General features: G+C 34.9%; 3 protein-coding genes and 3 long non-coding RNA genes across 10 annotated transcripts; 4 read left to right on the forward strand and 2 right to left on the reverse strand.

Annotated features, from left to right (window-relative positions):
- Window positions 1–2,924: 2,924 nt before the first annotated feature.
- Window positions 2,925–4,350, forward strand: LOC142239393 (uncharacterized). Its single transcript, XM_075311179.1, has 2 exons — window positions 2,925–3,098; window positions 3,149–4,350. Exons 1-2 carry the CDS (start codon window positions 3,086–3,088, stop codon window positions 3,943–3,945), a joined length of 810 nt encoding a protein of 269 aa, XP_075167294.1. The 5' UTR covers window positions 2,925–3,085; the 3' UTR covers window positions 3,946–4,350.
- Window positions 4,351–10,695: 6,345 nt separating this feature from the next.
- LOC142239400 (uncharacterized) lies at window positions 10,696–11,777 on the reverse strand. Of its 2 annotated transcripts, XR_012723017.1 has the most exons (4): window positions 11,602–11,777; window positions 11,325–11,482; window positions 11,155–11,260; window positions 10,696–11,089 (listed from the first exon to the last, which is right to left on the reverse strand). It is a non-coding gene; the product is annotated as an uncharacterized LOC142239400 (long non-coding RNA). The 2 variants fall into 2 exon arrangements; XR_012723016.1 differs by having other exon boundaries at window positions 10,701–11,089; window positions 11,325–11,777.
- Window positions 11,778–12,813: 1,036 nt separating this feature from the next.
- Window positions 12,814–13,826, forward strand: LOC142239410 (uncharacterized). The gene is made up of 3 exons (XR_012723021.1): window positions 12,814–13,070; window positions 13,138–13,555; window positions 13,624–13,826. It is a non-coding gene; the product is annotated as an uncharacterized LOC142239410 (long non-coding RNA).
- An 886-nt stretch (window positions 13,827–14,712) lies between these two features.
- LOC142221248 (spatacsin) lies at window positions 14,713–25,987 on the forward strand. 3 transcript variants are annotated; one of them, XR_012717971.1, is made up of 4 exons: window positions 14,713–15,889; window positions 16,489–20,663; window positions 23,427–24,925; window positions 24,994–25,987. XR_012717971.1 is itself a non-coding variant. In XM_075290905.1 (4 exons), the coding sequence occupies exons 1-4, from the start codon at window positions 14,831–14,833 to the stop codon at window positions 23,209–23,211; spliced, it is 5,610 nt and encodes a 1,869-aa protein (XP_075147020.1). In that variant the 5' UTR covers window positions 14,713–14,830; the 3' UTR covers window positions 23,212–23,335. The 3 variants fall into 3 exon arrangements, 2 of the variants coding, with proteins under 2 accessions (XP_075147020.1, XP_075147021.1); XM_075290905.1 differs by lacking the exons at window positions 23,427–24,925; window positions 24,994–25,987 and adding exons at window positions 22,768–22,929; window positions 22,998–23,335; XM_075290906.1 differs by having other exon boundaries at window positions 23,427–25,987.
- Window positions 25,988–59,717: 33,730 nt separating this feature from the next.
- Window positions 59,718–60,637, forward strand: LOC142221251 (uncharacterized). Of its 2 annotated transcripts, none has more exons than XR_012717973.1 (2): window positions 59,718–59,803; window positions 59,947–60,637. It is a non-coding gene; the product is annotated as an uncharacterized LOC142221251 (long non-coding RNA). The 2 variants fall into 2 exon arrangements; XR_012717972.1 differs by having other exon boundaries at window positions 59,724–59,803; window positions 59,935–60,637.
- Window positions 60,564–67,070, reverse strand: LOC142221249 (uncharacterized). Its single transcript, XM_075290907.1, has 3 exons — window positions 66,889–67,070; window positions 66,464–66,793; window positions 60,564–62,714 (listed from the first exon to the last, which is right to left on the reverse strand). The coding sequence occupies exons 2-3, from the start codon at window positions 66,786–66,788 to the stop codon at window positions 60,661–60,663; spliced, it is 2,379 nt and encodes a 792-aa protein (XP_075147022.1). The 5' UTR covers window positions 66,789–66,793; window positions 66,889–67,070; the 3' UTR covers window positions 60,564–60,660.
- Between the last annotated feature and the right edge of the window lie 5,019 nt (window positions 67,071–72,089).

Genomic DNA, 72,089 nt, shown 5'->3' on the forward strand with positions numbered 1-72,089 from the left:
TTGTATTTCTATTGATAATTTTTTCAAACTTTTTTTTCTATAAAAAATTTTGCCAAATTTTATTTCTACAAAAATTTTATTCAATATTGTATTTCTATATATTTGGTCAAAATTTGATTTCTATAGAAAATTTTGCCAAAATTTGATTTCTATAGAAAATTTAGTCAAAATTTTGTTACTGTAGAAAATTTTCCAAAATTTTATTTCTATATAAAATTTTGCAAAATTTTATTTACTAGACAAAAATTTTTCCAAAATTGTATTCAGTGAGCATACAATTTTGGAAAAATTGCTGCTAAGTCGAAAACTTGTAGAAATGACTCAAATTTTCAAATTTTTCAATGAATGAATCATAAATGCATTTTTGCGAAATTGTCTAAACAATTATAAATATTTCCCAAATATTGCCCGAGTTTTGTAGAAGTCTGATTTGAGATTTTATCAAAATGTAGATCTAAATACAAAGTTGTGCAGAGTATATTATAATCAGCCCGCCCGACTTTAGACTTTCCTTGCATTTTTATTTTTCGTTAAAATTGTGTTACGTCCCATAACGTTAGATTTAAATTTTAAGTACATAGATTTTGTAGAAGTATATACAATTTTGTCTAAATCGATTCAGATCCAAATTCATGCATATGGAAATATAAACCTTTATATAGCTCGCAACAAATTTAAAGGATTTGAAATAGTATCAATAATTTTGGTCCACAAATACATATACAGTTGGTATATTCTCATATTATGATGGGTATTTATATCATTATTTTATTTTTTAAACATTGCCATAAATTTGAAATATAGAATTCAATTGGCATCTAATGTGAAATTAAGATCTTTTTTGGCACACATAAATAAACACGATACTTTATATCGTCCACTTACGGTACCCCCACAATAGAACTACAAATTAGTGGTATTAAAATGAGATTTAGTTATATTACCCGGAGTCGACTCCGGAGTCGGAGTCGGAGTCGAGCTGATGAAAAATGCTGGAGTCGGAGTCGGAGTCGAGCAAAATTGGCTCGACTCCACAGCCCTGATTGACATAGCATTAAAATGCAAATAAAAAGATATTAAATGCAGGAAATAAAATTTCCATAAACGAAAATTTAATTTTTTTGTTGTTGGCTAAAATTTAACATTGTTTCATTAAGAAACTTAAGTTTTTCTATTAAATAATAACGAAAAACTTACAAACATGTATGGAACTAACACAGTCAATGCAATATTTGGTGTGACGCATGCCAATTTCCCATCTTCGTACGTATATTGTCTTTGATATGTATGCACACTAGAGGTGTGCACGTGAGTAATATTTTGCTCACGCACACTCACGACGGAGAAATCTTATTCACGCACGATATTTTTTGGTAGGACTCACGCACGCTCACGAAAAGAAAATTTGTACTCACTCACACTCACGCAAGAAAATCTTTTAAATGTCGTGACTCACGAAAAATATCGTGACTCACGAAAAATGTCATGACTCACGAATAATTTTATGAGTGATTTAACTTTAGAACCTGAATGAAAACATGAGTATGGTTAAAATCGTTATAAAAATCTTACCACCTAGGATGTCACTAAAATTGTAAATGAATTCAAATCGTAAGCATTTTATGTTCGTCAGCGGGATTATTTTCGTGAGCGTGTTTTTCCGAAATTCGTACTCACGCACACTCACGAAGATATTATTTTCGTGACTCACGCTCACGCACGACATTTGGTTGGTTAATCACGCACACTCACGCCGTTGCCGCCAGCGTGACTCACGAAAATTTTCATGAGTCACGACAATTTCGTGTCACGTGCACACCTCTAATGCACACATTGCGAACGCAGCAGACAGAATGTCGCCAAACATGTTTTTTCAATTTAAGGTGAATATTAAGTTCGAGTTTAGCCGCTAGGTTAGGTTAGGTTAGGTGGCAGCCCGATGTATCAGGCTCACTTAGACTATTCAGTCCATTGTGATACCACAGTGGTGAACTTCTCTCTTATCACTGAGTGCTGCCCGATTCCATGTTAAGCTCAATGACAAGGGACCTCCTTTTTATAGCCGAGTCCGAACGGCTTTCCACATTGCAGTGAAACCACTTAGAGAAGCTTTGAAACCCTCAGAAATGTCACCAGCATTACTGAGGTGGGTAATCCACCGCTGAAAAACTTTTTGGTGTTCGGTCGAAGCAGGAATCGAACCCACGACCTTATGTATGCAAGGCGGGCATGCTAACCATTGCACCACGGTGGCTCCCACCACGGTTTAGCCGCTAAAATCTACATTATTTCACGATTACTTTTCTTTAATTATCCGTTTTAAGGAATACAAACTTTGTGAAAATTTGCTTTGGGCTATTCCCCAACAAGTTATAATCAAATTTGCAACAAATATGTATAATTTTATGCCTTTTTTTATTAATGATTTAGTTTTCTCTTCAGCGGCTAAATTCGAACTTAATACTCACTTTTACTCGAAAAAAAATCCCAACCGTTCTTTATGAGTTACTTCCACAAACTGATGCCTCCATCATACGTTGTTGAATAAATACACATTATCTTGTTCTCCCTTTATCTTTCTCTCCATCGCTGAAAACTATTCAATTTCAATCACAAAAGTGATTGAATCAACCGCATGCTTAATTGGGAATGCAAAATTTTTCAATCACTTTTGTAATTGAAAATTGTTTCCGAGTTGATTAACAAATTAATTGAATCAATTAATATTTTAATTGGAAATATCAATCATTTCTTTAATTGGTCTTTACTCGGATTCGATTAAATAATTAGTTGATTCAATTAACATATTAATTAATCGTTTAATTGAAAAAAATTAGGTGGTAATTTTTTGTGCGTAGTGAATCATTAAATTAAAGAAATTTCTTTCCATGTATACTACATCCATAATGTCCAATTTAGGTTGAGTCGTTAATTACATTGAAATAATCAAATCATTTTTTAATCATTCAAAAACAAAACAGATTTGAATTGGTCTACGGTTGAATTTTAAACGAAAAGAAGGGATAATAAAAATTATAAAACGAGGGGATAATATAAATTATATATTAAAAAATTAAAGAGGATTATGGACTTGAGTGGTATGTAACAATATCCAACATGTATTCCAAATAACTGAAATCCATTTTAGCTTATTCTTTGCCGAAGTTAAAGGGCCAGAAACGGAAAAGACAACCGAATTGGACCGAACAAGAAAAAGAATTGCTGCTCTCGCTTACGGCAACTCACAAAGCTATATTGGAAAATAAGGGATGTGACCCAACTACAATCAAACTAAAAACCCAAGCATGGGATGACATTGCATTTAGTATGAATGCCGCTGGCTATAATCGTTCTAAAGACAGGTTAAAGCAACAACTCAGTCGCATAAGAAGTGCCAAAAAATATAGAAACTCATCAGAGAAATGTAAAAGTGAAGGCGTCTTTTCGTCTCAAGAAATACGCATTAAATCTGAATCAACAGCATCTGATAGTGGTGACGATGACGCAAATTTTCATAATGAACGACAAATAACCTTAGAATCTGCCATATGTAACCAATTTGGGAACAAAAAGTGTATTGATTCCATGTCTGCTCGTACAGATAATACACCCATAAAGAATATTTTAAGTGGCATATCTCCTAGTTCTCCAACCTCAACAGAACCAAAAAGGAACGATGACGATTTACTTGAGGAGGAAATCATAGATTGTAACATTTCCAACAACTCCCCAGAATTTGGTATAAGAAACCATGACCGGAAAAGACAATTTCGCAAACTTTACTCATACCGTTTGGCTGTAGAACGCGAACGATTAAGAAATATCAAAGAGCAAGCCAAACGGGAACGCCTTCTGTTTCAGAAAGATGTTCAAATTCAAAATTTAAAACTAGCAATCCTACAGAATTTTTCCAAGCGGATTAGTTCTGAAAATCAAATTTTCTAATTTTTCATAGTTTATTTAGCCGTATTTTGGTCATCCAGAGGTATCGAATTAAGCGTGAGTGAAAGGTGCATAAAGACATTCAGATACTCATAATTTGTTGCGTACGATTGAACTGAATCCGTATATCTGTAGATCTCTTCGAGAACCATTGCTTTGCCAATTTGCTTTTAAATTTTTATTTAATTTTTGTTCTTTTTTTAATAAACGGCCTCAAACGCCCATAAACAGTCTTTTCGTCCATCTTGATTATTAATGGTTATACTTCTTCCTATTTTTCGCTTGTTGTTCATATTTGTTCGTGCAGCGTAAGCGCAATTACGCGAACCTCTGTTCTAAAATTTATGCGGCCGTGTGAGGTAAGTGATACTATAACAATCACCAACTGGGATAGGAAATGTACCAACAAGTTTTTGAAAGTATTTGCCATCACTATTGTTAGAAGAGCCATTTGGTGAAACACCAAGAGGTAACAGCTTTTTATAAGTCATTTGAAAGAATCCATAAACACGCAGAATTACGCCTTAAATTCTGAAATGACAACCAAGAATAAAAACACTGACTGCCGATTTCCATTATTTTTTAGCGTGCTCTTTTATAGTTTGCTCGATATGGGGTCCACAATTTCTTTTTTTCAAAATGTTAACAAAGAGCGGTCAGTACCTAGAAGGTCCGTTTTTGGGCGGATTTTTGTTGTTTTTAGTCTTAACTGTATTTCCTACAAAATTCTACGCATTTTAGAACAAACAAATGTTGTACATATGTGCTTTAGATTAAAAGTTGTAAACTCCGCTATTTGGAATTTAAAAAATGTTGACAATTTTTTTTTTCAGAAAAGGCAACTTCTCATCCCAAAATTGGCAATTTTTAAAAAAGGAAAAAATATTGTTTTAAAAAATTCTCATTTGGCAAAGCACCGATTGCTAAGCCGATCTCTTTTCCAAAAGCCTTATGGCTATTCCCACTAACTAACTGCGAAATGTTTCAACATCCTACCATAGACATTATAATACATAGATGATGCACTATTCTCTTTAAAAAATGTGTCAGTTACAAAAATTAATTTTCTGACATTTCGTTTTGATTTTTTCGTAAAGAGTCAGTCCCAAACATTAACTTTCGTGCATTTGCTTTTGTGTTGTTCGTAAAGAGCAATGCTGCTCAAAATTAAATTTCGTACCTTCGCGGTTTTGGTCAAATTTTTTTGTGTAAATATGAACTTTTAATATATATTAATTTATTTATAAATCCTCTGGTGCATCATAAACGTTATAATTTTGTGTAAAATTGGCAAACTACAAAAAGGAAAACGAAAGAGAATGTAAGCGTGCTCTTATTTTTCTCGTTTATTCTTAATCTTCGGAACTGTCAAACATAGTTTGACACCCATGGCTCATCTATATGTTTATAAATAAATTAATATATTAAAAGTTCATATTTGAACAAAAAATTGTGACCAAAACCGCGAAAATACGAAATTTAATTTTGAGCAGCATTGCTCTTTTCGAGCAACAGAAAAGCAAATGCACGAAAATTAATGTTTGGGACTGAAGCGGACCTTAGACGGTCGGATAAACACTCCGACAGAGGTTCGTCTATTTGTTGTGTGTTCGTTCAAGTTTTGCCCTTAAGGCCGGTACTATGTTCATTCTTGCGAAAAATTTTTATGGAAACCATTATTTCGCACATAGAAAGCGGCGTTTTTTTAGGTAGCTTGGAGCGCTATTTTACAGGGAGCGATATTGGATTAAGTTGGTGGTTGTTGCTTGTTTTTACAAAATAACATTTTATTTTTCCTTGGGCAATTGATCAGCTATTCCTTTGATCCTTTGTATAGTTTCGGAACAAAAATTTGTCCGTGTTTTTTTTATAAACCCGCACAAATAGTTTTTAATAAATAAATTATTTCTTAATTCACATTGCAAATGGCGACGTGCTATAAACGTCAATTTTTCAACACGAAAAAACAAAGTATCACAAATGGAAAAAAATTCGCAAATTTTTCGCATTTTTTGGTTTTGTATGGAGTTTCAACGCGAAAACCGAACAGAGTACCGGCCTTTACACTGCACGAACAAATGTGATGACAACATGAAAAAATAAGAAGAAGCATAAACAAACAATGAAGTTGTACGAAGATTTATGGTTGAAACCATTTTTTACTGAAAAAATGGAAGAAAATAATAAAAAATCCTGGTATATGTGTCAAAACAATGATTCCTGAAGTAATCCACATTTAATATATTACAAATTACTTGATGAATTTAAAATACTTGTCGCCTGGTTTCCCATTGATTGGAAGTGGAATTTTTCCACGTTTTTGCCACAATACTGGTTTAGATTTATGTATTTCTTTAATTTTCAACCAGAATTGGCGATCCATCATTAATTTCATTGCAGAAATGCCTGTTTTTAATGTAAAAATAAATTTGTCTTTGATAATGTTTGTCGAACATCCCCTTACACTCAATGATTTGTACCACCCAACCAGAAAAAATCAAATTTGTTTTGATTTTATGGCAACACGTCCCCGCGACAGCCGAACACGACCTTATACAATCGGATTTGTCGCCGCAACGTGTTGTGTCGCAGGGTTTATCCGACCGTATAAGGTGCCCTTGACCCTTTACGAAAAAATCGAAACGAAATGTCAGAAAATTAATTTTTGGAACTGACACATTTTTTTAAAGAGAATAGTGGATCATCTATGTATTATAATGTCTATGAGGCATTCCACTCAATTGCGCAGTCAAGTGACTCAATTTCTTTTTGAAAAATGAGAATTACCGTACAAATCAGTCAATTTTCATTACAAAAATAGGTATGATGTATAGAATTTTATATGTTTTTGCAATATTTGGTGTTTCGTCAGGAGAACAAAGGAAAGAAAACAAAAATAAAGCCAAATTAAAAAATCACTCAATTGCAGACCAAAAAGAGCCCTCTACGGCGTGCAGACAAACTACAGCGCTGTGAATTCACTTGAGATGTCTTAAGGGCACCTTATACGGTCGGATAAACTCTGCGACAAAACACGTTGCGGCGACAAATCCGATAGTATAAGGTCATGTTCGCATGTTGCGGGAACGTGTTGGCATAAAATCAAAACAACTTTGATTTTTTCTGGTTGGGTAGCACAAATCATTAGGTGTAAGGGGATGTTCGCCAAACATTGTCAAAAACAAATCTATTTTTACGCTAAAAACAGGCATTTCTGCAATGATATTAATGATATATTGCCAATTCTGTTTGGAAATTAAAGAAATATATAAATCTAAACCAGAATTATGGCAAAAATTTAGAAAAATTCCACTTCCATTCAATGGAAAACCAGGCGAGAGGTATTTTGAAATTCATAAAGTAATTTGTAATATATTAAATGTGAATTACTTCAGGAATCATTGTTTTGCACCATATACTCGGATTTTTATTATTTTCTTCCATTTTTTCAGTAAAAAATTGTTTCTCCTATAATTCTTCATACATCTTCGTTGCATGTTTATGCTTCTTCTTATTTTTTCATCTTATTTGTTCGTGCAGTGTAAGGGCAAAAATTGAACGAACACACAACAAATAGACGAACCTCTGTCTTAAGGTGGAATTACATACCATGCGGTCATGCGTGCGTACGTTATATGCTTTTGTCAAAAAAAGTTAAAATGTTATAACTATAATTGTTTGAGTTACACGACAAAAGTAACGTATGCATATGACGCATAAAGTTGACGAACTTTTAACTTTTCAATGCGTCGGGTGCGTTGACAACATTAAACAACATGTAAACAAATCAAGAAACGAAAAACAATTTAAAATATTGACGAGAAATTATTGATTGAATTTAAAATACATAAAGTCCTATACTTTAAAAAGTGTGTGGAATACAAAAACATAACAAAAAGCGCAGAGGCAAGGAATGTAATCAGCAAATTCATTGGTATTCCGACGCATACTGTGTAACTCAATTGAAGAATCGTATTCGTCAACGCATTCGAATACAACGTACGCACGCATGATCGCATGGTATGTAATTCCACCTTTAATGTTTATCCGACCGTCTAAGGTCCGCTTTATATTTAATAGACCAAGAAAATATAGAGACATACCTTGACAATTCACCATGGTTTTGTTTATTTGCAGTGCGCAGTCATTCCACTCAATTGCGCAGTCAAGTGACCCAATTTCTTTTTGGAAAACGAGAATAACCGTATAAATTAGCCTATTTGTATTACGAAAAAGGTGTGGATAGATAGAATTTTATATGCTTTTTCAGTATTTGCTGTTTCCTCAAAAAAAAAAACAAAGGAAAGAAAACACATATAAAGCCAAATTAAAAAATCACTCATTTGCAGACGAAAAAAAGCCATATACGGTGTGCAGACAAACTACAGCGCTGTGAATTCACTTTCGTTGTCTATACCTTCCTTGGTCTACGATCCTACCGGTAAACAGCTGAAATATGAAAATGACTAATAAAATTACTTCTTTTTGACATATGTCCCTACTTTGGGGATTTTGTGGATATTTGATACGAATTTTGGGAATGGTATATTCAGCAATATTTCTTAAAACAATTTTTTCTACAAAACTCATTAAAAGCATTATCCCTGCCAGCATTTCAAAGTTCCATTTCATCCTCATCGCTACCACAGACTCGTAAATGTCACTACAACAATCGCCAACTGTGATGGGGGAAGCATATACACTCATAGAAAAAAGTCTGTTGTTAATAGCAAACGCTGTCTGCTGTTTTTCAACAAACAAAATGCTGCTGTTTTAGCAGATTTTTTGCTAAAACAACAAACAATCTGTTATTTTGGAACAGCAGACATATTGCAGAAAAGTCAATAGTTTGCTTAAATTTTCTGCTGATCCGAATAAAATTATAAAGTCTCTCCAGTCAAATGGACAATAGTAAAATGGTATACATTATAAAACTTTAAGGCCGGTACCCTGTTCGGTTTTCGCGTTGAAACTTCATACAAAACCAAAACATGCGAAAAACTAGCGAAATTTTTTCCATTTGTGGTACTTTTTTTCGAGTTGAAAAACTGACGTAACTCGCGTATTCAGTATTTTCATAACATGGCGCCATTTGCAATGTGAATTAAGAAATAATTTATTTATTAAACTGATTTTTGTGAATTTATATCACAAAAATGGATCTGATTATTATTTAAAAATGTAATCTGATGATTGATAAAACTAACATGGAGTTGTATTTCCATAATAAACTAGCAACCAACATCTAGCCGCTCCCTACTATATGGTAGAATATAAATAATTTATATAATATGAAATTTAAACACAAGTTAACATTCCTGGGATTGAGACCCTATTTAACGAGATAAGGCCGGTACTCTGTTTGTTGGTGCGAAAAAAGTTCCCCTAAATCATTGTTTCGCGTTGAAAAATGATAGTGTTGACAATATATTTTGAGGGAAAAAACAGCCATTTTGGGACTTTTTTGCGTTTATTTCGTAGAAATGTATTGACAACATTGCAGACTGTACATACGCAACTATAGTTGCTCGATTTACACACACACGCATACAAAATAAATAATTTGAAAAAGAAGAAGCAGGCGAAGTTATTTTACAAATATCTATTGAATTAAAAAACTAATTTTACAGTGCTGCATTTTATTTTTTGGAACATAGCAATTAATTCTTGTGATTCCATTCATTGCTACCTCGGTACTATACATGTTGCTTGAAGTGCTAATGCTTGTTTGGAACATCAATTGCTGTGCCTCCTTTTGTTTAAATTATGTTTTGTGTTTATTATCCCGATGCCCAGTACAAATGAAACGATTGTAAAATATAATTCACCAAATAAAGCTTTTATTTTTGTTAACATTTGTGTTTAAATTTCATGTTATATATGTACATTATTTATATTCTACCATATAGTAGGGAGCGGCTAGATATTGTTGCTAGTTTATTATGGAAATACAACTCCATGTTATACTTTGTTTTATCAATCATCAGATTACATTTTTAAATAATAATCAGATCCACTTTTGTGTTATAAATTCACAAAAATCAGTTTAATAAATAAATTATTTCTTAATTCACATTGCAAATGGCGCCATGTTATGAAAATACTGACTACGCGAGTTACGTCAGTTTTTCAACTCGAAAAAAACAAAGTACCACAAATGGAAAAAATTTCGCTAGTTTTTCGCATGTTTTGGTTTTGTATGGAGTTTCAACGCGAAAACCGAACAGAGTACCGGCCTATATATGAAGATATTCGTTTTTCGCAGAAACGAACTTAGTACTAACCCAATAAACACAAACGTTTGAAAAGTGCTAAGTTTCAACAATTTTTCAAACATTTTTTCAAAGGATTAGGGTAATATTCAAGTTGAGAAATTGTTGAGAAAATCGCGTTCTCAACAAAAAACAGACATTACCCTCAACAGTGAAATTCAACACATTAGCAATAATATCTCAAGTGTTATCCTCAAACTGAAATGCATCGCTACTCAATTATTTGTCAAACAATTTTCGATGCGAGTCAAATTCAAAATTAACATCGTTGCAAATACTTTTCAACCTAAATTTGTATGAATGATATACCCACTTTAAATTGAAAGTCAAAGCCAAAATTCTCTGAATTTTGTATAATTTATTCATTTTCATCAAAATAAAATATAAAATACACTACATAACACAACAATACAATATGATAAATAATAATCTTATTAAACATATCAACAAATAGGAACAAAAAAAAAAAAAACAAACAACAAAACTTTAAATATCTTAAACATTATTAGTAAACACTTTTGCATTGATAATTCGATTTCCTTCCTTTTGGTGTCATAAAACCGCAATAAAATTTATTAACATGCGGGCAAGTTGAAATTAGGAACGTACTGGACCGCGTGTTAGAATTGATTTCCAGCAGAATGAATTCACAAAATATCCATTTTAAACTGATAATAGCATATGAATTAAACTGACGATATGATGCACATTTTCATCCAGAAGTTGTTGATTTCAACAATTTGTTGTTTTTAACAATTTTAATAGGTTGCACTTGTAATGTTTGTGGAAACTTTTTCTTGTCGATAAGCCACTCATTTTTCATTGGTCAGCTTCTTAATGTTTGCAAGAATGTAGCATCCAAAGATGTTAGTTTTCTGCAAAGAGATTTAAATTTAGTGACTTCTCTAAAGTGTTGATTTAATTTTTCATATTGACGTACCAATTATTATAAACTATTTGAAGCAGTTCCAGTTAATTGTCCACCATTTTTTCATCGGTCAGCTTTTTAATGTTTTCAAGAACGTAGAATCCTTAATTTTAGTTTTCTGTAAACAGATATACATTTAGTGACTTCCTTAAAGTTTTATTTCATTTTTTATTTTCACTTACCTATTTTTATAAACTATTTGGTTATTTGTCTAAAATTTTCCATGTTTTTATTTTGACCACGAACTTCGTTGCACAAATAAGTATTGAAAACCACATGGTTTTTTCGTTGCATTTTAGAGTAGTGTTTTGTCAAAGTTTTCTCATATTATCTTCAACACCTTTTCAAAGATTTCGTCAACATTTTGGCAAATTGGAAGTAATTCGCAAACAATTTGAAGATGTATTGAAGATGAGCTATTTCAAGTCAAGTTGAATTTATGTTGAAAATTATATTTACCCTCAAACTGAAAAGTTATTGCATTTGAAAAACGCTCATCCTGTGTTTATTGGGAAGCATTAGCCGCTAATTCTTCACGATTACTTTTCTCTGGTTACTGGATTGCATTCGCGTATTTTGGTTTTGACAAATGCCAACGTAAATGTCAAACGCCAACGCCGTCAAAGCATCACTTTTAAACTAAAACACGAGACAAGCCGGGAAAATAGAAAAATTATTTTGTGTTGTTTGGTATGTATTGGATTGTATAATATTGTATTCCATTGAAAGACCTTTTGTTTTTAATAATTTTTAGATTGGAAAATTGCTATTATATATTGATATATGGGAGCAACCGTCGTACAATGGTTCAAGCCCGCTTTCCATACAAACGGTTATGGATTCAATCTTAGTTTCGACTAAACACTATAAAGTTTTGCAACGGTGGATTACTCCCTCTGTAGTTGTTATAGCAGTAAAAATGTTAGCTATTTCAACCAACGCAGTTTGCTATATCAGCAGCGATGTTTGTCAAAAATTTTTAGCAAACAAGTTTGCTAATTCAGCAGCATTTGTTTGCTATTTTAGCTGTAAAAAATAATTGCTGTTTCAACTAACAAATGTTTGCTGAAACAACTACATGGTACTGCCTTTTTCAGCAAACAAAATCTGCTGTTTTAGCAAACATTTTTGCTATTATGAGTAACAAAATTTTTTGGGTGTACAAAAAGTTATGTTAAATGTGATAAATGTTATATTAATAAGAATTTATAAATGTTTAATCAAATTAATAAACATCTACACAATCGTGTTTTACAAGTCTGTGGTAGCGATGAGGGTGAAATGGAACTTTGAAATGCTGGAAGGCTATTACTCATTATAAGATATATATATATATATATATATATATATATATATATATATATATATATATATATATATATATATATATATATATATATATATATATATATATATATATATATATATATATATATATATATATATATATATATATACCTTTTGTATTAGAAAAATAAATAAATGAAAGAAAAATGAAATGAAAATGAACAGTAACATATTTTCTCATATTTCGAAGAATACATCGATACATTTCCAAATTTTCTCTACTTTAGATTGTGTCCAACAAGTTGGAAATTTAAATCAATTCCACTGACAATCAAAGTTTCAATATGGCGATTGACATTTTTGTTTTTGTAATACTACCCTGCCAGCATTTCAAAGTTCCATTTCATCTTCATCGCTACCACAGACTCGTAAATGTCACTACAACCATCCTACTGTGATGGGGGGCAGCATATCATAAAGTACAAAATGTACTTCATACATGTATTTTGCCATCACTACTTTTACAAAAGCCATTTTATTTTTTGTGAAACGCCAAGCGCAACCAGCTTGTTATATTTTATTTAAATAAAACCGAAAATAAAGTTCTGAAAACATAGATTTTACGCTTAAAATTGTGAAAGGTATATTGATGAACAATTTTTGATTTTCCAAATGGAATAAAGTGATTGTTTTTCAAATATTTTAAAGACACGCTGCCTCCATCGAATAAAAACACTGGCTGATAGACGCTGCAACATGTAACTCGCTACTTGTAACTCTACATCATCATTAATGCAAAAAATTATGTTAAATGTGATGTGATAGTGGTATAAATGTTATATTTTTAAGAATTTGTAAATGATTAATCAAATTAATAAATATCTAAACCCTGCCAGCATTTCAAAGTTCCATTTCAACCTCATCGTTACCACAGACTCGTAAATGTCACTTCAACCATCATGAAAAGGTACATCAAAAAGTACATGCAAGTAATTTGCCATCCCTACTGTTAAAAAATCCATTTTTTTTGTGAAACGCCAAGCGCAACCAGCTTGTTATATTTTAATTAAATAAAAACGAAAATAAAGTTCTGAAAACATAGATTATACGCTTAAAATTGTGAAAGGTATATTGGTGAACAATTTGGTGATTTTCCAAATGGAATAAAGTGATTGTTTTTCAGATATTTTACAGACACGCTGCCTCCATGGAATAAAAACACTGGTTGATAGACGCAGCAACATGTAACTCGCTACTTGTAACTCAACATCATCATTAATGCCAAAAATTATGTTAAATGTAATGTGATAGTGGTATAAATGTTATATTTTTAAGAATTTGTAAATGTTTAATCAAATTAATAAATATCTAAACAAACGTGTTTTACTCGACCACAATGATTCTTTTACAATTATCTTAAAATGCACTTTTTCTGATTGTTTGGAGGGTCCCTTATTGGCGTCGTTCTAAATTGATCTATAAAGGCACCTAATAATTGCACTCATGCGAAACATTTTTGTAGTAACTTGGCGTGGTACAACTTCTCAATAGTGACGGCGCTTTTCCGACGAGTTTTTGATATCGTATATGATTGTTTTCGACGTAGTGGGGATTCTCAAAAGAGTCCCCAAATTCAAAAAATGTTGGCAGGGAACAAACGTGTTTTATTCGACCACAATGATTCTTTTACCACTATCTTAAAATGTGCTTTTTCTGATTGTTTGGAGGGTCTCTTATTGGCGTCGTTCTAAATTGATCTATAAAGGCACCTAATAATTGCACTCATGCGAAACCTTTTTGTAGTAACTTGGCGTGGTACAACTTCTCAATAGTGACGGCGCTTTTCCGACGAGTTTTTGATATCGTATATGATTGTTTTCGACGTACTGGGGATTCTCAGAAGCGCCCCCAAATTCAAAAAATGTTGGCAGGGTAATGGCGTTTTCTTTTCTTGTAAAAAATGTGCACTTTTTTTGCATTTTGCCCGGAAAATGTACTTTTTAGTATCTTTTCTAAAAAAAACAGGCAAAAGTGCGAAAAGGCTTCGAATTCTGTTGTGAAAATAGTGCCATGATAGCATTTTTTTTTAGGTTGCTGGTAACATTTTAAAAATGCGCATTCTGTACAGACAAAATGACGGCAAAGCACTTTTTTCAGAAAAGAAAACACCATAAAACTACCTTACTAAAAATGCTTTGGATTGGAATTTAAATATATTTTGTTATAAAATGAACCTTGGCAACACTATCTACTTCTGTTTCGTATGTCAAAACAATACTTCAACATGTAAATAATGGACCTTATCGTGGATATGTTGATGGTTGAAGTATTGTATTCCTTTGTTTCCATTGCTAGCTAGCCATACTTTTATCAATATCAGTTTTAATTTCGATGTGTAAATATGGCGAACGAACGGGACAAAATTATCAAATCATGGGCTGGAATCAGTGAGCTTGCTCTAATCAAAGAGGTGGCTACCAAAGGAGAACATATAAATTTGTGTATTTCTTACTGGGCTCGGAAACGAAAAGTGTCTATTAAAGAATATGAAGTTTTCTTCCACGACATAGTACAGACCTATGTGAATAGGCTTTTGAATGAGCGGTTGGTGTGCAAGGCGGATACGGTCTTGCAAAATGTACAAAGGGATGTTAAGTGCTGTTTCTATCAGTTTGCATGTGAATGTAATGATACTGACCTTCGAGAACAGCTCTTGGAGCACTTGAGGAAAAAAGATCCACAAAACTTTGAAAAAGAGACTGTAGAACTTCGATTTTTCTGGGAATTACTGCAACAAATAAAACAGTCCGATGTCGTTATGGCGAGACTGAAGAAAAACATGAAAAGACGCATCAACTTGGAATCTCTTACATCACTGGACTCAGCAACACAGCAACACATAATGATTGAATTGTATTTTGAGACCAACAATGAAAGCCTCTTGCATCATTTAAACAAATTTATATTGTGGGATTTTTTGGTGGAGACCAATCAGATTAAAGAGATCATTCGATGGTGCAGTCAAGTTCATCGAAGAAGCAGGGGACAACCTTTTCCACGGAATGTTTCTGATTTAGAAGAAAAATACTACCAGTGGTCTATAGAACAAAAAATGTACGAACATGCAGTCTCATCACTTTCTAAAGTTAAAAATGATGTATTACGAAACTATTTTGCCGAAGCCGGGTACTTTTTCCCGGATGAAAGGAATTTAATGGAAATAGTCCTGCAACGCGTTATTATTACAGATAGTATGGAACTAAATCGAAAAACAATTAAGACTTTAAATCTAGGTCGATTTATATTTGAACGTGAGTTCTATTACCTACTATTGAATGACTTTGTTCCGACACGACAACTTGAAGAGTTGGCCGAAACAGAGAATGATGAATGCCTTTTAAAAAAGTTTCTGTATGCACTAAAAAATAATTCTCTTGAAGAATTGGAAGGTTTTAAAAAGGTATGTAATTCACAAATGCATGTGCAATATTTGTGTGTGCAATTCTTTTAGTCGAATATAAATTCTCTTGCACTTCTATGTTGTATAAAATTAATTTTTTTATCTGGATAATATATATGGATATACATATTCTTGATTGGGATCAAATGTAAAATTACAGATTTGGTTTGTAAACATAGTGGCGGGCTTTTAACTACGCCAAAAGCTAAACCTAGCTAGTTTAACTTTTTGTTCTTCAAGTTTATTATTCCAGGAATCTCACTTAAAATTACGATCGTCATATTCAATTTGTTAGATTTCCCTTACTTTGTTATTCACGTTCAACATTTTGAAAAAATGAATGAATTATGCTATGTTCACACTGGACAAATATTTGACAGAAATCGAAAAAGAATCCGTCGCCATAGCCAAACCAGTAAACACTTTGAGCTCATATTGGATATATAACATCATGGTAGGGATATTTTTCAAAAACCGTACCCAGATATTTGGAAAATGGTTGTGGAAAAATGTTTGACACTCATTTTGGTCAAATATTTGCCTAGTGTGGCCATAGCCTTAGTTTTACAACTTTTTAAACATATTCATTTTTATTTTAGATAAATTTATATGCGACAAATTATATTGAAGCACCAAAAGAAAAGGGAGAGCACAACGAATGGCCCCTTGCAACATTATTCGACTTCCTTACAAATTCGCCATCTCTTGCTAATTTACAATACGCCATTACATCTGGCTTACTAAGCTCACTGAGATATCTCAAGACCATATCGCATCAGTACAGTGAAATAAATTCGGCAGTCGCACATAAAAAGCTTCCAACAGTCTATGATCTGTTAAACATTTTTTTGGGTATCGATAATATTCGCCTAAATAAAGATTCAAAAGGCTTTAGAAAAGTCGCTTTTGCAGATGGCGGCAACAGGAAAAGTCACTGTCTAAACTTTATACATTATGTTAAACAAAGCCGAAGTGCATATGGCGTTTATTTGATGCTAGTTGACCAATTGCAGAATTATGGTCAAATTACAAAGACCCATTTGTTCACAACATGCGAAAGTGTCTATGAAATGACGCTTCAAACGCCAATTACAGACTATGAAGTAATAAGCCATTGCATTGCATACTGCGAAATTTTGGGACTTGATACCCAACAACTAAGATGTGTACTAAAATTGAGACAGTACTTGTATAAGAACGGTTCAGGCCCAGTGTCGCCGTCCTGCCGTAGAGACATTGCATCTGTTGTTGATGATACGGAAAGTTTGTTGCGGAGCCGTTTATCTGCTAAAGATGACATTGAAAAATTCCCCTTGAATGAGTATAAAGCTGTTATGGAATGCAAATCATTCACTCGCTCAACTAATAACAATAAAGGTTCCCTGGTAATGCAACATTATGCCGCAAACAATGATTTTTGGCACTTTTTAATTCTTTTGCATTACTTTGAAATACCTTTGGACCAAATAAAGTGTTTGGCGAAATATTACACTATACCAACCATAGGCGATCATTTATATAGGGCATTGTCGTTTAGTACGGTAAGCTCTGAGGTTAATGCATTGAAGAGACGTTCCAGTCTAACGAAACGTCATTTACAAACATACCAAACAAAGAAAGAGGAAAAACCGGCAACAAATACTTCAATTGAAACAATGACATCATCTCTGGCGTCAGGAAATGACATTCCAATTAGTACCATATGTGGTTCCATGGTAAATCATAACAATTTTGTTGCTAATTGCAACGCCGAAGGAGATCCTGATATATTTGCTCTAATTCTGCTAAATATGAGTTCAGTTGGTAATATTGAACATATTCATAATATTTCAAAGTTTTTGGAAGTAATGCATAGACAATTTTGTGACTTGGAATCACCCGTCGTCAAACTTCTCAGTACGGCCGCTGAACAGTCTTTTCCCATTATGGCAATAATGGCTGCTTCGATTGACATCGTGGACGGTAGTGGGAGAAATTTAAACTTGGAATGGTGCTGGTTGGTATGGTTGCTTGTTACAACAGAGCAATTGCATATGCTTCCTAATTTTGCTGTGGGAAATGGATCGAATGATTTTCCCTGGAATTTAATGGATTACCTTGTGACACAAAATCAAATTCAATTTATTGTGCGTAGTTTTGAAATCTTCTATCCTGACAATGCCTTAGTCCATCTATTTCGACTCATGCATTTGTCTTTGAAGAATGAATTTGGCGTCGAGTCCGTTCATGAATTACGAATGTATTTTCTTGCTTGGAGCTATGATGAAATCCACATGCCATTATGTTCTTGGCCGCAACGCGAAAAATTTATGAAACGTACTATACGAACTTTGCTCTTGCATATTCAAAATAACTTTGAATCCGCATTCGATCAATTGCAATTTTTGACTTGTGTTTGCAAATCTGGTCTGAGTGATATTGCTGGACAACTGGATTTCTGCCTTTTAAAGCAATTTATTGATATTTTAATGACCATAAATGGAGCAGCCCAACGATTTCCGCTAAATTTTATACATTTATTCCCTGGCGACCAGAGTGATGCCAAAGAATATGAGAGGATATTAAATTGTGTTTTGGCTGCGAAGGAATACGACGTAGCTTTACGTATGGCTTCTTTGCTCCATAAACCGATTGGAGATATCATTTACAGAAAATGGGTTGCATCATTGGAACAGCAGTTATCTAGTGACAAATTTGATAACTATTGTTTTCCTTTCGAACAATATGAAAGAGAAGTGTCCTCTCATTCTTTACCTCCGGAAACTTTGGTGAACTTTTTGCTTTACGCTTCTTCTCATTTACCAAATGGTGCCTACAAATCACGTTATTATGTTCTACAAAAAACTCTTAATGTTATTAAGCATCATCATCTGTTCCCCAATGAGTCATTTGACCGTGATCAAATAGAATACGACATGATTATAAACTATCTATGCTTCGAAGAGGAATCCGATGAAGCATCCTCATTAACTCTCTACCACTCCGAGTATTTTGAAGAAATTATGTTAATGGAGCGAAGGGTCTTATACAAAACATTTTTAGAGCTTAAGGAACTAGCTGGAATTGATGATCTCAATATAAGCAATAAAATAGAGCTGAAAGAGAACCAAAGAAGGCGTTTGGAATTCTTGCTTCATCGCTTGCTTGATGAGGGAGACATTGTTGAGGCATTGCGGTTACAAGAACTTTTTGACTTGCGACCTTTGGATTTACGTTTTATCGTTTTCTGTATGGCCTTGGCAGAATCAATGTCGTCTATATATAGTATGTCAGCGGATGAACGCCAATTACTAGGAGAAATAGAACGTTCATCATTCTCAAAATTTACAAAACGGACTCTTTGCTCCATTCCGGGAAGTGGTGGTGTAGGTGCTGGTTATTTATCTGATAGCTGTTCGACATTGGAGTTCGAAGAGATCCCATCAAAAGAGAAGCAGGAAACACTAACCGTTTTACAGGGAATAGCGTCAAAACTTAAATACGGCGTGAATTTGGCCAAACGCATAATTAGTTGTTATCGTTCTGCCATGTACCTGGATAAAGATTATGTAGATGTTTTACGAACTAAAGATGTAAACGTATTACTCCAAAGTATAGCTGAAGAAGGTTGCTTACATAGACTGCTTGTAGTGAGCGATATTTTAACTTCAACTCAAATGGAATCCAAGGAAATAGCTGAACTACTATCGTATGAGATAGCTACGGCAGTGGTTAGACCTCGCTTCTACATATTTAGCCAAGATCAGCACACCAAATCACCATTTCGTAATGCCGACCTATGGGGATACAACATAGACCGAGACTTACACTTATTCCTCGAGTTAACACCTGACCGTACAAAGCTTGGAGCTTGCCTTTTAGAATACTGTGATGCTCTCAAAGCTTATCGTAGGTACCAAGATAACAAGCCGTATGAAGCTAACGTTTACTTCGATCAGTTAGCGGGAATTATAGCGCGTTACGGGTTACCTAGCAATTCGAATGAATTGGGTTCTCTTAGCGCGAATCAAGGCCGGCCGCCCCAAGTGTTATCCCACAAAAAGCAAAATATTATTTATGTCGAATTATTAATAAAAGCACATCAAGCATTTGTTCACGAATGCTCTATGGAGGGTATAGCGAATGTATTAAATCGCTGCAAAATGCTTAACAATGTGCTGGCGCAAGCAAAATCTTGGTCATTAATTGTACGCATGTTAACTGGAATCGGTCGTTATAGGGAAATGTATTTCTGCTTCGACACACTTATTGAAAATGAGCAATTTGAATCGTTGCTTGGTCAATTTGATGAAGAGAAGACAATAGGTTTGCGACAGGCTATTTTGGCATATTTGCGAGAGTATTGTGATCCACAACAAGGAAAGGAACTTTTTAAATTGGCCGCACTGCACTTTCTTATGTACAAAGATTTAGCGGAATTATGGGAACAAGATGCTCAAGAAATCCAGAACAATATATATAATTCAATGAGTTTTGCATCTGATGATGGATCAGGGGCTACGATAAGATGTTTACGTTGCACTACAGAAGTTATAAATCAACTCTCTGAATCACTCCAATACTATGTTCACGCTACTGAAAATTATCTACTTGATAATAAACTGCTACTAGCGCAGAAAAGTGCTGCGAGAGCAGAATTAACCGCCATGCAGATAGATTTAGCCAACAAAGGTATGGAGAAGCCCCCAACGTCAAATGGTAGCCATTTATGTTTCTGCGTGATTCAGCTGACTTCGAGGCAACAATTTAAGAAATTGGTGAATGACGAGTTAAGGTAAGTAAATCTATGTTATAAATATGTACAATTACAGCACTCATATCTTCGACTGGTAAAATAAATTTATGAACTAAACACCCCAAAATTATTGTGGATTGTTACGCTTTTCCTGGGTTGCGTTTCCCCACGACTCGAAGATTGTCTAATTACCTAAACCGGGGAAGAACCAGTTTAAAATTAAAGAACTGTATTGTGTTTTGGGACGTAATGTGTGCCCAGTCAAAATTAGGGCCATCTTTTATGATGCGGAGCATTTAAAGGACATTTTCGTACTATAGGTGTGTACTATGTTCGGTTTTTTCACCAAAACACCAAATTAAAAGTACAAAAATATAAATGAAGATGATTATATTTTTATCAAGTCTTGTATAAGGATGGAAAAGATCTAAGGAATTGATTGGGAATCATTTTATATTTCTAAATTAAATAATTTAAAAAAGTTACCGTGAAAATAAGCTGGTTTCAGCTTGAAAACTGAACATAGTACTCAGCTTATGACATAAAATTTCCCCCGAGACCTATCGTTTCTTTTGTTACTATAAATGCAGTAAAAGTAAAACTAAGTATATAAGTGTGGGTCGAGGGCCCCCCAGAGACCTTACTACGCTTATGGACATCGGGACAGATGGGACACACGTCAGCTACACTGTTATCAATCACTAATAAGTAGGAATTGAGGCGGCTGCACTTGCCTGATCTTAGTTGGGCCAAAACTACCCTTGTCTACCGTGGGAGGTATCTCCCCTCCGGTGTTATGGACAGGGTTAACCTTGTCACCGCTTCAGCTACAGTAACCTCATGAATCCTGTTCAGACATGTCTGGTATGCTGCCTGATCTAGAGGCTCTCTTTTATAACGCTGGATCTCGCGGTCTAGAAGGTGAAGATCAACCCTTACATTCCTGGGTGGAGGTTGCCTATCCACAAGATGGTGATTTCGAAACTTGACACAAATAGCTGTAATTGTAGGACCACTTTTTGATATAGCCTCCATATAATCCGACACCCAGATTTCCCTTCCTCTTTGAAGAGCAAATTGTATCTGATCCGGTTGAAATTTAGTAGGTGATATTAGTATATGCTCTCTCCCAACCATACAAGAATTGGTCCATAACTATATATAGCCCCCATAAAAACCAATCCCAGATTTGATAGGGGCAAACGTCATCCGATCCGGTTTAAATTTCAATATATGCTCTCTAACAACCATGCAAAAATACATATAGCCTTATCAGCAATGAAAACCAAAACAATCGTTTGGCTTCTAACCGTCAATATATGGCTAATTGTAATTTATGAACTGCAAAATAGGAACAAAATTTCTTTAGATAAAAATGTATACACCCAAAGAAATTTGTTAGTAAACGCAGCAGAAAAAATCTTCTAAAACAGCAGAATATCTGCTGAAAACTCGATTACCATTAAACATGTTCTAGGGATGGAAAAATGTTAAACTAGGTCTATCGTAACACAATAAAGCAATTTATTAAAATGCTTTTTATTTGCTAAAAATCTAAATATATCTCAAATTAAGGCATAGGAGAAAACATAATGTTTGCTGATCGTATTTAGGAGCTTTTAAGCATATTATAGAGCTAGAGCTCGACCAAAACGGGTTGTTTGGCTGAAGTCGAAGTCAATGTTCGGCAAAAAAGCAATAATTGGCCGAAGCCAATTATTTTCTTGAAATTTATAATTAAAGAATTTGGTGTGGTTTAATCCTAATGGGTGTTTTGACTGAGACAAATTTAACACTGGGACAATTCGATATAAAATTAATTATTCAAAAAGCTTCGGCCCTGATTAATTGGCATCTTGACGACGAAGGTCGATTCGTGGCCAATTTTTGGTCGAATGACGAAGCCGATTCTTAGGGCACGAATACAATTACTGATATTTAATACACATTATTTGCCATATAACAGCAGCTGCTAAAATATCTGTAGTTAGTTCAATTTGGTGCTGATACAAGCAGAATGAAATGTGAGCATTTACTTTGTTGATGGTAATAAAAAAAAATCTCCATTTTAACATAATTTTGAGTCGAAAACGCTAGCTGTTAATTAATACATTATGATTAAAAATAATAAATATATTTTCAGTGTATCCCAGGCATTGATATTAAGTCGAGCATATGGCTACGAAATCATTTGGTCTGAAGTTCTATTATCCCAATATATAATTCGAACAAAACAAAATTTTTTGGATGAATTCTTAAACGAAATCGATATATCAGATGATATTATTGAAAACGTCGTAAAAGGGTAAAATTATATTAGCCTTTAATATTGAAATAGTCTTTACTATTTATTATTCTTTCAATTTTTTACAGTATTCAAATTTATGCCAAACAGCATAGAATTACCAAACAAATGGATGAACACATAGCACAGCTAATCCAGTTGGTTTCATCTGTTAGCCTAAAATATAAATTGGCTTCCGTTCTCACACTGAAATCAACAATATTGTCGTTAATCAATAATGAGAGCGTACATTTTTTGAGGGATACCAAGTTTGGACGAAGGGACGAACATCGAAATTCATGATACAATCATATAATAAGACTTTTTATGGAACACTTTCCGAAGTTATTGTTGGTTAATTTTTACTAGTATTATAGAATATTACACTGTTATATATTCTTTAGTATTAAATATTTTAAAACATTAATACGTTATGTTTCAGTTTTTGTTTTTTATTATATGTGATAGCCAGCCGGAAAAAAGACGTAAAAACAAGTTTTCGCACATTATAATTTCAGGGACAATTTTCAACTTCAATATGATAACTCCAATATACTATCGTGGGAGCCCCCACATAGGTTCAATCCCAGTTTCTGCCAAATACAAAAATGTTTTGAACTCGGGCCTGTAACAACAGACATCCTGAGTCTGTAACAACAGACATCCTAACCTAATATCTCGCTAATGAAGTCTCCCCGAATTTTGCTTGGTTCCAAAAGTATTTGCAAAAGCAAAGATGAACACAAAATCCTGAAGGCGTTGGCTGGTAAGACAATCCCCGAAGGCGTTGGCTGGTAAGACCAGATATTTGGAGACATATGTAACGCGCCTCAAATATCAATACCACCCTACAAAGCTATTTTATTTTTTTATTTCTGCATGATTGTAACATAGTCGATCAACCCTAAAACAGTTACAACTAAAATACAAATAGCATTACTACTAGAAAAACTTAAATATAAAAACATATAAATAACAATTAAAATAAATATAGACCTATTTTTTAATTTATTTATATATAAAATAAATATTAATAACAAATAACACAGAATGAGATTAAGAACAATATAAAACTAACTTAAATAATAATAAAAATTACCAACAAATGACAAAATCTACTACTTATAAAATTTCTTATATAAAAAATGAATTTAGGTACAATTACAATTATGCATTTTCAAGAACTTTCATTTAAATGTCATTTAGTATGGCATAATCATAAAGTTTTTGCTTATATGTTTTTAGCATCAAATTAAATTTATCGAATAAAAAACAAGGCTTCAATCGGTTTAACAATACTTGTACAATTGCTTACTCCGCAGCTAAAGGGCAACTTTCTAAAATCTGTAGCAGAGTTTATAAAGCGCTATAAAGGCCCGTTATGTCTTCATAATATTGGTTTTGATTCAAATAAGCCCATTTATGTGAATGAAAACCTTACAGCATTAAACTTCAAAATACTGCAGGAAGCAATTAAGTTGAAGAAGAGTAACTTAATTTCTTCCGTCTTTTCGTACCGTGGATTAATTCATATTAAAGTGAACAAAAATAATGAAACCATTCTAGTAGAAAATACTCAGTTTCTGCAGACATTTTTTTGGCTCCGCAAATAATGCTAATTAAAAATTTAGTTTTCTTTTCATTTTTAATTTTGTTTTAAGTAAAATTTGTTATAAACATTTTGAGCGTACACCCAGAGAAATGGTTTGTTACAATTCGATCATTACAATAAGGTGATAATGACAGTAACTTACTTTTTGTTACAAGAACAAGGTTTTGATTATTTCCCCCATTATATATCTAATACAACAGTAAAAAAGTTCACAAAATCAAATAGGAATTCCCATAACCATTCAATTGGTTACAATAACCAATGCCGATCAATTTAGTTTTATGTTTCATAAAATTGTTGAACTAACCAACAAACACCAAGCACAACTAGCTTCTTATAATTTATTTAAATAAAAACGATAATGAAGTGCTGAAAACATAGTTATTTCTCTTAAAATTGTGAAAGGTATATTGGTGAACAATTTTTGACTTTCCAAATAGAATAAAGTGATAGTTTTTCAAATATTTTTCCAGACAGGCTGCCAGGCTGCCTCCATTGGGAATAAAAGCACTGGCTGATAGACGCTACAACATGTAACTTGCAACTTGAAACTCAACTTCAATATTTTATTAATGCATAAAAATATCTTAAATGTGATGTGATAGTCGTATAAATGTTATATTTATGAGAATTTATAAATGTTTAATAAAATTAATAATCATCTAAACAATCGTGTTTTACTTGACCACAATGATTATTTTACAACTATCATAAAATGCACTTTCTCTGATTGTTTGAAGGGGCTCTTATTGGCGTTTTCTAAATGTATCCAGATGGGTACCTAATAATTGCACTCATGCGATACTTTTTTGTAGTAACTTGGCGTGGTACAACTTCTCAATAGTGACGGCGCTTTTCCGAGGAGTTTTGGATATCGTATACGACGGTTTTCGACGTAGTGGGGATTCTCAAAAGCGCCCCGAATTCAAAAAATGTTGGACGGGTAGTGATGGCAAAATACTTTCATGTACATTTCATATTTTTTCATACGCTTCCCCCATCACAGTTGACGATTGTTGCAGTGTCACTTACGAGTCTGTGGTAGCGATGGGGATGAAATGTAACTTTGAAATGCTGGCAGGGAAGTGTGCATGGATATGACGTTTACAGAAATGACCGTACTACGAGAACTGGCGGGGGAGTGGCTATTCATATCAGAAGCAACATCCCATGCATAGTTATTTCTCTTAAAATTGTGAAAGGTATATTGGTGAACAATTTTTGACTTTCCAAATGGAATAAAGTGATAGTTTTTCAAATATTTTTCCAGACAGGCTGCCAGGCTGCCTCCATTGGGAATAAAAGCACTGGCTGATAGACGCTACAACATGTAACTTGCAACTTGAAACTCAACTTCAATATTTTATTAATGCATAAAAATATGTTAAATGTGATGTGATAGTCGTATAAATGTTATATTTATGAGAATTTATAAATGTTTAATAAAATTAATAATCATCTAAACAATCGTGTTTTACTTGACCACAATGATTATTTTACAACTATCATAAAATGCACTTTCTCTGATTGTTTGAAGGGGCTCTTATTGGCGTCTTTCTAAATGTATCCAGATGGGCACCTAATAATTGCACTCATGCGATACTTTTTTGTAGTAACTTGGCGTGGTACAACTTCTCAATAGTGACGGCGCTTTTCCGAGGAGTTTTGGATATCGTATACGACGGTTTTCGACGTAGTGGGGATTCTCAAAAGCGCCCCGAATTCAAAAAATGTTGGACGGGTAGTGATGGCAAAATACTGTTACGAATTTGATAATTATAGATATAAGTTTATTTAAATTAGTTTCCGTTAATTTAAAATTTCAAATTGTAACGATAAAATTTCGCTATCACTTGTTGGAATCATCTATTCATTTTCTAGTATTTTCCTGAATTTCTTTTATGTTCTTTTGCTTGCTTACCGAAATGTTAGTTCTTACTCTCTCATAGAATAGCAACCCCTTTGCTTTGTTATTCTGCATTCTCATTTCATATCATTGTCTATTGTCATTGTTGTTGTAGTAATGCGAGCATATATCTATGTGAGTGTGTATGTGTTTGGCAGCCACCAGACGAATAACTTAATGATCGTAGATCATTCTAGCATTGTCTAAGAATGTTCTGGCGTTGCCAGAATATTGTAGTGCTACCAGAATGTTCTCGTATTGCCACACCGTCATATATAAAAGCGCTCGCATACTGCTAACGAGTCAGTCTTAATTAAAGCGTCAAACGAATAACTTCAGTGTGAACGAATTGTAAAGTGTGAAGTCATAGTAAATAAATTGTAGATTGTCGTTATTTAAAAGAACTGTGTTTTAATTGTCGGGTAATTAAAAACGCCTAAATATAAAAACGTAACAATACTTTCATGTACATTTCATATTTTTTCATACGCTTCCCCCATCACAGTTGACGATTGTTGCAGTGTCACTTACGAGTCTGTGGTAGCGATGGGGATGAAATGTAACTTTGAAATGCTGGCAGGGAAGTGTGCATGGATATGACGTTTACAGAAATGACCGTACTACGAGAACTGGCGGGGGAGTGGCTATTCATATCAGAAGCAACATCCCATGCAGAGTTATTAGTAAATCTGATGCAAACGAAAAGCTTGAACATATTCTAATTGAAACTGTAGTGAATTCGCATAAACTATGCATTGGTTGTATATATCGTCCTAATCAAAATGTACCATATGGAAATCTGATTGATATTCTTACCAACTACATAATACATTATGATGATGTAGTTATTGGAAGTGTCTTGGCTTGCACATAGTAAACACGATTAATCCTACCTTTTTTACTGAAACAAGCGACAGTCTAATAGATATTTTTCTAGTTAGTAATGCGGACTACTTTACGATCAACTTAACAAAATTTTCTATCGTATGACGTACAATGTCCTAATCTCGAAGAAGCGAAAATGTTCTTTAACTTTAAGAGAATAAATTTTAATGGAATATTGATGGAGATCCAAAATATAAACTGGAATAGTATTTACAAAGACTTTGTAATTATAACAAGATGTCCAAATTGCCTCTTGTTCTTGATGTATTGTGCTTGTTGGCAGGTTTCTTTGCAACATTTTCCCCAATTCCTCTTTAAAATTGTATTCGTAGCAATCATATGTGTAAATGGATGTGTTCGGGGGACCAATAATGTGACTCCAAAATTTTTCGTTTAGACAAAAACACGAACAAAAAGAGATAAAAAAACAACAATTGACAAATAAAGAAGGTAAAAGAGGGAAACATTTTGAATTGGCCGTTACTAAGGGCGTGTTTCCAAAATTAAAACTGTAAAGTAAAAATTCCTATTTTCTCAGAAAAACTGTACAGAACTTAACGCAGAAAGAACACCAGGGAACATAATAGACATCTCTTAATGATTTACATCTTAAGGTGGGTATTAAGTACGAGTTTAACAGTTAAAATTGCCATTTTTATTGTCATATAACTATAAATAAACCATATTAGTCATTATGTCTTGTATTGCAATGCAATTTGTAAAGATACGGTACCAATAAAGACACAACAAAATAAAAATAAACACAATTTACTTGAAGTAATTTCTTTTCTCATAAATGTTGAATAAAAAGGGTGCAGAAACAGGCCTATTAACCAAATTGAAAATTCTTAATTTTCTTTTCTTTTTTAGATTCGTAACATCATACCCATTTTTTCCAACTCTCTCATACATGTATTGAGCTAAACTCGTGAGCCTATTGGAAAAAAAAGAGGAAGCATATAGACATCTTGTTAAATCAGATAATCTTTGAGTATTTATGTAATTGAATCGATTGATGATAAGTTAGCATTTCTGAACATGCATTTACGCAACAATTTAGACGTGTGCGGAGGACGCAGAAAACCTGGTTCAACGATGATGTAAGAAGTTTAATAGACCGCAGGATTAGAGCTTATAAATGATGGAAGCGGTTTAAAACTCCGCAATTACACAAAGAATTCTGTACATTAAGAAATGAAGTTAACAAGTCTATACAAACGGCTAAGCCAAACCACTACACAAATAGGTTCAGAAACGCAATTGGTTCTAAAAGAAAATGGGATACTATACGTGAAATTCGAATAGGGAGAAAAAAGTATGCTACTGCCAATGGTAACTCAGATTCAATTAATGAAAAATTTATAAAGGCTAATACAACCAATGTAATGAGATGCTACCGAACCTTAATTTTTAACCACCACAAAGTACTACGTCATTATTCAACCATCGAACTGAACGGACGTGTTTTTTAATAGCGGATTATTTCATCGTAATAAGCACTTATTACGAAATTCACGGGTGGTAGAAAATGAAACCACCATGCAGCGAAATTAAAAGTCATCCACTGGGCTGCTAACTTCAGGGCCTAGTGGACGGCTATTGACTGAAGTTAAAATTTGGGCAGTGACCAAGAGTCAGGCCCAATTAGTCGACCGGTAGACGGGTTGACAGGTGGCGACACTTTGGCAATTCCAACCTTTTCTAAGGTAACGACATCAAAAGGAGATAATCCCTCACCAAAAGGGATTCAAAGAACGCAGAAATGCTTTATTTATCCTCAAGAAATTAGGATCTGTCGACCCAAGCACGTTGTCGGCTAAAAAAAGCGATTCCTTAAAATGGGCTCAAGGAATTCTTGAAGCTAGCAAAAGGGAAGATCACCGGATGAACTGCCATCCTCTAAACGGGATCAAAGCAAAAATGGGGGGAAATTGAGAACGCGATGTCTGGTGTCTACTCAGAGGTGCGAAAGAAGTTTCCCGGACCAAGTCCTCGATAGCAAGATGCTGGATGGTATCAAGGACGATATAAGTTAATAGCATTTTCGGACCAGAGGTCTATGGATTGCTTTAAAGCTGTTTTGATGCTAATTGGTGAAGTTTGGTAAGGAGACGCTTTGGAGGTGGTCGATAAAAAAGACATACCGGCTAACCCTAGAGCACATGCATGGATACCTGTAAACCCTACTGATCCTGAGTAAATACTAAACAGACTAAAGGAATGTAGCCCAGATCTTCCAACCGCCGATTGGTAGGTTGGTCGTTTGGATGAGGTGGATGGACCAAGGAGACATGCGGTGTTTATATTGAACATTGAGTCGCTGTCACATCTAGCCCAGACCCAAGGACGTGTAAGTTATGGCTTTCATGATATCCATATGAAGGTATACAAAAGCGATCAGCCAAAGGATTCCGAAACGGACAAGCCTCCGGTAGAGTCAGAAGAAGAAAAAACTTGCGAAGCCGAAGGAGACATAAAAACTGCAGATATTGACGAACATCGTATGCGGGAAGTCCCTACAGGCTCAAACCTCTCCAAAGCTGAACCGTGGATTGTTGCGAGAGTCACCGAGATCTGTGAAGAGGAAGCTCTTGATGACTCAATTGAAGCGGCTGATGTGACGGTGGTTGAAAATTTGGTTGGTTCTACGGTTCCTCCAGATAAATCTTCACCATTGTAAGGGCGCTTGTACTGCCTTAAAAGTTCTCCTGGTGAAAGGATACTTAGATATAGTTCTTATTCAAGAACCATACATATATAAGAACAAGATCTGTGAATTAAGCACTCCGGGTTTCAAACTTTTGCATAATACCGGCAAACATATAAATCGAGCATGTATAATTGCCAAAAACGAACTAAACTGGTTTCTGCTTCCTTCATTGAGCAATGCAGACACCGTCGTAGCCAGTATAGAGATATCCAAATGCAAATACTGGGTATCTTCGGTCTACATGGGACATGATAGGGGGATGCCTCCATGTGCCGTTAAGACCTTAGTTGAGGAGTCACTGAAAACAAAGACAAAACTCATTATGGGATGCGATGCAAATGCACATCATAGTATTTGGGGAAGTAGTGATACTAATGGAAAGGGAGAGTCGCTAATAGAGTTAACTACTAACCTGGTAGTTTGCAATAAGGGAGATGCACCAACCTTCGTCACCAAAAACAGGCAAGAGGTGTTGGACGTCACCTTGGCCTCTCCGGAACTGGATGATAAGATATTTGAGTGGCAAGTTTTGAGGGAACGTAGCTTCTCAGATCATCGCTACATCAGTTTCAGATTGGCTATTCGTACTTCAAAGGCCATATTTCCGCCAAATGTTAGGAAATCTGATTGGAATAGGTATAGGGAATCGTTCGATATGATGATACGGGAAATACCGGAGACAAATATGAGCACTGTGCTTGCACGAACACGCAGTGGAGCGTATTATTAAGGCCTTCAACATCTCACTGAAAGCTGCATGCCGTAGAGGGAAGCCAAGGGGGAAAAATCGACCACCATGGTGGTCTACGGAGTTAAGTAATATGAGGAAATCCTACAGAAAGCTCTTTAACAAAGCAAAGTCCCCGAGGATTGGGACGCTTACAAGAAGAATCTGAGAGGATCCAAGTGAGAACTGAGGAAGGCTCAGCATAACTCAGCATAAGTCCCCCAGGATTGGGGCGCTTACAAGAAGAATCTGAGAGGATCCAAGTGAGAACTGAGGAAGGCTCAGCATAACTCTTGGAATGTTTACTGCAGGAGTATTGAGAATACGCCCGAGGCTTCCAGACTACGGAAGGAACTAGCATCCACTAATTCCGCTCCAGGTTTCACCAAAAAACATCGGAGGGCAATTGGACAACGTCCAGTGAGGAGACGCTGGAGGTACTATTGGACACACATTTTCCTGGAAATCAGACGGTTGAACCATATTCTGGCGGTGCCACAGTGGCTCAGCGGTCATTTCCTATCGAGGAAATTGTATCGGAAACTAGAATAAAATGGGTGTAAAATAGCTTTGGGCTATCCAAATCCCCCGGACCTGATGGAATTACTCCGGCGGAGTTACAAGCAGAGAATGAAAGAATTATCCCCTGGTTAACGGTGATATATAAAGGATGTATAATCTTAGCATATATTCCAGAAAAGTGGAGGGAAACAAAAGTCGTTTTCATACCTAAAGCGAGAAAAGCCTTTCAATCTAGTGCGAAGGATTTCTGACCAATCAGCTTATCCTCATTCCTACTTAAGACTCTGGAGAGGGTGATAGACATTTATCTTAGAACTAGCGTCGATACATGTTTGCTCTCGAAACGACAGCATGCATACTCGAAGGGCAGGTATACCGAGACCGCTTTGCATGAACTAGTCAGCTTTATCGAAAGCTCACTATCTGTCAATGAATACACAATCGTGGCGTTTCTAGACATCGAGAGGGCATTCAATAACGTACATCCGAGCTCGATATTAAATGGACTGTCAACTCTGAATGTTGATCCAAGTATACTTAAGCTGCTAATGAGGAGACGTATTTCAGCAACACTACACACAAAAATTTTTTTTTTCTGATTCAATCACCAAATTAATTGATCCAATTAATTTTTTAATTGAAATGTCTTCAATCACGAAAATGATAGTATCAATTACAGTTTTAATTGGGCATAGATTAAAGAATTAATTGATTTTTTCAGCAAATTTCAATTAATTTTTTAATTGATTCAATTAAAAATTTAATTGATGTTGATTGCAAAACTCAATTAATTTATTAATTAAAAAAGGTAACTATTTTTAATTACTTTCTGAATTGACTTAGAGTTTTTATTTGGATTAACAAATGATTGTTTGAAACACATTTTTAATTAAAAATTAAAAAAAATCAGCACTTTTTTAACTGAATTAGTCTTTTTAATTAAAAATTTTAAAAATTTCAATCATTGGCTTAATTAACTTAATGTTTCTATCATGATTAAAAAGTTAATTGTATCAATTAATTTATTAATTGAAAACATTTTCAACTTCAATTAACTTTTTAATTGGATATATTTTGGTGATATTTTTTTCTGTGTAGGACTCCCCAAGGAGGAGTTCTATCACCTCTTCTTTGCTATAAACAACCTTCTGGCTTCCCTAGAAAAAGGGATAAAAGTGGTAGCATACGCAGACGTTGTGGCTCTAGCAGTCAGGGGAAAATTCCCATCCACAATCAGAGATGTTATACAGAGAGCCCTCCGGATGACTGAGAAATGGGCGAAAGATAATGGCCTTGGAGTAAATCCTGCAAAGACAGAATTAGTCATGTACTGCAAAGATCGCAAAACTCCTTCGGTTAAGCCCATATCCTTAGGGGTATTGAAATTTCCTTTGGTGAGTGTGCAAAATACCTTGGCGTTATTTTGGACAGGAAGCTGAACTTTAGGCTTAATATTGAAGAAAGAGCGAGAAAAGCCACGGTAGCTTTGTACTCGTGCAAAAAGCCAATAGGAAAAAAGTGGGGACTAAAACCGAAAATTGTGCATTGGCTATACACGGCAATGGTTAGACCTATAATGCTATATGGTGTTGTAGTCTGGTGGCCAGATGTGCCTAACGTAGTGGATTACACTCTGGCGAAACCACTTTTCGACAAAAAGTTTGAATCTCTAATTCCCAACAGTGAGGTGTGGTGTACACAGACCCCGGAGAATAAAAGATATATAGATTTCTACACTGATGGCTCAAAATTGGACGGACAAGTGGATTTCGGAGTATATTCTAAAGATCTGGAACTTCGAATACCTTACATATTCCAGCGGAACTAGAATCTGTTGATATGTCTCTGGTTATTTGCAAGCTCTTACTGCGTGAGAAGACTGTTATGGGCCAAGCAAATATGGCCCCATTTAAACTTGAACCGCACACTAGATATGTTAGTGGACTCAAGACGTCAGATATCACTCCTGATATCTGCTATAACGGGTCGCTGCCTGATAGACGAATTTGCAAAAACTATTGGTGCGAACTATAATGACTACTGTATGAGCTGTCATGATGCGGAGGAAAAGGAATCAATTAAACTCCTCTTGTGTGAGTGTCTTGCATTTTGTGTAAGGCGTAAACGTATTTTAGGGACATATAGCTTTAGATTACTGGTGGACCTGGAAAACGTTAACTTAAGCAGTCTGTTAATGTTTTTGGAACAATCTGGTTGGTTCAACAAAAGAAAATAATAAAGAAGATTCAGTGGTTAAAACTAGAAGTGCCCATATGTAATAGGTACTTTTAGTTGAATGTGGTATCACAATGGACCAAATAGTCTAAGTGAGCCTGAAACTTAATCGGGCTGCCACTTTAACCTAACCTACTACGTCTTCTTTTACACCATCTACTGCGTTTGAGTTTTCTTGCATTGACTGTTATGAAGCTGCTTCAAGTTGTCTGTCTATTAAGTCCAATGCTGTTGGCTTTAATAATATCTGTCCACAACTAAGAAGAATTATTCTGTCGTATATAATAACTTATATAACTCATTTATTCAATACTATTTTGACAACTAGTCAATACCCAAAAGCTTGGAAACACGCTAAAATAATTCCTCTACCTAAGGCAATGGATGAGTATCGGCCCATATCGATCTTGCCATTTTTGTCCAAAGCATTCGAACGCATTCTGCACAATCAAATTAGTCATTAACTAGATTATAAAAATCTTCGGTCAAGCAGACAATCGGGCTATAGGCCCAAACACAGCTGTGTAACGGCCCTAATCGATGTTGCTGAAGATCTAAGAAACTGCAAAACTATTTTAATTTCTCTACAACTGCCACGTCACTTATATACAATTACATGTCCATGCGTATGCAATCTGTTGAAATTTGAAATGGGGTTTCCAAAGCACTTTACGTAAAAAATGGTTTGCCGCAGGCGTCAATATTGGGACCCTTACTTTTCTGTTTGTATATAAATGAGCAAGGCATATTAATTAAAGGTAAAGTCACGAGCAAACGTGTGTACACCCCATGATATTTAGAAAGTCAAACTAAAATGACAGGTCACTTAAGTTGACATTTTGTGTATGCGTAGTGTTGTTGTATTAACACAATGTAAATAAAAGCAATATTTATGTACACAAAGAATGTAAACAAACCTACTAAACGTAAACAAAGCCTTCACACAAAAAAATTTTTTTCTGATTCAATCACGAAATTAATTGATCCAATTAATTTTTTAATTGAAATGTCTTCAATCACAGAATTGATAGTATCAATTAAAAAATTAATTGACAGTCAATTAAAAAATTAATTGATTCAATTAAATATTTAATTGATACTATTAATTTGTGTGATTGATTTTTATTTCAATTAAAAAATTTGTTGAATCAATTAAATTTTTAATTGAATATTTTTTAAAACTCAATTAAGATTTTAATTGGAAAAATTTTCGTGAAATTTTTTTCTGTGTTTGACAAGATGAATGTCGATTATAGTCACCTGATATCATGACTTTACTTTAATATGCCTTGATAAATGAGTTCCCAAATCAACTTAACCACGTCAATATACATATTTACGCGGATGATGTGCAAATATATCTGAGTTGTCTCAAAAACATGTTATCTGATGGTGTACGAAAACTAAATAATAAGTTTGCATAAGATTAACAAGTGGGCCTTGGCGAACAATCTTTTAATAAATCCGAATCTATCGAAGTTCATGCTCATCACAAATCGAATGCGACTATCCTGTGTTAATTGGTAACCGGCGTATACAACAAGTATGCAAAACCAAGTAATATTTTATAATAACTTACAATGGAATGATCATATTTATACACCACAAAACATACGATTATTATATCTTTTAAAAATGCTTTATACAGATACTTTAATTAAAATGTTAATTTATAATTTCAATTTTTTGTAATACATTACTTGTTACAAATGTCATTATTAATTTATTATATGTAGTTTTTCAAATCGTATCATGTTTGTGTTAGAGGTGTGCACGTGGCAAGAAATTGTCGTGAATCACGCGTGAGTCGTGATTCACGCTGACGGCAACGGCGTGAGCGTGATTAACCAACCAAATGTGCGTGAGCGCGAGTCGCGAAAATAATATCTTCGTGAGTGTGCGTGCGTAACGAATTTCGGAAAAACACGCTCACCAAAATAATCCCGCTTACGAATATAAAATGTTTACGAGTTGAACTCATTTATAATTTTAGTGACATCCTAAAGGTAGACATCCTAGGTGGTAAGAGTTTTATAACGCACTCGATTTTACCCATACTCATGTTTTCAGTCAGGTTCTATAGGTAAATCACACATAAAATTATTCGTGAGTCACGACATTTAAAAGATTTTCGTGCGTGAGTACAAAATTTCTTTTCGTGAGCGTGAGTCCTACAAAAAAATATCGTGCGTGAGTACAAATTGTCTTTTCGTGAGCGTGAATCCTACCAAAAAATATGGACAGGAAGCTGAACTTTAAGCTTAATATTGAAGAAAGGGCGATGAAAGCAACGGTAGCTTTATACTCGTGTAAAAAGGCAATAGGGAATAAGTGGGGACTAAAAATAAAAATTGTGCATTGGCTATACACGGCAGTGGTTAGACCTATAATGCTATATGGTGTTGTAGTCTGGTGGCCAGATGTGCCTAACGTAGTGGATTACACTCTGGCGAAACCACTTTTCGACAAAAAGTTTGAAACTCTAATTCCCAACAGTGAGGCGTGGTGTACATAGACCCCGGAGAATAAAAGATATATAGATTTCTACACTGATGGCTCAAAATTGGACGGACAAGTGGATTTTTGAGTATATTCTAAAGATCTGGAACTTCGAATAGCGAAAAGATTACCTAATCACTGTAGTGTTTTTCAGGCGGAAATATTAGCAATAAGAGAGGTGGCGAATTGGCTGAGAAGTAATGTTCCAAAAAATGTTGTCATTAATATATACTCAGACACTCAACCTTACACTCTGTGTTCCTTAACTCGAAACGGCCATCGACTGCCGCAAATCTCTCAACGAGATGGCTGAGCAGTACAATATTCACCTAATATGGGTGCCTAGCCATAGGAACATACCGGGGAACTACGAAGCAGATGAGTTAGCAAGGCTAGGAATTACCTTACATATTCCAGCGGAACTAGAATCTGTTGGTATGTCTCTGGCTACTTGCCCGCCTTGCATACACAAGGTCGTGGGTTCGATTCCTGCTTCGACCGAATACCAAAGAGTTTTTCAGCGGTGGATTATCCCACCTCAGTAATGCTGCTGACATTTCTGAGGGTTTCAAAGCTTCTCTAAGTGGTTTCACTGCAATGTGGAACGCCGTTCGGACTCGGCTATAAAAAGGAGGTCCCTTGTCATTGAGCTTAACATGGAATCGGGCAGCACTCAGTGATAAGAGAGAAGTTCACCAATGTGGTATCACAATGGACTGAATAGTCTAAGTGAGCCTGATACATCGGGCTGCCACCTAACCTATCCTATCCTATTGGTGCGAACTACTGTATGAGCTGTCATGATGCGGAGGAAAATGAATCAATTAAACACCTCTTGTGTGAGTGTCCTGCATTTTGTGTAAGGCGTAAGCGAATTTTAGGGGCATATAGCTTTAGGTTGCTGGCGGACCTGGAAAAAGTTACCTTAAGCAGTCTGCTAATGTTTTTGGAACAATCTGGTTGGTTCAACAGAAGAAAATAATCGAGAAGGTTCAGCGGTTAAAACTAGAAGTGCCCATATGTAATAGGTACTTTTAGTTAATGTGGTATCGCAATGGACTGAATAGTCTAAGTGAGCCTGAATCTTAATCGGGCTGCCAATTTAACCTAACCTACCAAAAAATATCGTGCGTGAGTGTGCGTGAATATGATTTCTCCGACGTGAATGTGCGTGAGCAAAATATTACTCACGTGCACACCTCTAGTTTGTGTATGTAATGATTGTACGTTACAAATCACACACTGTAAATAAAACGGTTTTATATATTGTGTTGTCTGTGAATACAAATAAATAAAGGATCGCACAAGAAATGGAGGTGGTGGCCTGGCTTTCATATTACACCGCTCCGTGCAGTATAGACTTATCCCAATTGTGGGATGGGGGTAGCAGTCAAGTCTGGGGCTGCCGAAATAGAGCTATACAATGTGTATATACCGCCGATTGGTAGCTGTGCTCTAGGCTATAGCCCAAATATTGAGTGGCTGTTGTGCGGGCATAACCGGTTGGTTCTAGGAGACTTTAATGCCCACCATGAACTCTCAGCTAATGACCAGAGAGGCATAGCTGAGCAGATAGATGACTCCACATTTTGCACGGTGAACGAAGAGGCCTCACGAGAATTATGGGTGATTGCAGCAGTTTGCCATATATTTCTTTGGCATCACCTGGTCTTATAAATGACGTATCCTGGCAACCCGTCATTTCACTGGCACCAGATCACCTCCCAATAATTCTCACCATTATCCGACCCTCCGATTTCATAACCTCTGAACGCCGGACGTTTATCAACCAAAAGAAAGCCAACAGGGAAGGCTTCAGAGAATACGCAGATCGCCGCATCAATGACCAGAGGACGTCCCGGCCAACAGTGCTCTCACTGTCTCTCGAATCCCGCTACTAGGGATGATGGTATTTCAAATTATTCAACCGACTTACCATAGCCGAAGTTACCGAAGTAATAAAAAGCGCGAAACCATCCAAAGCGCTGGGCCTTGACGGAATCTCTATGCTAATGCTGAAGCATCTGGAAATACTGGAAGTTGAGTACATGACCAGACTCCTCAATTTGCCCTTAGAATCTCTCATTACACCCGATGTCTGTAAAATGCGTATGGGGATTCCACTACTGAAACCAGGCAAAGACTCGAGCAAGGGTGAATCGTACAGACTGATTTCCCTTCTCTCGCCAGTAGCCAAGACAATAGAGGCACTACTCCTCCCCAGCGTTGTGGAGAATTTTCCAGCTGCTAATCATCAACATGGATTCCGTAAAGTGCACAGTACGACAACGGCTTTGCATGTCATTTCACCTTTTATAAATATAGGACTCAATCAGCCCAAGGACGGTTTCGTGGCGCTTGACCTATCGAAAGCATTCGATACGGTCAACCATGCCAGACTTTTCGAGGACATCGAGTACACGTCCCTACCGGCAGGAACCAAGCGTTGCGTTACTAATTATCTGTGCGAGCGCCAGTCGTATGTGGTATTTAGGGAGACAGGGAGTTTCCCAGGGTGGGGTGATATGTCCGGCACTGTTTAACCTCTGCCTATCCTCTATTCCACACCCTCCAGACGGCGTCGCATACGAAGACGATTGTACAATCTTGGCATATGGGCCCAATGTTGATGACATCTGCGATCGTTGAAATATGCCAAGACATAACTACACCCAGAGAAATGGTTGGTTGCAATTCGATCATTACAATGACGGTATGATGCCAGTAACTTATTTTTTGTTACAAGAACAATGTTTTGATTATTTTCCCCATTATACATCCAACACGACCATAAAAAAGTTCACAGGATCAAAACGAAATTCCCATAACCATTCAATTGGTTACAATAACCAATGCCGATAAATTTAGTTTTATGCTGCATAAAATTGTTGAGCTACCCACCAGCATAGTGAAACCTACATCATGGGAATCAACAAATGGTTGGTACAACCAAAAGTTGAGTATACTAATAGAATCTTAGTTCAATTATAGGACGGGCGTAAGGTAGTTGTTGCAACAAATAAATATTTATATCAACATCGACATGGTATGACGCTACAAAATTTGCAAAACGGGGAACAGCAATTACTTGATAATAGTCCGCAATACATTGAATATAGTTTATCCCATAGAAAAGAAGTTGCCTAGTTAGCACCTTTTGTATATATTTTCGTAGTTTATTATATTATACATGATATATATATATATATATATATATATATATATATATATATATATATATATATATATATATATATATATATATATATATATATATATATATATATATATATATATATATATATATATATATATATATATATATATATATATATATATATATATATATATATATATATATATATATATATATATATATATATATATATATATTATATATATATATATATATATATATATATATATATATATATATATATATATATATATATATATATATATATATATATATATATATATATATATATATATATATATATATATATATATATATATATATATATATATATATATATATATATATATATATATATATATATATATATATATATATATATATATATATGAATGAAAGAATTATCCCCTGGTTAACGGTGATATATAAAGGATGTATAATCTTAGCTTATATTCCAGAAAAGTGGAGGGAAACAAAAGTCGTTTTCATACCTAAAGCGAGAAAAGCCTTTCACTCTAGTGCGAAGGATTTCTGACCAATCAGCTTATCCTCATTCCTACTTAAGACTCTGGAGAGGGTGATAGACATTTATCTTAGAACTAGCGTCGATACATGTTTGCTCTCGAAACGACAGCATGCATACTCGAAGGGCAGGACTACCGAGACCGCTTTGCATGAACTAGTCAGCTTTATCGAAAGCTCACTATCTGTCAATGAATACACAATCGTGGCGTTTCTAGACATCGAGAGGGCATTCAATAACGTACATCCGAGCTCGATATTAAATGGACTGTCAACTCTGAATGTTGATCCAGGTATACTTAAGCTGCTAATGAGGAGACGTATTTCAGCAACACTAGGACTCCCCAAGGAGGAGTTCTATCACCTCTTCTTTGCTATAAACAACCTTCTGGCTTCTCTAGAAAAAGGGATAAAAGTGGTGGCATACGCAGACGTTGTGGCTCTAGCAGTCAGGGGAAAATTCCCATCCACAATCAGAGATGTTATACAGAGAGCCCTCCGGATGACTGAGAAATGGGCGAAAGATAATGGTCTTGGAGTAAATCCTGCAAAGACAGAATTAGTCATGTACTGCAAAGATCGCAAAACTCCCTCGGTTAAGCCCATATCCTTAGGGGTATTGAAATTTCCTTTGGTGAGTGTGCAAAATACCTTGGCGTTATTTTGGACAGGAAGCTGAACTTTAGGCTTAATATTGAAGAAAGAGCGAGATAAGTCACGGTAGCTTTGTACTCGTGCAAAAAGGCAATAGGAAAAAAGTGGGGACTAAAACCGAAAATTGTGCATTGGCTATACACGGCAGTGGGTAGACCTATAATGCTATATGGTGTTGTAGTCTGGTGGCCAGATGTGCCTAACGTAGTGGATTACACTCTGGCGAAACCACTTTTCGACAAAAAGTTTGAATCTCTAATTCCCAACAGTGAGGTGTGGTGTACACAGACCCCGGAGAATAAAAGATATATAGATTTCTACACTGATGGCTCAAAATTGGACGGACAAGTGGATTTCGGAGTATATTCTAAAGATCTGGAACTTCGAATAGCGAAAAGATTACCTAATCACTGTAGTGTTTTTCAGGCGGAAATATTAGCAATAAGAGATGTGGCGAATTGGCTGAGAAGTAATGTTCCAAAATATGTTGGCATTAATATATACTCAGACACTCAACCTGCAATAAAATCCTTGGACTCTGTGTTCCTTAACTCGAAAACGGCCATAGACTGCCGCAAATCTCTCAACGAGATGGCTGAGCATTACAATATTCACCTAATATGGGTGCCTGGCCATAGGAATATACCGGGGAACTGCGAAGCAGATGAGTTAGCAAGGCTAGGAACTACCTTACATATTCCAGGAGAACTAGAATCTGTTGGTATGACTCTGGCCACCTGCAAGCTCTTACTGCGTGAGAAGGCTGTTATGATGGCCAATATTCGATGGGAAAATTGCAAGGGTTGTAACGACACCAAGCAAATATGGCCCCATTTAAACTTAAACCGCACACTAGATATGCTAGTGTTCTCAAGGCGTCAGATAGCACTCCTGATATCTGCTATAACGGGTCGCTGCCTGATAGGCGAATTTGCGAAAACTATAGTTGTGAAGTATAATGACTATTGTATAAGCTGTCATGATGTGGAGGAAAAGGAATCAATTAAACACCTCTTGTGTGAGTGTTCTGCTTTTTGTGTAAGGCGTAAGCGAATTTTAGGAGCATATAGCTTTAGATTACTCGCTGACCTGGAAAACGTTACTTAAGCAGTTTGTTAATGTTTTTGGAGCAATCTGGTTGGTTCCACAAAAGTAAATAATAGAGAAGGTTCAGTGGTTAAGACTAGAAGTGCCCACATGTAATAGGTACTTTTAGTTAAATGTGGTATCACAATGGACTGAATAGTCTAAGTGAGCCTGAAAATTAATCGGGCTGCCACTTTAACCTAACCTAACCTAACCTAGATCGACAGAAGAACATAACAGAATTCTAGATAATGTTTTAGAAAGGGCCACACTCGTGGGTTTGATATTTAATCGTGGTAAGTCAGTACTGTTGAGGTCTGAGGTAAAATTTATTGGGCATATATTCGATAAGGACGGTGTGAGGCCAGACCCGGAGAAAATAGAGGCCATAGGAAAAATGCCAATTCCATCTGATAAAAGTGTAATCCTTACAGCGCTTCTTAGGGATGATAAATTATCTTTCCTCCTTTATAGAGAATTTATCACAAAAGAATAAACACTTGACGGACCTTCTTAAGGAGGGTTCTATTTGATCTTGGAATAGGGAACAACAATTAGAGTTTGATAACCTGAAACATGAGATTACAAGGTCGCCAGTATTGGCTTATTATGATACGACGAAACCTCTCTATTTATCGGTAGATGCATCGAAGTTCGCCGTTGGGGCAGTGATAATGCATGAAAATCAACCTATTGCGTACGCATCTGCGTCTTTGACACAATGTCAAACTTGTTACGTCCAAATAGATAAAGAATTGTTTGTCATTTTGTTCGGATGCACATGTAATACATTTACGGAAGGGAGGTAGTTGTTGAAACGGACCATAAGCCATTGATTCCTCTTTTCGGCAAACCGCTACACGGCATACCGACCAGACCTCAGAGATTGATGCTAGGCTCTTATCGTATAACCTCAAAGTCACTTACAAATCTGGTAAGGAAAGTTGTGCAACCTAAAAGATTGAATCTTAAAAAAAAACTGTAAACTAAAAAAAAATTATTATTAATTTTTATATTAAACGGAAGATGTTGCATGAATATCTTTAAAGAGTACATTAAATATGGCAACCACCAAAGTGGATCCTAACCAATACATATACTATGTCATGTATATAATAATATGTAATATTATGTAGCAGACTATATAAATTTGTCATAGAAATGTCATAAGAAACAGTTGCAATAAAGTACTCTTTGAATACAGCACAAAAACTAGTTTAGTTATCAACAAATTCTATGTAACAACATATTATATACCTATATTTTCACGTACTATACCGTCGTAATGTATGTCGCGAAAGTCACAGTTTGTGACAGACCAACCCTGATCTGAATGACACTTCTTTTTCAACGCTGTTCGCCTGTGGAACTCTTTACCTGCGACGATTCAATTTATTGGCAACGCTCCTACATTCAAGAATGCTTTAAATATATATACACAAAGGTTAGGTTAGGTGGCAGCCCGATGTATCAGGCTCACTTAGACTATTCAGTCCATTATGATACCACATTAGTGAACTTGGTGCAAATGGCCACTGACGGACCTATTACAGAACTGGTACCGGTGCTCCAGTTACTTGCCGAATCTTATATACCCACCACCATGAATCCTTTGAAAATTACAGGGGGGTTTGATGGCAGATATTTTCCCAAGCAGATCAGTTTAACTAGTACGCTTCCCGAAGATAAATTTTAAGATTTTACCTATGAAGACTAGATCAGATTCTGGATTTATAAGAACCAGTTTTTGTTTGAGTTATGGAGGAATCATAAACATCTCTTGTAAGTGTGCAAGAAAATGATGAAATAACGCCTTGATTTGAAATCTAAAATCTGTAGATTATTACCCCAATTATTTAAATTATTACGAGAAGTAAAATCTAGAAACTTTACATTCAGTTTCAAGCAATTTTCATGATCAGTGCACCTCCTGTACCCTCAAGATCTGAAATCGGTCTATATGGAGGCCTTACCAAATGGACCGATAAAAACTAAACCATATACATTTTTTTGTGGAACCCCAAGGAGTTAAATCGGGAGATCGGTCTAATGGGGACTATGCCAAAAACATGGAGGGATACACACAATATTCAGCACATCTAATTGTAGTTATAGAATCTAGACCCTAAATTGGAAGGCCGGTTTATAAGGGGGCTATATCAAAAACTCTACCGATACACAATATATTCAGCACACCTCTTTGTTGTCCTAGAATACCTATAGATTTCCAATTTCATACATAAAACACACAAGTGATTATTTTAGTGTCTAAATTAATTCTCTGTTTATTGTGGTATCAAGGTCCCTCTTTTATACCAATTTCTTCTTAAAACTATTTTACAATTTTACAGTCTCAAATTTACAAATACATATTTACATTTATGAATTGACCAATGATAAGTCATGGATTTTAAACACATTCTTACACACATGTGTTTCTCATTCTTACTTTCACTTTTTACGTTATAATTGCATTTATGGTGACTGCGCTGCATTGCTCTGCTTTGAACCCATTTGCCAATATTCGTGCTTAGTTCAATGTTCTATTAAGAGTAACAAGAACGGCAATAATATATAGGTCAGTTGGGCTTATGTTGATTCAGTTATCGAATACCAAAGTATGTCGATGAACTAACATAGTAAACAAAACAATGTTAAGTGCAGATGCAGCGTATGTTAATAAAATGTTCAGAATGTTAACATGCAATTTCATGTACAACAACAAAAATGAATGGAATGTGTGAATGATCACATTACATTGGATAAAAACTATGGGAGCTATATCAAAACCTGGACCGAGATAGCCCACCTTCGAACTTGGCCTGCGTGCAGACAAAAGACGAATTTGTGATACAGTGTATATCATCTTAGAATTTCCCCCTAATCAAGAATATATATACCCCCATCACCATTTTATTGTGGTGGGTATAATTATCAGAATAACCTATTGTTCGACATATTTCAAAAGTTCGAATGCGATGAAACAAATTTCTAAGAGTTTGTCCGAGAGTGTTTCCTGAGGACCTGTTTGTGGGATGAGCCTGCTAAATTGCCCCAGGACGTGTCCTTTGAAATGAGTCCAAGACGTGTCCTAAAGTGTAAATTTACCGCGTCAATGACAAACCCATGTTAAAGTGACCGGTCCCTTCCATACGTTTTGACCAGAACTGGGACTGGTCCATACACACCAGGGACTAGTCTTGTACCGGTCCTGTGGTTGTTCCATTTCCCGTAGGGCATTTTTCTGCTTAATGCTAACCTATACAAACAATTATAAATCCATTCCCTTATTTCAAAAATTTTGGCTATTAAAATGTAGAAAACCTTTAAAATTTTGTTGCTTATATCAGTTAAAATTTTATTAAAATAGCTCTATATTAATTATAATCAACATTAATCAAATACTGTAATTTAAAAGATTTTTATCTTGTAGTAAGTGAATGAATAAGATTATAATAGTAATGAATGAATAATCGAATCGAACACACAGTAGTGCTTTGCTCAGCTGCACTTTCTCTGATGTTGGCGGGTTGGTAGCATTTTGGATTGCTGCAGATACGCTTGCATTTGTTGTTGTTGTAACAGTTTATTGTGATTTCATCCATTTTTATGTTATACGTTTTGGTACTTCGGCTTGTGGCCAGATCGAGGAACTCTGCGACTAAGGTGGGGTGTGTGCAGAGTGATCTGGTGGTAAGTCGGGTTGGTTTAGCTGATTAAGAGAAAAGATGACGCGTGTCGTGTGGCCCTTGGTTTTAAATTGGACATACGTCAGCTACGCTGCTATCAATCACTGATAAGTAGGAATTGATGGGGCTGCTCTTGCCTGATTTTAATTGGGCTAAAACTACCGTAGTCTGCCGTGGGAGGCCTCTTTACTCCGGTGCTATGGGCGGTGGTCGGACTCCGAGAAGAGGATTAACCTTGTAGGATCCCGTTCATGAATCCTCTTCAAACCTGCCTGGTACGTTGCTGGATATAGAATCTCTCTTTTGTTGCGCTGGATCTGCGTATATATATATATATATATATATATATATATATATATATATATATATATATATATATATATATATATATATATATATATATATATATATATATATATATATATATATATATATATATATATATATATATATATATATATATATATATATATATATATATATATATATATATATATATATATATATATATATATATATATATATATATATATATATATATATATATATATATCAAGATCAAATAGAACCCTCCTTAAGAAGGTCCGTCAAGTGTTTATTCTTTTGTGATAAATTCTCTATAAAGGAGGAAAGATAATTTATCATCCCTAAGAAGCGCTGTAAGGATTACACTTTTATCAGATGGAATTGGCATTTTTCCTATGGCCTCTATTCTCTCCGGGTCTGGCCTTACACCGTCCTTATCGAATATATGCCCAATAAATTTTACCTCAGACCTCAACAGTACTGACTTACCACGATTAAATATCAAACCCACGAGTGTGGCCCTTTCTAAAACATTATCTAGAATTCTGTTATGTTCTTCTGTCGATCTAGGTTAGGTTAGGTTAGGTTAAAGTGGCAGCCCGATTAATTTTCAGGCTCACTTAGACTATTCAGTCCATTGTGATACCACATTTAACTAAAAGTACCTATTACATATGGGCACTTCTAGTCTTAACCACTGAACCTTCTCTATTATTTACTTTTGTGGAACCAACCAGATTGCTCCAAAAACATTAACAAACTGCTTAAGTTAACGTTTTCCAGGTCAGCCAGTAATCTAAAGCTATATGCTCCTAAAATTCGCTTACGCCTTACACAAAAAGCAGAACACTCACACAAGAGGTGTTTAATTGATTCCTTTTCCTCCACATCATGACAGCTTATACAATAGTCATTATACTTCACACCTATAGTTTTCGCAAATTCGCCTATCAGGCAGCGACCCGTTATAGCAGATATCAGGAGTGCTATCTGACGCCTTGAGAACACTAGCATATCTAGTGTGCGGCTTAAGTTTAAATGGGGCCATATTTGCTTGGTGTCGTTACAACCCTTGCAATTTTCCCATCGAATATTGGCCATCATAACAGCCTTCTCACGCAGTAAGAGCTTGCAGGTGGCCAGAGTCATACCAACAGATTCTAGTTCTCCTGGAATATGTAAGGTAGTTCCTAGCCTTTCTAACTCATCTGCTTCGCAGTTCCCCGGTATATTCCTATGGCCAGGCACCCATATTAGGTGAATATTGTAATGCTCAGCCATCTCGGAACACAGAGTCCACGGATTTTATTGCAGGTTGAGTGTCTGAGTATATATTAATGCCAACATATTTTGGAACATTACTTCTCAGCCAATTCGCCACTTCTCTTATTGCTAATATTTCCGCCTGAAAAACACTACAGTGATTAGGTAATCTTTTCGCTATTCGAAGTTCCAGATCTTTAGAATATACACCGAAATCCACTTGTCCGTCCAATTTTGAGCCATCAGTGTAGAAATCTATATATCTTTTATTCTCCGGGGTCTGTGTACACCACACCTCTCTGTTGGGAATTAGAGATTCAAACTTTTTGTCGAAAAGTGGTTTCGCCAGAGTGTAATCCACTACGTTAGGCACATCTGGCCACCAGACTACAACACCATATAGCATTATAGGTCTACCCACTGCCGTGTATAGCCAATGCACAATTTTCGGTTTTAGTCCCCACTTTTTTCCTATTGCCTTTTTGCACGAGTACAAAGCTACCGTGACTTTTCTCGCTCTTTCTTCAATATTAAGCCTAAAGTTCAGCTTCCTGTCCAAAATAACCCCAAGGTATTTTGCACACTCACCAAAGGAAATTTCAATACCCCTAAGGATATGGGCTTAACCGAGGGAGTTTTGCGATCTTTGCAGTACATGACTAATTCTGTCTTTGCAGGATTTACTCCAAGACCATTATCTTTCGCCCATTTCTCAGTCATCCGGAGGGCTCTCTGTATAACATCTCTGATTGTGGATGGGAATTTTCCCCTGACTGCTAGAGCCACAACGTCTGCGTATGCCACCACTTTTATCCCTTTTTCTAGGGAAGCCAGAAGGTTGTTTATAGCAAAGAAGAGGTGATAGAACTCCTCCTTGGGGAGTCCTAGTGTTGCTGAAATACGTCTCCTCATTAGCAGCTTAAGTATACCTGGATCAACATTCAGAGTTGACAGTTCATTTAATATCGAGCTCGGATGTACGTTATTGAATGCCCTCTCGATGTCTAGAAACGCCACGATTGTGTATTCATTGACAGATAGTGAGCTTTCGATAAAGCTGACTAGTTCATGCAAAGCGGTCTCGGTAGTCCTGCCCTTCGAGTATGCATGCTGTCGTTTCGAGAGCAAACATGTATCGACGCTAGTTCTAAGATAAATGTCTATCACCCTCTCCAGAGTCTTAAGTAGGAATGAGGATAAGCTGATTGGTCAGAAATCCTTCGCACTAGATTGAAAGGCTTTTCTCGCTTTAGGTATGAAAACGACTTTTGTTTCCCTCCACTTTTCTGGAATATATGCTAAGATTATACATCCTTTATATATCACCGTTAACCAGGGGATAAATCTTTCATTCTCTGCTTGTAACTCCGCCGGAGTAATTCCATCAGGTCCGGGGGATTTGGATAGCCCAAAGCTATTTTACACCCATTTTATTCTAGATTCCGATACAACTTCCTCGATAGGAAATGACCGCTGAGCCACTGTGGCACCGCCAGAACATGGTTCAACCGTCTGATTTCCAGGAAAATGTGTGTCCAATAGTACCTCCAGCGCCTCCTCACTGGACGTTGTCCAATTGCCCTCCGATGTTTTTTGGTGAAACCTGGAGCGGAATTAGTGGATGCTAGTTCCTTCCGTAGTCTGGAAGCCTCGGGCGTATTCTCAATACTCCTGCAGTAAACATTCCAAGAGTTATGCTGAGCCTTCCTCAATTCTCACTTGGATCCTCTCAGATTCTTCTTGTAAGCGTCCCAATCCTGGGGGACTTATGCTGAGCCTTCCTCAGCTCTCACTTGGATCCTCTCAGATTCTTCTTGTAAGCGTCCCAATCCTCGGGGACTTTGCTTTGTTAAAGAGCTTTCTGTAGGATTTCCTCATATTACTTAACTCCGTAGACCACCATGGTGGTCGATTTTCCCCCTTGGCTTCCCTCTACGGCATGCAGCTTTCAGTGAGATGTTGAAGGCCTTAATAATACGCTCCACTGCGTGTTCGTGTTAGGAGTTAACTCTATTAGCGACTCTCCCTTTCCATTAGTATCACTACTTCCCCAAATACTATGATGTGCATTTGCATCGCATCCCATAATGAGTTTTGTCTTTGTTTTCAGTGACTCCTCAACTAAGGTCTTAACGGCACATGGAGGCATCTCCCTATCATGTCCCATGTAGACCGAAGATACCCAGTATTTGCATTTGGATATCTCTATACTGGCTACGACGGTGTCTGCATTGCTCAATGAAGGAAGCAGAAACCAGTTTAGTTCGTTTTTGGCAATTATACATGCTCGATTTATATGTTTACCGGTATTATGCAAAAGTTTGAAACCCGGAGTGCTTAATTCACAGAACTTGTTCTTATATATGTATGGTTCTTGAATAAGAACTATATCTATGTCTCCTTTCATCAGGAGAACTTTTAAGGCAGCACAAGCGGCCTTACAATGGTGAAGATTTATCTGGAGGAACCGTAGAACCATCCAAATTTTCAACCACCGTCACATCAGCCGCTTCAATTGAGTCATCAAGAGCTTCCTCTTGAGCTTGAGCCTGTAGAAACTTCCCGCATATGATTTTCGCCATAGTCTGCAGGTTTTATGTCTCCTTCGGCTTCGCTAGGAGATTTTTTCACTGCTGACTCTACCGGAGGCTTGTCCGTTTCGGAATCCTTTGGCTGATCGCTTTTGTATACATTCATATGGATATCATGAAAGCCATAACTTACGCGTTCTTGGGTCTGGGCTAGATGTGGCAGCGACTCTATGTTTAATATAAACACCGCATGTCGTCTTGGTCCATCCACCTCATCCAAACGACCAACCTTCCAATCGGCGGTTGGAAGATCTGGGTTACATTCTTTTAGTCTCTCTAGTATTGACTCAGGATCAGGAGGGTTTGCCGGTATCCATGCATGTGCTCTAGGTTTAGCCGGTATGTCTTTTTTATCGACTAACTCCAAAGCGGAGTTAGTCCTTCCCAAACTTCACCAATTAGCATCAATGCAGCTTTAAAGCAATCCATAGACCTCTGGTCTGCAAAAGCTATTAACTTATATCGTCCTTGATACCATCCAGCATCTTGCCGTCGAGGACTTGGTCCGGGAAACTTTTTTCGCACCTCTGAGTAGACACCAGACATCGCGTTCTCAATTTCCCCCCATTTTTGCCTTGGAATCATACCGTCCAATGCACCTTTATTAATAATAGCCATCATAAGGCTGTCTTTTGCAACTGAGGCAAACGATCTTTGATCCCGTTTAGAGGATGGCAGCTCATCCGGTGATCGTTCCCTTTTTCCAGCTTCAAGAATTCGTTGAGCACATTTTAAGGAATCGCTTTGCTTAGCCGACAACGTGCTTGGGTCGACTGATCCTAACTTCTTTAGGATAAACAAAGCATTTCTTCGTTCCTTGAATCTCTTTCGAGAGGGATTGCCTCCTTTTGATGTCGTCACCTTAGAAAAGGTTCGACTTGCCAAAGTGTCACCGCCAGTCTATAGGTCGACTAATTGGGCCTGACTCTTGGTCGCTGCCCAAATTTATAACATCAGTCGTTACCCGTCCACTGGGCCCTGAAGTTAACAACCCAGTGGATGACTTTGAATTTCGCTGCATGGTGGTTTATTATTTATTATTACAACACGTGAAATTCGTAATAAGTACTTATTACGATGAAATACTCCGCTATTAGAAAACACGTCCGTTCAGTACGACGGTTGACACAAGATTCTGTCGATCTAGCATGTATCAAAAAATCGTCCATATAAATAAGTAATCCTGAAATATCTCCGAAATGCCTTACCATTTCACCGTGAAAAATCGCAGGTGAAGCGCTTATTCCAAATAGTAAACGTAAGAATCTGTACCATCCGAAAGGAGGTTTAAAAGTGCGTAATCTGGATGACTCATCATCAAGACTAATCATCCAGAATCCTGATTTAACATCCAAAATCGAAAATACTCTTGAACCACTCTTTCGGGATATGCATTCATCTATTGTGGGAAATTCACGTCTTGGTCATACAAAGTCTCAGGCTACCATTTGGTTTTGTGACTAGAACAATTGAACTAACCCCAGTGTACGAAAACAAACGAAACGATTGAGGTACGTATCATTTCAAGTCAAAAACTTTTCAATTTTCGTCAATCGTTTTGTACGCATACAAAAACAAAAAAGAGAAGCAAAAGAGACGAAACGAAACGATTGCTTTTATGCTCTTCAGATTTGCGGCGCCATGTTGGTAACGAAATGGGAATGAAACGTTTGCTGAGCGAAACAAGCGAAACCGACATAACAGGTTTTATTATTCCAAGAATAATCTGAATAAAAAATGCAAGACATAAAAAAATAACATTCAAGTTTTTTCTTCTTGTAACGACTTAATAAAACGTTTGCATTCAATGTGTACTGTTTTGTTTTCTATATTTTACTAAGCACCGCAGTACTTTTCAGTTTAGGTTTGGTTTCCACTCACGAACAAAAACAATACAAAACGAAAAGCAAGTGCCGTTATCTTGGGTTTTCGTTTCGTTTTGGGTATGTGGATTGTAAGAAGCGAAACAATTGGAAACGTTTTGTTTTGTTTGTTTTCGTACACTGGCTAACCCATTTTGTTGGCTCCTTGACCTCCTTTATCACATTCAACTCTAACATTCTCTTAATTTCTTCTTTCATTGTTTCGTACAAACTAAATGGTACCCGGCGCGGATGATCAATAACCGTCTCCGCATCTTCATTTACTTGTAGATGACACTCTCATTTAAGCTGCCCCAAACCATAGACAATATAATACATATAGATGATCTACTATTCTCTTAAAAATATGTGTCAGTTCCAAAAGTTAATTTTCTGACATTTCGTTTTGATTTTTTCGTAAAGAGTCTGTCCCAAACATTAATTTTCGTGCATTTTCTTTTGTGTTGTTCGTGAAGAGCAATGCTGCTCAAAATTAAATTTCGTATTTTCGCGGTTTTGGTCACAATTTTTTGTTCAAATATGAATTTTTAATATATTAATTTATTTATAAATCCTCTGGTGCATCATAAACGTTCTAATTTTATGTAAAATTGGCAACCTACAAAAAGGAAAACGAAAGAGAATGTAATGCTATGTTCCCACCGACTCGTTTTTCCAAAACATTTCACCGTTCACACCGGGTTGAGATGTTTTAGTTTGACAGTTACCATGGAAACTAGAAATTCACATTTACTCGAAATTTACATATATGCAACCTATGTCCAAATAATTACCGCGAGCTCAAAGGGAAAAAATTTTTATGTTATTTTCAAAAGTCCATGTTCTTAAAAGCCTTTGTTTATTCTTTTTTTCTATGAAACTAATTTCAATATTTTGACATATATTTTGAATAGGGTATGTTATTCGGGTATATTCCAAATTAGGTGGGTTCACATTCTAAAATTTACGTGTTTTGGAGGAAAAATTGTGTGTTTGAACTTGTTTTTTAGTATGGCGAAAACGACTCGTTTTGAAGTGCTTATAAAGGGAAAAAAATTCAAACCCCAAAACATGCTTGGTGAGAACACCGTATTAGCGTGCTCTTAGTTTTTTCGTTTATTCTTAATAGTTTGACACCCATGGCTCATCTATATGTATTATATTGTCTATGCCCCAAACCATGAAACAAGACATATTAAAGAGGTAAAGTCATGCAATCAGGTGACTAATATCGACATTGTTTGTTTGTTTACATTCTTTGTGTACATAAGTACAGTAGAATTCGGTTATAGCGACCGCCAAGGGACCGAAATTATACGTCGTTATAACCAAACGTCGTTGTATCCAAATATTTAAGTTTTTTTTATCATGTATATTCATATTTATTGAGATTGGAAATAGATTAGAATTGTGGTTTGTTTTCTACTTACAAGAATTTCTTTTAATAATTTACTTTCAATAATTTCAACGGAACTATATAATCTCTCGGAACCCCCTCTTTGATATAACAGTATTTATCCAAGTAAAAGTGCAGCACTCAACCTTACCTGCGTTTGGTTGAGCTGAATTACAGATTCTTATGTAAATAAAAAATTTCTATAACACCGCTGGTAATTAAAGAGTGAATGTTTATGCGTCCATCAGCTTTTACGACTCAAACTGGTTCGAATATTTCTTCTTTGTCAATTGCATCTCTGTTTGGAATAGTCGAAAACAAATTCTGTGATTCCCCGCAGTATATGTTTCTTTATTTAGTATTGGCTGACGACAAAAAATGGTACGTACCTCTAATGAAAATAACAGGGTTGTCAAAAAGCATATTTTGGCAGCAAACATTTAATTTATTACAATCATTGTGTGCGTAAAAGTTTTAAAAGGTCTGTAAATAATAAACAATTTATTTGAGGAATATTTGGGACATATATTCACAATTTTTAAAAGCGATTAGCTGGTTTAAAATTTGTGTACACAGCCCTGTTTTTTTGTTGTAGACTTAAATAAATTTTTGCTACCGAAAATTTCGCTAGAGGTGCATTCTACTGTAATGTCTGTTTTTTGTTGAGAACGCGATTTTCTCAACAATTTCTCAAATTGAATTTTAAGGTAATTCTTTGAAAAAAAAATTTGAAAGCGTATTGAATATAAGCATTTCTTGTGTTTATTGGGTTGGAACAAAATATTTTTCAAACCGCTTGAGTAAATCTTCATATTTTACACCATCAAGTTCAATGTTGAAAGAATTGGAAATTTAAAGAGCAGAAGGACCCATATGAAGGTGGCTCACCTTCCGTTTATCACTTTTGCTCTCTAAATTTGTCGCCAGCAGAAAAATTTTAAACTGCCTCGACCAATATTTCCATTCGGTTGCCATACTAAGAGCTTTCATATTTAAATGTGGCACTGAAGACGCCAAAGAAATAATCCCATCTTCTCCCGGTTCTGTCATCACTGAGCCCAATAAACACAGGATGAGCGTTTTTCAAATGCAACAACTTTTCAGTTTGAGTGTGTAAATATAACCATAGCGATAGGCGGTAGGCGAACACTTATTTACGTGTATTTCTTATGGGAAGCCCAAAATCCGCGACGGAATACCGTGACGGCTAGCGGCGTGTCGCTAAATTAAAACTTATTCTAACTCCTTGGCGAAAACTGGTATAGTGTTGCCATCGCTTATCAATTTTTTTAACTCACCACTAGGAATATCTGTTGCCTGGACACGTGTAGATTATTTTTTCTTGAAATAACTCAACAAATAACAAGCCATTGTATGTTTTTATTCAACTTCATTGTCTAATATTGTCAAAGCGTGCTGTATTGACAACAAAAACGCTAGGAAACGTAAAAAAGGGAATTATTCGCCGTCAAGCTTATTGTATTTGCCGTTGCGGCAAAAATGTTTCGCCTACCGCCTATCGCTATGGTTATATTTACACACTGAGGGTAAATATAATTTTCAACATAAATTCAACTTGACTTGAAATAGCTCATCTTCAATACATCTTCAAATTGTTTGCGAATTACTTCCAATTTGCCAAAATGTTGACGAAATCTTCGAAAAGGTGTTGAAGATAATATGAAAAAACTTTGACAAAACATTACCCTAAAATGCAACGAAAAAACCATGTGGTTTTCAATACTTATTTGTGCAATGAAGTTCGAGGTCAATTGCAAGAAATAAAAAAAATGGAAAATTTAAGCAAATAACCAAATAGTTTATAAAAATAGGTAAATGAAAATAAAAAATGAAATAAAACTTTAAGGAAGTCACTAAATGTATATCTCTTTGCAGAAAATTAAAATTATGGATTCTACGTTCTTGAAAACATTAAAAAGCTGACCAATGAAAAAATGGTGGACAATTAACTGGAACTGCTTCAAATAGTTTATAATAAGGAGCAACACTAGTTAAGCTATACCTCGTAAAAAAAATGTTTTTGGGTCGATAGAGAATTAAATTTGACATCGAAATAAAAAGTAACCGGTTGGCGGTCGCAACCGGTTAATCGGTTATTCGAGCCTAAAGTGTAAGCAAATAATCGTTAATAAAACCGGTTTTAGTGAACCGATTACTTTAAAATATACATCACTAGAAAGCTAAAGGTACAACCTTTCAAATGAAGTACAACTCGAGTTTAGATGAAAAATACGTGTTTTTGAACCGGTTTTTTGACAAAACCGTCTGTTAATCCAAAAACGCTCGATTTAAAGGTACAAAATTACTAATTGCATTGTGTAGCTAACACTTCTACCTATCCGTCAAAGTCATTTGCACGCCGATATCTCCGTTAGAACCGGATATATTTGATCTGAAATTTAATTGTAACCGTAAAATTTGAATTTATCGTTAATAAAACCGGTTTTAGTGAACCTATTACTTTAAAATGTACATCACTAGAAAGCTAAAGATACGACCTTTCAAATGAGGTACAACTCGAGTTTATCCGGTTATCAGTTTAGGTTTTAGATGAAAAAATACGTGTTTTTGAACCGGTTTTTTTTTACAAAACCGACTTTTAATCCAAAAACGCTCGATGTAAAGGTTCAAAATTACGAATTGCATTGTGTAGCTAACACTTCTACCTATCCGTTAAAGTCATTTGCTTGCCGATATCTCCGTTAGAACCGGATATATTTGATCTGGAATTTAATTGTAACCGTAGAATTTGAATTTTGCCAAAAAAGAATTTTATTCAATTTTAATTTAAAGTTGTTTTCGGGTTAGAATGAAAACAGTTAACATTAATAATATTAATAGTTAAAAAGCGCCGCAGGAGAAAAATTTTGTCAAAAAAATTGCGCGATTTTTTGAAAAAAAAATTCATTTAGTCTTTTCAAACCGGATATGAATAGGATTTGGGTAATATGTCTAATTGTCAGCGCCGCTGGCAAAAAAAAATTCAAAAAAATCGCGCGATTTTTTTTAAAATTTTTTTTATTTTTCACACCGTATATGGATGGGATCCGGGTAATATGTCTAATTATAGGAATAAGAAAGCGCCGTAGGCAAAAAATTTTTTCATTTTTCAAACCGTATATGGATATATAATAGTTAATATCACCGGTTATAGTAAAGATAGCAGCTTGACTTTGACCTTGACGGAAAGGTAGAAGTGGTAGCTACACAATGCAATCCGTTATTTAGTACTTTTATATGGAGCAGTTTTTGAGATATAAGCTTATTTATAAAAAACCGGTTCCGAAAAATACAAGTTTTTACCCGTACAGCTGGAACAGATGAAGCTGATATAACGGTTCATACATCATTTTAAAGGTCTCTTCAAAACCTTTCTAGTGATGCACTTTCAAAAGTAATCGGATCTCTAGAACCGGATATATTAAGGATTTTTAACTTACACTTTAGAACCGAATAACCGGTTATCCGGTTACGACCGCCAAGAAAAAAGTTGTTGTTGTAATCTACTCAAAGAGTACTACCATCTATGAAGTTTTGAAAAAAAATCTGAGAGGTATAGCTAAACTAGAGTTTAGCCGAAAACTAAAATCTTTGGATGCTACATTCTTGCAAACAATAAGAAGCTGACCAATGAAAAATGAGTGGCTTATCGACAAGAAAAAGTTTCCAGAAACGTTACAAGTGCAACCAATTAAAATTGTTAAAAACTACAAATTGTTGAAATCAACAAGGCCGGTATGCACCTCTAGCGAAAAATTCCATTCCCATAAGAAATGCATTGCTATTTATGCTAACGGAATTTTCGGTAGCGTTCAATTTCGTAAGCTGGTACGCACCTCTAATGAAAATAACAGGGTTGTCAAAAAGCATATTTTGGCAGCAAACATTTAATTTATTACAATCATTGTGTGCGTAAAAGTTTTAAAAGGTCTGTAAATAATAAACAATTTATTTGAGGAATATTTGGGACATATATTCACAATTTTTAAAAGCGATTAGCTGGTTTAAAATTTGTGTACACAGCCCTGTTTTTTTGTTGTAGACTTAAATAAATTTTTGCTACCGAAAATTTCGCTAGAGGTGCATTCTACTGTAATGTCTGTTTTTTGTTGAGAACGCGATTTTCTCAACAATTTCTCAAATTGAATGAATATAAGCATTTCTTGTGTTTATTGGGTTGGAACAAAATATTTTTCAAACCGCTTGAGTAAATCTTCATATTTTACACCATCAAGTTCAATGTTGAAAGAATTGGAAATTTAAAGAGCAGAAGGACCCATATGAAGGTGGCTCACCTTCCGTTTATCACTTTTGCTCTCTAAATTTGTCGCCAGCAGAAAAATTTTAAACTGCCTCGACCAATATTTCCATTCGGTTGCCATACTAAGAGCTTTCATATTTAAATGTGGCACTGAAGACGCCAAAGAAATAATCCCATCTTTTCCCGGTTCTGTCATCACTGAGCCCAATAAACACAGGATGAGCGTTTTTCAAATGCAACAACTTTTCAGTTTGAGGGTAAATATAATTTTCAACATAAATTCAACTTGACTTGAAATAGGTCATCTTCAATACATCTTCAAATTGTTTGCGAATTACTTCCAATTTGCCAAAATGTTGACGAAATCTTCGAAAAGGTGTTGAAGATAATATGAAAAAACTTTGACAAAACATTACCCTAAAATGCAACGAAAAAACCATGTGGTTTTCAATACTTATTTGTGCAATGAAGTTCGAGGTCAATTGCAAGAAATAAAAAAAATGGAAAATTTAAGCAAATAACCAAATAGTTTATAAAAATAGGTAAATGAAAATAAAAAATGAAATAAAACTTTAAGGAAGTCACTAAATGTATATCTCTTTGCAGAAAATTAAAATTATGGATTCTACGTTCTTGAAAACATTAAAAAGCTGACCAATGAAAAAATGGTGGACAATTAACTGGAACTGCTTCAAATAGTTTATAATAAGGAGCAACTCTAGTTAAGCTATACCTCGTAAAAAAAATGTTTTTGGGTCGATAGAGAATTAAATTTGACATCGAAATAAAAAGTAACCGGTTGGCGGTCGCAACCGGTTAATCGGTTATTCGAGCCTAAAGTGTAAGCAAATAATCGTTAATAAAACCGGTTTTAGTGAACCGATTACTTTAAAATATACATCACTAGAAAGCTAAAGGTACAACCTTTCAAATGAAGTACAACTCGAGTTTAGATGAAAAATACGTGTTTTTGAACCGGTTTTTTTGACAAAACCGGCTGTTAATCCAAAAACGCTCGATGTAAAGGTTCAAAATTACGAATTGCATTGTGTAGCTAACACTTCTACCTATCCGTTAAAGTCATTTGCTTGCCGATATCTCCGTTAGAACCGGATATATTTGATCTGGAATTTAATTGTAACCGTAGAATTTGAATTTTGCCAAAAAAGAATTTTATTCAATTTTAATTTAAAGTTGTTTTCGGGTTAGAATGAAAACAGTTAACATTAATAATATTAATAGTTAAAAAGCGCCGCAGGAGAAAAATTTTGTCAAAAAAATTGCGCGATTTTTTGAAAAAAAATTCATTTAGTCTTTTCAAACCGGATATGAATAGGATTTGGGTAATATGTCTAATTGTCAGCGCCGCTGGCAAAAAAATTTCAAAAAAATCGCGCGATTTTTTTGAATTTTTTTTTATTTTTCAAACCGTATATGGATGGGATCCGGGTAATATGTCTAATTATAGGAATAAGAAAGCGCCGTAGGCAAAAAATTTTTTCATTTTTCAAACCGTATATGGATATATAATAGTTAATATCACCGGTTATAGTAAAGATAGCAGCTTGACTTTGACCTTGACGGAAAGGTAGAAGTGGTAGCTACACAATGCAATCCGTTATTTAGTACTTTTATATGGAGCAGTTTTTGAGATATAAGCTTATTTATAAAAAACCGGTTCCGAAAAATACAAGTTTTTACCCGTACAGCTGGAACGGATGAAGCTGATATAACGGTTCATACATCATTTTAAAGGTCTCTTCAAAACCTTTCTAGTGATGCACTTTCAAAAGTAATCGGATCTCTTGAACCGGATATATTAAGGATTTTTAACTTACACTTTAGAACCGAATAACCGGTTATCCGGTTACGACCGCCAAGAAAAAAGTTGTTGTTGTAATCTACTCAAAGAGTACTACCATCTATGAAGTTTTGAAAAAAAATCTGAGAGGTATAGCTAAACTAGAGTTTAGCCGAAAACTAAAATCTTTGGATGCTACATTCTTGCAAACAATAAGAAGCTGACCAATGAAAAATGAGTGGCTTATCGACAAGAAAAAGTTTCCAGAAACGTTACAAGTGCAACCAATTAAAATTGTTAAAAACTACAAATTGTTGAAATCAACAACTTCTGGATGAAAATGTGCATCACATCGTCAGTTTAATTCGTATGCTATTATCAGTTTAAAATGGATATTTTGTGAATTCCTTCTGCTGGAAATCAATTCTAACACGCGGTCCAGTACGTTCCTAATTTCAAATTGCCCGCATGTTAATAAAAGGAAGGAACCAAAAGGAAGGAAATCGAATTATCAATGCAAAAGTGTTTACTAATAATGTTTAAGATATTTAAAGTTTTGTTGTTTGTTTGTTTGTTTTTTTTTTGTTCTTATTTGTTGATATGTTTAATAAGATTATTATTTATCAATTGGTATTGTAGTGTATTATGTAGTGTAGTGTATTATTATATATTTTATTTTGATGAAAATGAATAAATTATACAAAATTCATAGAATTTTGGCTTTGACTTTCAATTTGAAGTGGGGATATCATTCATACAAATTCAGGTTGAAAAGTATTTGCAACGATATTAATTTTGAATTTGACTCGCATCGAAAATTGTTTGACAAATTATTGAGTAGCGATGCATTTCAATTTGAGGATAACACTTGAGATATTATTGCTAATGTGTTGAATTTCACTGTTGAGGGTAATGTATGTTTTTTGTTGGGAACGCGATTTTCTCAACTTGAATATTACCCCTAATCCTTTGAAAAAATGTTTGAAAAATTTTTGAAATTTAGCATTTTTGAAACGTTTGTGTTTATTGGGAAGATATTCATACAACAGTTTTACATCTCTCATTCGCAACTTCAGACCATTCTGGGTTTGCGTGGTCCATAATGTTCATCCAAGCTTTTGTTACATCAGAGTTTTGACATTTTTTAATTTGTATGGAAATTGGCTCTAAGAAGTCAAAAAGTTAACTTATAAATTTCTCTATAAAGTTTATAGAGAAATTTATAAGTTAACTTTTTGACTTCTTAGAGCCAATTTCCATACAAATTAAAAAATGTTTATAGTATAAACATCAGTTCACTTATACAAGACCTAAGTAGTAGTTTTTCTTCGCTGTCAATTTCCGCAGAAATTAGTGGAAGATTAATTATGAGTGTGTACAGATTGTCACGTTTACTGCACCATCGAGTAAGACATAGTAATTTTGGCTTGAAGTTTCCCATTGAAATAAATCCCCTTATAATTTTATGAGCATTCCTGAAAATTGAAACTTTGGAACATTCATCATCTTGGGTATCATCGATTCGCTGTCAAGCTTGCGCGAATGAAGAATTTGGACGTTTGCTACTTTTTCTATATTTACGACAACCTAAAAAAGTTTGATACAAACCATCTCTGATTCAGATATTAGTAGCTGATATCCCAAAACATAATTTATCAAATATATATTTTGGTTATTTGGTGTAGATAATCTTTTGCAGTAAAATTAACGTTCTGATGTTTAATAATTGCGCAAATTCTACACCATTAAGGTATTTAGTAAACCAACACCCAGCGCACGCTTAATAATAGTAACTATTAATTTAAGTCCGGGTAAAAAATGCTCCAATCCGATTGCTACAATCCGATTCAAAGAAGTCAGATCAAAGTCAACATTAACCTAGATTATCAGAAAAACTACTATGTAGAACAATAAGTAGTAGTTAGTTTTTATTATGTACTTGTATCGGGGATAATAAATGCCAATGTTGTATTTGAAACAATGTACTCTGTGGAGATATTTTATAATTCTAATTATTTTTAATGTCGCCATAAAATGCGGGTAACTCGGATTGTAATCGCAATAAACGTACGTAGGTGACTAAACGCCAATCTTTGGGATTCTCGCTTCCCTGTACAAAAGTTGACATATACGAAACAAGTTCTTGAGAACCATCCTGATCTAAATCTGCGATAAGCATTGAGTTTTCCTGATTGTTCAGATCTGGTTGGCATACGACATCTTTTCGATGGCTTCGACAAAACTGTACTATATTACTTTGCGAAGTATTCTCAATTCTTGTCTCAGAACCAATAAATAGGACCAATATTACTGATTCCGTTATCATTTGCATTTTGTAGTTATCCATTAGTACACTGCTACCTGGGGATTTTCGGTTGGTTGTATTTGATGATGTGGTGCTACGTTTAGAACGGGATGATTTGAATTCAAAGTCAAAAGAACTACGTTTGTTAATAGAATGTTCGAATGCATCGAATTCACTATCGCGGACAGTATCTCGTTGATTACCGTCGTTTTTATTATTTTCACCTCCATTTTGCACGTGATTTTGTTTATATGTTTTTGCAGGATTATCTTTAGTTTGACTTTTCGTCGATTTGGATTTAGTCTTTGCAGTCTGTGTCTTCTGAAATGTTTCATTTCCACGCGGATTGGTGCTGCTAGCAGACGTCTGGCCGCTTGATTGCGACTCAGATTTCCATTTCCAAAATTTCATAACAAATCCTGACATGTTTGGTTTCGTATTTTTGAAATGCCATTGAGCCGGAACCATGCCATACATTAGTGGGCTAGTAAAATTTCGAACTGTGTATGCTTTACCATTACGATTTTCACTAAGAATGAATGTGACATTACAGTCTTCGGGACATTTTCCTCGATTCTCTACTATGAGTTCTCGTCCATTTAAAGAGTAAATATTGCGCTGGGAATCTATATCTTTACGCTGGCCGTAATGACGGTGTTGCGATATTTTTGAGGCGGGGACTAGTTGTGCTCCCAATGACTTATTTGTGATCAAAGAAAACAATTCAGCCAACGTTTTAGACCTTTGTTTTTCTGTCTTATTGTAAACACAATTGAATGAAACGGTTTGGGCATTTTCCAACTGTAATTTACGCAGAGAATCACATTCCATAACTTTAAATCCACCACCAATGGCTTGACCAGTACGTCCTGATAATATTCTCAACATATTTCTCTGGTTTAGTTCAGTTCTATTTACAATATCAGTTTTGCGAGTATTTTGGCGATTGGACTGGCGATCATTTGTGTTAGTGCTGGTAACTATTAATATATCCAAGACACCGTCATGGTCCAAATCAGGCAAAATAACTGGAAAATCTAGTGCATCAACTTTTTGAGAAGAATGCTCCCTGCACCGCCAATGCCATTCGCCTGACACAGGGTTAATAGCACCTAGTTCACCATATTCATCCATTACCAAACAATCTGCTCGTTCATTTCCATCAACATCAAGAAGTGTACAATCTATAGCTACTGGCTCGTCTTCCATTTCATCAAACCAGGCAACGGCACCGGAACTACCAATAAGTGAGATAATTCCATTACGCCTGGAATTATCAGATCGAAACTCAGGAAAGAACGTATCTCCGCGATACAAAAATATTAGATTATTTTCCCAACTTCGAACGCCTGTGACAATATTTACGCCAGCTTTCAATTCAATTTTCGTATAGTTATTAAGCCAGTTATGTGTTTTGACACGATCAATGGCTGCCGGACAGGTGCCGCCTTCACTGCATGGTATAACCCATACAAAAATTACCACTGTTAGAATACACAACAACAAGGAGGCCACGAAACAGCATCGCCTTGCCGGTGACATCGGCTCAAGAGGAATATCTTTAGTGCAATCACTGCCTCCTAAAATGGCAACGTTATCGGCATCAGTTTGATTGTTTTCATCAAAAGCAGAAAAGTTGTTTGTTGTATCGCATGGACCTCCATCAGATGTTACACCTACATCTGACATCATGACCGAGCGTAAATAGGTGTTCTGTACGCTATTATTTTGGAGGGGCTCCATTTTATTAATGTTACCTGCAAATAGAAATCGATGTCTTAAAATTTAAGGATATTCGCTGTTTAAACTTCTGTCTTTTATATATGCCCAGCAAAAACTAGGTAATCACAACTTATTACAATTTGCATTACCAGAAGTAAAACTCTCATTACACGTTGCATTACATTGCGATGAGTTACTAACTTATAATGACAACAGTAAATACTTCTCAGTAATTTGTGATGATTATTCTTAAAATGTAATGCAAATGTCGGATAACGACTTAATAAAATTGAAAACACAATTGCATAATTAAGTATAAATATCAACATAAATGAGCATTTAGTTAAAAAAAAGTATATAATCTAACAGTAATTCTGAAGATTTTGCAAGAATTTCATAATAATGGTGTTTTAAATGAATGACTTTGCTATATTATATGGTTGTTTTAGTGAGTTTTATAGTTTAATCATGAAATTAATTTTCGTTTGATGCTGCAGTTTTGGCGTGTGTGTACAAGAAAATTTATATCGTTCCTAATGGACCAAATTTTGTTATTTAATCAAGTAAGCCCTCTTGGACCATACATTGATAGCTTGGAAATAAAGTACAGAAAAACTAAAGAACTAACAAATATGCAAAAAATAATATTGTCATGAGGCCAAATAATTTTTGTTCTTAAAATAGCATAGAAGATGGATTTCTCTGATATAACTTTTTTCCTTGTCCAAGAATGGATAAATTTTTTAATGAAGTTGTTTTGACCTTACAGTTAAGTGATTCGACTTGAAAATTGGTATCTTTACATGAGAAAAAATTTTGTTGGAATATGGACAATTTAGCTTAATAATTCTAAAAAATTCTTTAAAATTAATGAAATCGTCTTTAAATTTGTTGACTTTGTGTATCTAAAAAGCATTAAAAATAGGGGATGTATTTTAATACTTTATTTTAAAGAAGTTTTTACTTGAAACATCGCATAACGTAACGATTCAAATTTGTCTTCTAGTATCAAGTATTCACAACTCAAATTTAAAAGAGAATTTGTATTCGTTAGAATAGTGTTCATTTATTTTATAAGTTCAAATTTAAAAGAGAATTTGTATTCGTTAGAATAGTTTTAAGTTATTTTATAAGTTCATATTCAAGTTGTGTTCATTTTACAGCATTTGTCCATTAGAATCGGTGACAGAAGGATTATTTTCGAGATTTGGACACCTGAGAAAATAAGTGTGAATAACTGTTTACATATTAGGTGATCATATGCTCTTTATACACTACTTATTTCATGACCAAAGGTATACCTGGAGTGAAGGACTTTCCTCCTAGGACATGCATATGTAAATGTAATCCAGAGCGATGTCAATTAATAAGTGGTTATTACTTTTTAAGTAGGCTTACCTACAAAATTACCGGGTAATAAGAGTTTTTGCTGTAAATCAGAAATATTTACAGATTGTTGTCTAATTTTTTTTATATTTTCTTAAGATAGTTACCATGCTCTATAATTGACTCTTCAAAGTTCACTAACTTCAGTTGCTTCATTGATTCAATGATTCTTTTTTTAATCGTCAAAACTCATGCAATAATCGTTCAACACCCCAAGCAAACAGCGACTGACGTCTAGCGAACATCATTACTTGATATTCTTTGAAATTGCAATTTTTTTTGTGACAATTTTAATTCTTTTATTCTATTTCTATCGTTTGTGAACGATTTGCCTCTGTCCATAGTTGATTATAGGATTTTGATGTATGCGGATGATGTGAAGATTTTCTTCTCATATGATATATACGAGTTTTGCTTCCTACGAGATCACCTCAATCGTTTTGGCGACTGGTGTGGGATAAATTTAATGAATTTGAAGAAATGTATACATATACGATTCTCCAGGTCCAGACCTATTGATATTGCATTTGGTATCTGTGGCACGCTTTTGGAGGATGCAGATTCATTCATTAGTCTTGCTAACTTGATGGATAAAACATAAACTGAATTTTAATGGTCACATTGCTACAATGGTGAACAGGGCCTTTAAAGTTCTAGCTTTCATAAATCACTGGGCGAAAATTTTTTCGGATTCTTACCGTTTTAAAGTTCTGTGGTATGTTCCTGTGGCCAGAAACCCATATTATATTCAATCAAGTATGTTAGTAGATACAGTAGAGAAATATACTACAACAGAAAGCAGTCCCCTTTTCAGAAGACTGTTAGCAGTTATTGCTATTATTGCATTAAGAAACTTTTAAGAACTTGAGAGAAAAAGTATATTTTTGAATCTTGAAAACCTTGGGCCAACATTTAAAAAAATGTGAATTTTTTCTTTGCTGGACCAAGAATTACAAAAATATACTTGGGTTAAAGTAAAATTGTGTTAATAGGAGTCAAATATTAGCGATACATCTCAGGTGGCCCAATGGTCCTTTACAAATCGTCTTCCATGATTTACCAAATTCCATAAATTATTTTACCCAGAATAACATTCCTAATTTACGAAAGGTCATTTGTGGTGAGAAATTGTAGGGTGTGGATTTCTCCCCTGCGGCTTTTTAAGAATTTGTGGTTGTGTTAAAGTAGAATTTATTGGATTACATATTTCAATCAATAATATATTTCCATATTTTGCAAATATTTTCTTGATTGTGTAATTAGAATATAAAATAAACCAAATGGCAATTTTCTTTTAGACCCGAGCTTCCCAACCCAATTTGCTTCGCGCCCCCCAAAACTGTAGCAATTTCGTTGCGCCCCCAACCTAAAGGTCGGTACTATGTTCGATTTTCGACTTGAAAATAATTTTATTTTCGCGATTACTTTTTCTAAAACTATCAAAATTATAAATGAAAACAATTATATTTCTGTTAAATCTTGACCAAATCTAGATGAAAAAGACATTGCGTATCAATAGAGTTAAATTATCTGCTTTTAATGGCGCTATTTTAAAAAAGTAACCGCGGAAATTTCAACGCGAAAAGCGAACATAGTACCACCCATATGTAATAGGTACTTTTAGTTAATGTGGTATCACAATGGACTGAACAGTCTAAGTGAGCCTGAATCTTAATCGGGCTGCCACTTTAACCTAACCTAACCACCCTTAAAACAAATTTTGTTTGTCCAAATAAGCAGAAATAAATACTAAGAAAAGCTAGAAATATAATTAACAATAATTAAAAATAACAATGTTAATGAATATTAATTTAAAAGAGTTTATAAATTAGTGGGAAATTTGGCAATTGTATTTTCATTGACTAGATTTTTAATATTTGTTACTATTACCGATGAAGTAAGCCTCAAGACAAATATTTTGACTTTATGTCTAAAAGTGACGAAAATGGTTTCAACATTTTTAAAATTTGTGAATACAAAAGTGGCTACTGGTTCTGATATTTTAGCAAGAAATTTAGCCGTTGCAAATGAAGTGAACGACTAATAATGGAAAACCTACAACAAATTATAGAATTGCATGCAACTTATATTCTTTTCTCATTGTGGTTATAAATTAACATTCGAAATGTACGAATGGTATGCTCTTTTGTAGTATATTATTGATGTTTTGTTAAACTTAACAATTTGTTTTGGTTTATCAAATTTAATGATACAAAACCTGCTCAACCAAAAATGATGCTGCGATGCACTTCAGATATACTAAGACGACATAATATCTTCATTTAACGGATCCAACACTTATGTAATGCTCTTAAAGAACATTGATTTTTTATGCTGAAGAATTTCTACCAGGACAAAAATTATGGTTACAATAAATAGAAACTGTTTAAATACATACCTATAATATTTGGTTCTATACGCTGTGCGTGCGAATTTTTGTACAAATTCCTTTCCAACTGACGTTGACGCTCAATTTGAAGTTTTCGACGGTTTTGCTGGTAAGATTTGGGCTGCAAGTTCAAAGTGTTGGGAGGATTTGGTCTATTTGGTTTGAAGTCAATGATGCTGTGTTGGAGAAACAATTCTTGCTTTTGATTTAGTTGCCTTAATTGCCGATGCTTTGTTGTGTTATGAATTTCTTCCTCAGATTCAGAATCTGACATTGCCTGATTCAATGGAGCATATATGCCCTGATGTTGCGGCGGTGTTTCCATTGAGAGCATTGTAACTGCAAATAAAAGTTAAGGATTACGAATAAATACAACAGGATTGCGTAGGCCTATGTTATGAAAATCAATAAGTTAATTCTAGTATATCATTTACCATAAAATTAGGAAGTTTATCGTTATTGAGTACCGGTGGCATCCACATAATTTGCTGTATTAAAACATATACAATCTAATCTTCGATGAATCCAATTTATATTACTTCGTGATCTTTTTTTCCAAAATTCTAAAGGAAATAGGGAGCGGAAATGTATCACTGTAAATTCTCTGCTTAGGAAATGGTTGATAAAATGTGTAGCAAAGAGAGCACTTATATAGAATGGAGTTCACATGTAACGCCTTGTTGTTCGATAAAAATCACAATGGTTGAATGGAGGGATATGCGCCGTCCAGACTATAAGTTTATCGTGTCAAACATATCCCAGATATTGGCCACACTATATGTTATGCTCGAAGACATAATCGATATTGCAGTTTGTTTATGGTTTCTATAACACAATTATTGATATTTTACATGCGTCCGACAATTCTTAGCATTCGGCCACACTGTAAGATTCTTTACAACACAGACATCCTGTCCGGAAAAACTTATAGTCTGGATGGAGCAATACACATACTCACTGAAAACATAGATATTACGCTTAAAATTGTGAAAGGTATATGGTGAACAATTTTCGACTTTCCAAATAGAATAAAGTGATCGTTTTTCAAATATTTTTCCAGGCACGCTGTCTCCATCGAAAATAAACAAACTGGCTGATAGACGCTGCAATATGTAACTTGCTACTTAAAACTCAACATCGTTCTTTTATTAATGCAAAAAATTATGTTAAATGTGATGAGATAAACCGAAAAATGTTATATTTATAAGAAATTATAAATGTTTAATCAAATCAATAAACCCTGCCAACATTTTTTGAATTTGTGGGCGCTTCTGAGAATCCCCACTACGTCGAAAACAATCATATACGACATCAAAAAGTCGGAAAAGCGCCGTCACTATTGAGAAGTTGTACCACGCCAAGTTACTACGAAAAAGTTTCTCATCAGTGCAATTATTAGGTGCCTATTTAGATCAATTTCGAAGGACGCCAATAAGAACCCCAGCAAAATATCAGAAAAAGTGCATTTTAAGGTAATTGTAGAAGAATCATTGTGGTCAAGTAAAACACGATTGTGTAGATGTTTCCCTGCCAGCATTTCAAAGTTCCATTTCATCCTCATTGCTACCACAGACTCGTAAATGTTTCGCGTCGTTTCGCGGTTTTAGTCGTAGTTTTTTGTTCAACTATAAACTTTTGAATATTTAATTTGATTATAAATCATCTGGTGTATCAAAAATGTTCAAATTTAGGATATAATAGGAAAAATGTAAAAACGAATTTTAGAAAGAATTTGTAATTCCCCTTATTTTCTTCATTTATTCCTTATTTTGGGAACTGTGTTTGACACCGATGGATCATCTATTACTTAGTTATCTATGGGAAATACAACATGGCTGAACAAGAAGGTTAAATCATGGGCCCATATGATTACAAGTTTTTTATTTCGACAAAATTTTAAGATGTCAAAACCATATGTTTATGGTGGTTGCAGCTCTCCAAATGACACTGTATAGCAAATGCATCTAAAACCAACTCACGCATTCATACCCTGCCAACATTTTTTGAACTTGACGGCGCTTCACGTCGAAAACAGTCGTATACAATATCCAAAACTCCTCGCAAAAATCCTCACTATTGAGAAGTTTTACCACGCCAAGTTACTACAAAAAAGTATCGCATGAGTGCAATTATTAGGTGCCTTTTTTAATAAAATTAGAACGACGCCAATTAGAGCCCTTTCAAACAATCAGAAAAAGTTCATTAAAAGAATCATTGTGGTCAGGTAAAACCCGATTGTTTAGATGTTTATTAATTTGATTAAACATTTATAAATTCTTATAAATATAACATTTATACGACTATCAAATCACATTTAACATATTTTTATGCATTAATAGAAGATTGATGTTGAGTTACAAGTTGCAAGTTACATGTTGTAGCGTCTATCAGCCAGTGCTTTTATTCCCAATGGAGGCAGCATGTCTGGAAAAATATTTCGCTTAAAATTGTGAAAGGTATATTGGTGAACAATTTTTGACTTTCCAAATGGAATAAAGTGATAGTTTTTCAGATATTTTTCTAGACACGCTGCCTTCATCGAGAATACAAGCACTGGCTGATAGGCGCTGCAACATTTAACTTTCTACTTGTAACTCAACATCATTCTTTTATTAATGCAAAAAATTATGTTAAATGTGATGTGATAGTCGTATTAAAGTTGTATTTAAAAGAATTTATAAATTCTTAATCAAATTAATAAACATATAAACAATCGTGTTTTACTTGACCACAATGATTCTTTTACAACGATCTTAAAGTGCACTTTTTCTGATATTTTGAAGGGGATCTTATTAGCGTCGTTCTAAATTAGTCTAAAAAGGTACCTAATAATTACACTCATGCGATACTTTTTTGTTGTAACTTGGCGTGGTACAACTTCTCAATTGTGACGGCGCTTTTGCGAGAAGTTTTGGATATCGTATATGACTGTTTTCGACGTGGTGGAGATTCTCAGAAGCGCCGTCAAATTCAAAAAATGTTGGCAGGGTATTAGCTTTTGTTTTTGGTAAGTTTTTTTTTTAATGCGAATAAAACAAGTATTGAATTATTCGCCACAATTTTAAGCGCAATAACTATGTTTTCGGCACCTCATTTTGATTTTTATTTATACACCCAGAGAAATGGTTGGTTGCAATTCGATCATTACAATAAGGAGATAATAACAGTAACCTATTTTTTGTTACAACAATGTTTTAATTATTTCTCCCATTATATATCCAATACAAGTGTAAAAAAGATGACAAAATCAAATAGGAATTCTCATTACTATTCAATTGGTTACAATAACCAATGCCGATAAATTTAGTTTTATGTTGTTGAGCTACCACCAGCATAGTGAGACTTACAGCATGGGAATCAACAAATGGTTAGTATAACCAAAAGTTGAGTATACTAAAAGAATTTTAGTTCAATCATGGGACGAACGCAAGGTAGTTGTTGCAACAAGTAAATAGTAATACAGTAATACCTCGATTTACGTCGTTATTGGTTCCGGAATTTGACGACGTTAATCGAAACGACGTAAACCGAATTAAAAATTGCTCATACTTACTCCTAAGTCCATTTATGTTGTATATGCATGTACATAATAAAAAACTTCAAGAATAAAGGTAATTCAGTAATTTCGGTAAGAATTTCAGAAAAAATGTTTCGATGTCATCATAGTTGATACTTTTTTACTTGTGGAAGGCGTTTCTGATAAAGTGGGCGAAAAAATCGACGTCGTAAATCGAATGGCGACGTAAATCGAAGTTTTGTGGGACAAAAAATTTTACGACGTAAATCGAAACAACGTAAACCGAGTCGACGTAAATCGAGGGATTACTGTATCAACATTGACAATTTAGATGGTATGACGCTACAAAATTTGCAAAACGGGGAACAGCGTCACTAAATTTACTTTTTAATAGTCCGCAATAAATTAAATAATAATGTTCGCATTACCAAGTGTAAACTAGAATTTGGCTTAAGGTAAGTATCGTATCGACTTCGTAAAAACATAATATTATAAAAGTTTCCATAAAAATTTCAGGCTTCATACACCAACAAACACATACTTTTTACGGCAAGCGAGCTTTATTATTGTATTAAGCACCTAAGACGGCTATTCTAAGTTGATCTGTATTTATATCTAGTGGCTTAGGAAGGAAATTTCTGGCAAGTATACATTGAATTAGGTTCTGTAGTTTGACCACATAATAACAATCTAATAACCATCTACCATTGGTGTACAAAAGAATCCCTATAAAAATAGACCAACCCTTTGTAAATTGATCTCTCATATAGATCAAAAACCAATGACATTGTTATTAAGTTGCAATTATGTGGTCAAACTACAGAACCTAATTCAATATATACTTGCCAGAAATTTCTTCCTTAATGCACTTTACAGACTATCAGTTATTCCGGATGGAATGTCGGTGTTTGTAAAGAATCTTACAGTGTGTCGGATCGATACGACTTGTCGGCGATGACTAAATAATCGGTAAATGTGTTATCGATCCCATAAACATGCAGCAGTATCGATTATGCCTTCGGACGTAACTTATAATGTGCACAATATATGGGATATGTTCGACACGAGTACTGTCGTCCGGAATAACTGATAGTCTGTAAAGCGCATAAGTCTCTAGATATAAATACAGATTGACTTAGACTCTTCCTGTATTCTTAATACAATAAAAAAGCTCGCTTGCCGTAAAAAGTATTTGTGTTTGTTGGTGTATGAAGCCTGCAATTTTTATGGAAACTTTTGTAATATTCCTTTTTTATAATTCGGTGCGATACTTACCTGAAGGCAACTTCTTTTCTATGGGATAAACTTTATTCAATGTATTGCGGACTATTATCAAGTAAATGTTGTTCCCCATTTTACAAATTTTGTAGCGTCATACCATTTACCATGTCGATATAAATATTTATTTGTTGCACAACTACCTTACGCCCGTCCTATAATTGAACTAAGATTCTATTAGTATACTCAACTTTTGGTTGTACCAACCATTTGTTGTTTCCCATGATGTAGGTTTCACTATGCTGGTGGTTAGCTCAACAATTTTATGCAGCATAAAACTAAATTTATCGGCATTGGTTATTGTAACCAATTGAATGGTTATGGGAATTTCGTTTTGATCCTGTGAACTTTTTTATGGTCGTGTTGAATGTATAATGGGGAAAATAATCAAAACATTGTTCTTGTAACACAAAAGAAGTTACTGACATCATTTCCTCATTGTACACGCTCACAAAAAATCGCTTCTGTAACATATACTCCCAAACATATTTTGCTTCAAGCATATATATTTTTGGGTATTGCCCAAACATTTATATGTTTGATCTCTTCCAATATATAATATGTTTGAAAGCATATTGGTCTAAACAATATATGTTTGGGTAGTCTAAGTTCCAAACATTTTGTATTTTTGCATCCAAATTCAATAATGTTGTCTTCCAAAAAACAATATGTTATTATGTGACCATATAATATGTTTGGAAGCATTTTGCAACCAAAAATATTATATGCTTAAAAAAAATTCTCCCAAACAATATTGTGCTCAAAATTTTATTTATTTATTTATATATTTACAATCATAATGAATTATGAAAATAAACCGGTAATATAGGTGCTAACAAC

Source organism: Haematobia irritans, chromosome 1 (genome assembly GCF_050003625.1).
Source record: "Haematobia irritans isolate KBUSLIRL chromosome 1, ASM5000362v1, whole genome shotgun sequence".
NCBI classification, from domain to species: Eukaryota; Metazoa; Arthropoda; class Insecta; order Diptera; family Muscidae; genus Haematobia; species Haematobia irritans.

Coding starts and splice junctions, on each gene's coding strand:
- LOC142221248 (XM_075290905.1), top strand. CDS start 14,831: ATGGCGAACGAACGGGACAAAATTATCAAATCATGGGCTGGAATCAGT. Junction 15,890..16,488: donor AATTGGAAGGTTTTAAAAAG/GTATGTAATTCA, acceptor TTTTTATTTTAG/ATAAATTTATATGCGACAAA. Junction 22,930..22,997: donor ATTGAAAACGTCGTAAAAGG/GTAAAATTATAT, acceptor AATTTTTTACAG/TATTCAAATTTATGCCAAAC.
- LOC142221249 (XM_075290907.1), bottom strand. CDS start 66,788: ATGCTCTCAATGGAAACACCGCCGCAACATCAGGGCATATATGCTCCA. Junction 62,715..66,463: donor TATAGAACCAAATATTATAG/GTATGTATTTAA, acceptor TTCTATTTGCAG/GTAACATTAATAAAATGGAG.